The following is a 71,777-nucleotide window of genomic DNA, read 5'->3' as shown; positions in this document are numbered from 1 at the left end:
CTCCTTCAGAGTTTCAAGCTCAGCCTTCAGAGATTCCACCATTTTTCCCATTTCAGAAGCTTCTTGCTTTGCCACTTCAAGACGACGTTCTGACTCCTCAAAATCCCCTTTCTGTCTTCCAATTGAGATTTCCAACAATCCCACCTTTTCTTTAAGAGCAGCAATTTCGGATTCTGCATCATGCAATAGACCATTGTTTCCCTCGAGCTGTTGCATGACTGAATCTAAAGATTCAGTTGCAGATTTCTCCAAACGAGTTGCTTCCTCCACCCGAGTCTCTAATTCCTCAACCCTCTGTTTCCACTCCTGCACTAAATTTCTTGCATAAGATTCAGCCATTCTCGCAGCTTCTAGATCAACATTTAGCTGTTCAATGGAAGCCTCCCTTTCTGCCAATGCCTCCTCAGAAGCTTTTGCTTCCTCAAGTTCTTGTTTCAGAGAATCTATCTCAGAGTTTAGAGCTGCCACCATCTTGCTGTTCTCATTAGCCTCCGTCTCATTCTTGGAATCAAGCAAGGCCTTCAACCGGGTCAACTCAGCTGAGAGGATCTCAGCCTTCTCAGCATGAATCTCAGCAATTTTGGTTGCATCGTCAGCATGGCTCAAGGCCTGATTCTTCGCATCTGAAGTCATGGCCAATTCTTGCTTCATCCTTTGCAGCTCCTGAGTGGCAGAAAGAAGAGCAGCAACATCTAGTGCATGTTGGCTCCTGACACTTTCAAGCTCTTTCTGCCATTCATCTTCCTTTTTTTGGGCTGCCTCGATCCCTGCCTGTTCCATCTCAACTGCTCGGAACTTCTCAATCTCTGAGTTCTCTTCTGCTCGTTTTTGAGCAACCAAAGCCTCCCTGAGTTTCTCATTTGCCTCTTCAGCTGATTTCTGTGCTTCTTTCAATTCATCGATCGCTTGCACCTTCTCTTTCTCAGCTATAACCAACTGTTCCTTTGCTTTCTTGAGATCTTCTTGAGCATGACTCAACTGAGCCTGTAACTCTGATCCTTTCAAAACCCGCGATTGTGGTTTCTAATAAAAGAACAAAAATGCAAATACAAAGTCAAATAAGCTTCATAGAATCCATTTAGGCTTACATCAAAAGCACCAATTGAACTTAATGGCGCATAGAGTTCGTTTGTAGATTTGGGGTAAAAGGATTTAAGCTTAAATCTAAAACTCAGCGTTAAGCAACACAATGAAACACAGAAATAGATGCAAACTTAGGCAGCATTCGGTTGGGCAAGATTTAAATTTGAAAATTTTGTGTAGATTTGTTGTCCATGAGATTTAAATTCAATTCAAACCACATCAGCATATAAAGGTGACCAAACAGTGGAACTCAAATATTGTCCTGCAATTCCGACTCCAAGGCAGAAATCATGCAAGAGCACAATCTCCTGTTGGCTTTGGAAGTGCAGAATTGGATTCTGAATTCCAAATCTATCCAATTTAAAAATCTTGCCTTTTGGTTTATTTTTTCCATTTGTGGCTTAGAATTTAAATCCAACTCCAACTAGGAAACTAACTACATTGGATACAAAGTAACCAAATAGAGGAATCAGAACAGAGTCCTCCAATTCCAGTTACACAAAGCCCATGGCCAATTCAGAAACTTACTTCAGGTGGGGTAGAAACCTTCGGGGATCGACGCTCAATTGTGGGCTTTGAAGCAACAGATCGCGGGGACCGATCAACCGAAATGCGAGGATTGTGCAGGGGAGAAGGTGAATCAGTCTCTGATTTAGCCACTCCCCTGCCCAATTTACTAACTCTAGGAGTTGCTGGTGAAGGCTTGCTATTGGGAGTATCAGATAAAGTAGATCTGCTCAAGTTCAAAACATGGTATGAGCACGTAATCAGATCAAGACCTATTACAGGAAACACAAAATGCAAGATATACAAACACAACCCATTTTAAAATAAAAATAAAAAGCAAAAGGGTACACAAAGGGAGATGGATCTAAGCCAAAAACTGAAAATTTGCATTGAAATTCAGCATCAGAAGTTCACTGCTAGATGAAAGTCTTCACACAACAAAATTTGAAGTGATGAACTTTTACAGTTACAGAGTATATACAAATCAAACATGAAATTAGTGCAAAAAAACATTACTCCAAACTCAGATCCAACCCACCAAGCCCAAAAAACAAAAACAACCACAAGAAAAAACACTAATGAACTATGGCAATGGTTGAGAGAAACGGCAAATGAAGTAAAACCCACATGTAAACCAAGTCAAAAAAAAAAAAAAGCAGAAAAAACCCAGAGAAAGAGAATAAAGTGAGAGAAAGCACTGAGAGAAAAACAGTCACAATTTGAATCAAAACTATGAAACAAGAAACCCCAACAGATCGAACACACCCAAAAAAGAAAAAACCCAGAACCAAAAACTCAAATTACCAACACCCACAAGGAAAAAGATCAAGCACCAAACAACACAACCCAAAATTCCCAAATCAGATCTGTAGAGACAGAGGGCACTGACTTTGATTTGGAGGCCATGGTGTGGGTTCCAAGTAGGGGATGCTGCAGCAAAGTGAATGAAGAATAAAATGCTTAGCAAATGGATTGTCAGACTGGTTTGGTGGCTGCTAAAAAATAAAATGCTGACATTGTTAGAGAAGAGGAGAGAAGAGAGAGAGATAAGAGATTGGCAGCAAACACAAGCAGTTAGAAGAGAAGAATTTCTTAGAGAGCAGAAAAAAAATTATTTTTAGGTTGGTTTGGTGGTGTGGGGTGGCCACACCACGGAGGGTTGCAGTTGTGGTTTTTCTTTCTCTCTCTACTTTCTCTCTCTTGGTGGAGCTTTCCTCCGAATTACTGTAAAGAATTAAAAAAAAAAAGATAGAAAAGGATAATATGGTATGAAATTCAAAACAATTGTAATAATTGGTACTCTCCTGAGTCTCCTCTAGGTTTCTTTTAGACAAAAATACAACTTGTTTATTTTAAAGTTAATTTCCAACTTTACTATTATGATAATTAAGCATATTTAAAATTTTAATTTAAAGTTGTAATTTAAAAACAATCATTAGAATAATTTTATTTTTTCTTTAAAAAAAATACTAAAAATATGTTTGAGACTTATTCTTAAAAGAGTTTCTAGTATTTTTAATATTTAAAAAAAAAAATTAAACACTTCGTAAAATCACAACAAAGAGACTTTAATTTTTCTTAATTTTATAACCTTATTAATAATAAATTATTGCAGAACTTAATGTACTTTGAACTTTTTTTTTCCTTAATTATTTTTTTCTTTGATTATGATTATGATTGATATAAAAATAAAAAATAAATAAATTCATTTTCAGTACTAGGTGATAAAAGGATTTTATTTCATGTAAGTATGTGATTAAAAAAAAAGATAATTAATGACTTACTATTTTTAATAATAAATCATATTTCAAATTCATTTTTAGTCTTAATGATAGAGAAAAATACATTTTAAATCAATAAATTTTATCTTAGATTTATAAATTTCTCATTATATTTTTTTCTATTACAAACAAAAGAAATATGTCAAAAATAGCTTTAAAAAATAGGTTTTAGGAAGAGTTTTTTAAAATGGTAATTAATTATTTTTAGAAATAAAATTGAGTTTAATGATTTTAAATTAATTTTTAAAAAATGTTTTAAAAAATAGTCAAAAATATAATATTCTAATTTTCAATTCAAATACTATTTATTTTTGTTTTTATTTTTTAGTAATGGAGAGGAAAATCCACTACCTGTGTGATAATTGGGATTACCTTTTTGGAGATGCAAAGTTGGGTGTAATTACCAAAGTGCCATTCCTGTCAAAGTTAATGATATACATAGTGAACTTTTTCAGAGGCAAAGAGTCTCCATGCTGACCATGCTTTTCAGGAAAGGACACATTGGTCTACGCACTTTTTTTCCTTTTTCCTTTTTCTTTTTTTTTTTTCTTTTTATTTATTTATTTTTATTTCTTTTATATTTTTTATTTTTGGAAAAAGGAAACCAAAAAGAGAGGATAATTCTAGTTGAATTGATGATACAACTTTGCCTTTTCTACCACCTTCATTGCTTCTACTCATATCAATATTTAATTTTATTTCAATTTTTTTTATTGTTTATTATGGTAGAGCTATCATTTTGCATATTAAAAATAGATTTTTTTTGTTACACCCTTTTGAATTTAACAATAATTAAAAATTAAAAAGAGCTTATTTAAAAGTGATTATGAGGGATTTAAAATATATATATTTGAAAATCATTTTGTTTTCAAAATTAGATCTTGAAAATTTTCTGAAATCACTTTTAAAAATTTATAGATATAGATAAAAATTTTATTAATCATTCTTATAAACCTTTCAATTTTTCATTGTTGGATAGAATATAATGATTTAGTTTTACACTAATATGATTTTTTTTGCTGAATAGAAAATATCAAAATATTTGACTTTTGCTATTCAGTTAAAAATAATTTGTTGACATTATCCAACATAATTAAAATGAACTTGTTATCAATAAGTTCAGTTTAGTTATATTGGACGATATCAACAGATTATTTTTAGTTGAATAGAAAAAATCAAATATTTTCTTTTTTTTTTTCTTATATGTCGCTTATTTTATCTATGAATCTATGAGTAATGTAAAGTGTTTGCAAAGCATCTCTTTAAATACACTACTTATTTTTCTATTTTTAAAACCCGAAATTAATAGTAAATTTTACTTAAAACAGAAGAATTATTGGACGTTTATATTGAAAATATAATGGTTTTAAAAATTGAAATATCAAAAAAAAAAATTTATTATAACAAACTTTAAAATTTTAAAAGATTTAAGATAAATCAAGATATTATACTATCTGATTATGAAAATAATTAACAGGAAAATATATCTAACAATTTGTTTTTTGGAATGCTCACATAAAATAAATATTTTAAATTTTCTATTATTAAATTTAGTTTTTTTTTTAATTTAAATATATATTTTTAGGGGTTTTCACTAAAATACACTTAGGTTTCATTTAATGTGTGTGTGACATTAGGTAGGGTAGATCCTACCATCATCTACTTTGACTGGTAGAATGACACTAGAGAGTAGATTCCATCTAGCCAAGACAATTCTCATTAAATTTCTTCCAAAAAGTCCCATTCTAAGACTATGACCATTAGGCCCACATCCTCTTAAAATTAATCTCCCCTATGCCTATACAAATTTATGGTTGGGATTCTTGTTCTCTTGTAAGACAAACCCATATCCATTAATTATGGAATAATTTTCTTATATTATCCAAAATGTTGAAATAAAAATTAGGACTCTGACAATGATTCTCCAAGGTTTAAAAGCATTTTCCAATGTCCGAAAGCCTTTTTTTTTTTTTTTTTTTTAAATTAAAGAGTTTGGTTAAGCTTTAAAAATCACTTTTAAAGGATTTTCTTAGCTGTAAATTCTTACATTTCATGAATTATTTTTTATTTATTTTTTTAATTTTGATTCCTTAATCTAGATGTCTGTAGTACAAAATATTTATGTAAATTTTGAAATACCCACAATTTAAAAAAAAATCCCAAAATTCTAGAAATAGGAAGATGATTAAATCCTAAATTAATTAGATATGGTAAAGAAGAATGTAGATATGGTTGGAAGTTGACTAGCAACCAACAAACCTATCTTTTCTTGTAGGTGATTGGCATGATGAGATTATATTAGGTGGGGCTTTCGCTTAGTGATGGGGCTCTAACAACTCCGTTCAGCTGTGATATTCATGTTGGTTCACCCTCTTTCTCACTCCAGCATGCTATAACTTTTTCAAGTTTTCGAATACTTACTTTTAACTGAAGAAAAAAAAAATTGAAATGAAATTGATTGAAAATATTTTAAAATTGAGTTTTTCCCAAACCATTGATTTATGAAAATTTTGATTTAAATTATATAAAAGTAAATTAATTATATATTTAATTAAAAAAATTTAAGTAACTCATCACATGAAAACTATGTTTGGTTCCAAAAATTTTGAGGGAAAAAAATATAAAGGAAAAGTGTAAGAAAAAAAATGAAGGAAAATAAAAAATAGATTCAAAGTTAATAATTTATTTTTACATGTTTCTTGAAACTCAATTCATTTATTTTATACTATTATATAAATATTAAATAATTTTAAAATATATAAATTTCTAATTAATTTTAATTATATTTGATTTTCTATAATGAAACCAGATATGAGAAAACTATTCTCGTTAGCATTTTTTTTTTCTTTCCTTAACACTTTTCGAGAACAAAAAATAACGTAACAATCATTTAATTGCATGTAAAAGTAACTAAGTTCACAATGTTTTCTAATATGATATCTATATGACACAATTCATCTGATGAAAAACAATTGGTGTTCAACAATGATAGAGTAAATCTTTTTCGACATTTGAGTACCTTGTTTAGGTAACGTATTTCAAGCTTAAGAACAATATTATTATAACCTCGACAATCTCTTCCCTAACATGATACTATTATGGAGTGAATCCATAACTTTGACTTTTATATTAATTTATGAATCGGACTTTGATCATCTCATCTAAAAACTATTAGTATCCAATGAGGATAGGTTAAGCCTTTTATACTATTTGACTATCATCGTTTATATGATCCATCCCCAAATTTAAGAGTGACATTTGTTAAACTCCTAACAATTTTCAAATAAGATAATTAAAGTTCGACCTAAGATACTAGAGTAATGCGTCAATGGTTTGAATCACAAGTCCTGACTTCTAAAAAACCAAAAACTCTTTTTGAAGCTCAATAAAATCTTTTACGTCTATTTTTATTCAAATAATTTATAATATAAAGAAGAGTTTATTACATAAGTAAAAAAAATATTACTTCTTATAAAAGATACAAAAAATTCTTTTATATTTAGTAAAATTTTTATGATATCAATATTATCTTTTAAAAATTATGAGTTGGGCTTTAATTTCAAGTTTTAGCTTTCAATTACAATTAAAAAAGAAAAGTTATCCCAAATGAGACTAGAATGCATTATTAGTATTAATTGTAATGCAATCTAATGTTTATTGTTTGAAAATGTATATACATATATATATGTTAAGTTTTTTTTATTTAAAAAAAATAAAAATAAAAATAAAAACATGTGGGATGAATAATTGAAGTGGATATGAAATGTGTAGATTGTGGTAGGAATGATGTAGTATAATGTAAATACATGATGATAGCACTGTGGGTCATGTGGCCAAACCCTAAAACCAAAACTAATTGTGTGGTCTAATGGTTGGGGGGTTCAATCATGTGGGTCAATGGTGGCTTGTCTCCTCCATTTCTAACAACTCATTCATCTTAAATGTGTACATACTTTCTAGGCATTCATCCCATTAAATCACTCCAAATTTGTCTTGTTTCAATTAAACTTAAATTAAATTAACTTAATTTTCATGATTACCTTCCTTTTCCCATAAGAAAGCAAGTAATTGATTGTTTTATGCATGGCCCAAGCTTGGGGAAACAATCATGATAATTGCCTTTTCAAGTATGATTTAAAAAAACATTATTCAATCAATAGAATTTGTAAAAAAAAAATAAAAAATCCCAAAATTACTAACTTCCAAAAGATCAATAAAAATATCCAATTTTAAAAATACATCTATTTAAAAATTGTACAAAAATTAAAATTAAAATTTTCAATATTTAATGTTATTTTTCCTTTTTTGGGAATGTTACTCCCATCATTTTATGATTTTTTTTCCCTATCCTTCAATAATGTGACATATAATTATTAAATTTAATGAAGATAAATTTTTATTTTCTAAGACAATAAGACTCCTTTCCTAAAATTACTAAAAAAAAATATTAAAAAAAATGATTTACTTATACTTGATTTTACTATATATATATAAAAAAAGAAATAAAGTTGAATATAATTAAGATTAATAAAAAAACTTATATATTTTAAAAAAAATTAACATCAATATGAAAAACTTAAATAAGTGAAATAAATTTTAAGTGGGATATTAAAATAATTTATCTAACATTAAAACTATTTTTTATTTTATTTTATCTTTTTTATATTTTCTCTCGAACTTTTCAGAACCAAACATAACGTAAAAAAAATAATGAAAAGAGAGAAAAAGGTTACAATTTTATTAAAATTGGACCATTTAATTAATTAGCTTTGTGGGGCATGGCTTGATGGTAGCAGCTGTCCCCCTTTTGAATGAAGAATTATTGGATTGGAGTCCACACTATCCACCACCAACTGTTTTTCACATGGGAGGAAGCATCCATAACCTTTACTTGCTTTATTAAGCAAAAAAATTAATACCAAATCAATCACAACAAACACATAATAATTTATAATTTTTTTAATTATATTAACTTAATAACATTATATTGATTTTTATGTCAATCTCAACTTGTTGGAAGAGTTTTTTAAATGTTAAAAAAGCATTTGAATGCCAACAATCCCCCTTCCTTTTTTTAAAAAAAAAAAATCAAAAATTTTATTCAAATCAAATTTATTTTTATTCTTTAATAAAAATTAATTTAAATTTCAAAATAATGGAGCTTGCAGATAAGACAAGCTTTAAAGATTTAGAATATATATATATGGAGTGGGTGCTAGATAGAGATGACTGATTTTGACTTGTGGCAATTATTTGGTGAAATGTACATTTTGTTCTTCCATTTTTTTTTTTTTAAATTTTATTCATTGGAGCACACATCAAAACAAGACAAAAAAATATTTTATGATTACAATTCTTAATTTTAATTTACATAATTTAATGGAGGCATTTCATTATCCCATAAATTGGTCTAATTATCTACATTAATATTGTTACAATATATACTATTATAAAGTGATGTGGGTTTTTTTTTTTTTCATGAATTTGACATTTTCATAAATTTTATTATTTTTACATGAAATTAAAAATTAGGGAATTTATTATTTTTATATAAAACAATTTTTATTAATATATTTTTCAAATGTATTTAAAACATTTGAAAAATAGTAGGGTTTTTTTTTTTTTTTTGATAATTTGAATTCATGAATGGGGCAAATAAAGGTAGAGAGTGGGGCACATGGGATGTTGTAGGCTATCAAGTTACTATCACATTAAAAATTATCATGTGAGTGGCACATGCACCATCTCATTCCAACTTATGAAAGTTGCAAGTGTAACAAATTCTTTACCTAATTTTAACCAACACATTAAGGACCTGTTTGGGATAGTGTTATTGGATCCTTTGAAAACTATGACCCTATTTGACAACCGTTTTCAAAAACAATTTTATATTCTCCAAAATAAAATTTTTTATTTTAAAAAACAGAAAATTTTCAGAAAACATCTTTTAATGAGTTTCACTTGTTTTTTATTATTGTTTTTTAAAAATTTATTTAAAATTTTTTCAATGTCATAATTATTCTTATATTTAATCTTAAAGTATTTTTAAATACATTCTAAACATAAAATTCAATTCCCTTATCATAGTAATTACTCCTATATATATATATTTTTGCTATTTTTTAAATTAAAATATTAACTTCAAGACATGATTTCATTTATGTTAAATTAATCTTCAACATATTATTTCAATGGAACAAATTTTTGAAGTATTGGTTTTTTTTAAATTATTTTAAAATCATAACTTAAAATAGAATCAATGCACAAGTAATTGTATATAAAATGAAATTTAAGATTTAAATCCATATCAATAAATTAATTATTTATTTAAAAATTACCATTTAAGACAAAAATGAAATGGGGTTCCAACCCAAATCCCTTTTAAGAATTATAAATAAATAAAAATTAGAAAAATCAAACAACTGCACATGGGAGAAGGCAGAGACAGGATGACAACCAGGGTGAGGTGGGATCCATGTTTATTGTTTGGACACATTGATTATTCTCATGTGTATCTTGCCATTTCTACAAAATTGGGCACTGCCCCACAACTTTTAGGGCACTTCCCCTCCATTCTCATGATTGAAATTAATGAGAGTAAAAAAGATGAATAAGAATTTGCTATGTAATTCAAATATTGTAAATATTTTTTAAAAGGAATATGAGCAAGTCATTTACTCCAAACCTCTAATTCATTAACAAGAGGTTTAAATTGGAAAAAAATTTGGGATTATCGGGTTTAATCAAATAGTCTCATTTCTAAAACGGCCAAACCTTTTACGACATACGACATCACATCATCATTATGACAGTCATGACTAAGAACCCCATGATCCTTGCCTTTAATACCTATTTTTGGATCGGGTTTTGAGCATCTTATTTGGGTTGATAAGATGATCATCGCCTTTTCTAAGACCATATCAACCCTAAACCGGGTTTTGACATGCATGAACCCATGCAGCAAAAACACTCCTAGAGTCCTATAAGCACAAGATCAAAGACCGGATCACAAAGAATACCGAGTATTAAGATCAAGGATAAACATCAGGTACTTGTACGACATAATTGTAGACAGAAAACTGATTTGAAGATGAAAACAAGTAACGAAGATGGATGTAAGTTTGTACATACTTTATCTCTAGTTAAGATTTGAGGTGACACAAGGAAGAGAGGTAGTCAGTATCGGTACTCCATTAATCGTCATCATAAGAGACATGGAAACTGGTGGTGCACCCAGACGCCTCAGGGTCCTCAGCCCCACAGCAGTCATAGAACTTGGCAGCATAGGGAGGATCGTTTGGTCCCAATTCGTAGTACCTGCAACAAGGTCAGATAAGAAAGCATCAGTAGCAGAACTTGATCTTTCCATGATTAAAAGGGTAGAAAGCAATGAAAAATGAATGAAAAAGGGAAGTAAATATTTGCAATTATTGGTATATGGAAAAATAAATGTATTTCCAGGACAATGCAGGTTTTTCCCTAGTTCAGGAGTAAATTAAACGTTTAAGAAAAAAAATTTGCTAGACCGAGCAATGATTTGAGTGTTTGTCCTCTCATGGTGGGGAATTTGACGTCTTCTTCAATGGCCCAGCCTAGAAATTCACCTTCATTGTAAAGGTTAGAAGCTACAACATTTTTATCTGCTGATGGGGAGCATTCCAACTCATCATCCACCTCTTCTCGGACTGAAAAAAGTCACCTTTGTAGTTGAGGTCAGAAGCTTTTCTACATTTTCATCTCTCTCTCTCTCTCTCTCTCTCTCTCTCAAATGATATGTGGACTGGTTTCACAGCCATATCAGTGGTTTCATGAATATTGTCTAGCAATGACCCACATTTCATTCCAACCTACCCTCTTTCCCTCTCTCGGAAATGATATGCAGGCTCAGTTCTCCACAGGGACATCGGTTTGTTCCATGGATCTTATCTGCCTAATGACCCACATTCCATTCCAGCCAATACAGCAATCAAGAGCTCCCACTCTCTCTCTCTAATGATAAGAGAACTGACTCAGTCTCCAATGAGATGCAGACTTGGTTTTCTATAGTCAAATCAGTGGTTCCATGAACCTTCTGTGCCAGTAACCAACATTGCATTCTAAACTCACAGCCAACCCAGCAATCAAGATCTCTCTCTCTCTCCAATGATACAAGAACTGACTCCCTCCCCAATGATAGGCAAACTCAGTTCCTCTATAGCCACATCAGCAGTTCCATGAACCTTCTCTGCCCACAACCAGCATTCCATTCTAAACTCAAAGGCAAAGGATTTCTTTCTCTCTCTCTCTCTCTAGCCAACCCGGCAAACTCAAAGCCAAACACTCAGCTTGAAATTTACCCAACAAATTTTGGCTCAATCCCAGAACAGGAATCTGATAGACTGTAATATAACTCCAGCAGCCAGTCTTGTGTTATTGCTTCTGTGATCATCAATCTGGAATAGCATGTAAACAACAAGAAGTTGGGTTGCATGCAAATGCTATTTACAGATTCTAACTGAATAAAGAAAAATTCAGTTAGAACAAATAGCTTGGACAAAATCATCGCAATCACAAACTTTAGAAACTTGAGATATGAAATTACTAAGACACAGCTCAGTTGCACTTTGAAGTTTCCACAAGCAAGAAAAGTAATTCAATTGATCTAAAATAAAATCCTAGAATTATTTTTCTCACATTTGAATATAGATCTGCAGAAAGCAAAAAGGCGATGTTGTGGGCAAGGGAGTTTTGAAGTACTTTTCTGGAAGAGAAAAGAAAAAAAACTCTTCAACTAGAGAGAAAAAAAATAACTACGCTTTTGACAGCCAAAAATTTACCCTTTCTTCGTACCACTACCATTGCCACCACTAACACATCCACCACCACCACCACCATCAATGTTACCACACCACAATCAAACCATCAGCATTACCGCTGTCACAGTAATGCACCAGCACAACCGCTGAAGGTTTTATTACACAGCTATCATGCTCATCAACTGTCACATGAAAGTGATGAATAAATTTTACGGACAATAATCCCTAGAGGCCTCACTCAAGTGACAAGGGTCAGGATGTTAATGTGGGAAGTTCATCAAAGTAGTAATCCATTATTTATTTATTAACATGACATTTTTTATTTATTCCGTAAAATTAGTAGAAGCAAAAAAAGATAAGTTCAAATTGTCCCTCAATTTTTCTGCCACCACTAGTAATAGTCCAAGAAACAATACCATGATGACTAGTAACGATGCTAGTTAAATCTTAAGAGTAGATACAGCGACACATCTTCCACAAGCATTATCACCATCACTGCTTTACAACAATGCGATCTTTGCACACAACCATCACCACTGCTGTAAAAACTATTTTCTAACATAATTCTGGCAGCAAAGAGCAAAAAGAATGACATGGAAATATAGTGTCCCACTTGCTCAATTGAAATACTTAAGCAGATGGTTGCTTATTTGCTTTTGAAAGCATGTCTGTGCTACAAGAAAACATTATTCGGAATGTGTTAATATGGGATCAAGAGCAAGCCAGTGATGGAGGCAGTGGAGGTGATGGAAGGGACGGAATTGTGCAACCGTTTGTGAAGAAGAGATGATAGCAAAGGCAATGGATGGATGGTAGTGGACATGGTGTTTATTCTTCTATCATCATGTCTATGGTGGCAGAAGTGGATTATGGTGAACATAATGATGATTCTATCACATGTGCTAGTGATGGTAATTGCAGTGGCACCAAAAAATAAAGCTAAAATTTCTCTCATAAACAATAAATTTCTGATCTTCTGCTTCAAGAAGGGGGAAACATAAAAACTAAAAAAAAATAAAAAAAAATAAAAAAATAAGAAAACTCTTTCAAAGTACATTGTCAAATGCAACTTTTCTTTTTCTTTCTTTTTTCCTTCACTTCTTCATATTTTTCTTCCAAGATGAGGGAGTACTTCTAAATTATGAGATGCTAGCCAAATGGTACTCAAACCTACAAAGTTCTCAATCCTTGAACATCGTGATGGCAAAAAAACACAAATGCACGGAGACATGGTATTACCAGTGCACAGATTTCATGATTTAATTTCACTAACAACAGACCTACATGAAAATGAAATTTGAATTAGATTTCCCAAAACCATGCTCTCATCAACTGGGCCCAAGATATAAAAAATAAACCTAAACTGTTCCAGTACTTGTCCTCATATCCTAGAACTACGACCTGCAGCTGCATTGCATGAATGTGATATCCTTCTCCATCAGATTTATTTATCAAAAAACTGTTCCTTTTTCATCCCCTAAACCATATTACATCTGCTCATGTGCCAGAAAAGCCACATATAATCAAAAGTTCTTGCACAATCCCATGGATAACTCTTTTGTGTCCAGAAGCCTACTGGATCAATTGGCTCAAGAGGTTGGCAATGGATTGGTCCATTCATATAAAATTAGAGGACCAGTCAAACCATCAAGTCATCATTTGACTATCAGCCAGCCTATTTAGCCCAACCAATGTTTCATTCATAAATACTCAATAAAATGAAGAGGTAGTATAACCTCGATAATGAAGATTTGGTGGGACGTAGGGCTCAAAAAGTATGCCTCAAGATTCACATGCTAAGACAACCGTTAGTGAACTAAGTCATCGAGGTGCACCTCAAAGTGTTGTAATGAGTATTACCCTCTAGAATAAATCTCGCATGCCTTTCTAAAAACCAGTACACAACTACACATAACAAATGTCTCCAAACCGATAATATATGCCATTTCCTTCACTTGCAACATGAACTAAAGAAACAGCTCATGCAAGACATTTTGACGAGCACAATGACAAAGCATTACAAGCATAAAAGCATATGAATGTAAACATATCCAATGTTTTATTTACCAATTAAACCAAGAAAAAAGTGTTAGAAAAAAAAAATACAGAGCTCTAAACTTGACAACAAGACCATGATGTTGATTCTTGTGGTCTTCCACAACCTCAATCAAGTCTATTTTATACCTTCCAAGGTAACAGTTTTTATGTACTGGCTTCTACATATGGATGGATCTATTTTATACCATCAGTTGAACCTCTGAACATTTTTAAACTACATTTTTCACCTTTTAGCTAATGTGTGAGAAATTTTTATATTGTAACAATGAAGAAATCGGGAGTAAGATATGGGAGTATATATCTAAGCAATTCTATAATGCCACCCATCAAATAGTGCCAACATGGCATGGGTTTTGGATCATTCTATGATGTATAATCAGTTTTATATGAAAATTATGAACCGATTGGAAAAACCCATCAAATCAGCTGTATCAGAGACCTGAATTTTTTGCATTCCACACTAACAAATCCTCAAAAGAGACAGAGTGCACAAGATTGTTAACAAAAAAAGAAATATGCATCAAATAAGGTGAATCAGAAAGTAGAATATCACTTGCCACACTAACAAATCTCCGGAAGAAAGAAGAAAGCATCATTATCAAGTGCTGACCCATAAAGTAATACAATGAACCTCAATATATGAACAATTTTATCTGAAAAATCACCAATAAATAAAAAAAACCCATCAAATTAGCTGAATCAGAAAGTCACACCGAGAAATCTTCAAGAAAACAACAGTGTACACGAAAATCCTCAAAAAAACAAGATATACAAGGCAAATCAAAAACCTGAATTTCTCATTCTAAACTAAAAAATATTCAAAAGGAACATATGCAAAATTATCATTTGATAAAATGTAGAGTAAGGGAGAGACATGCGGTATGTTATCAAAGATTTAGGCATCACTATTGCGTGCCAACTTGCAAAACACTGGCATGGGCTTTGGATAATTCTAAAATATGTAATCAATTTTTAGCTGACAATTTATGAAAGGAATAGAAAAACCCATCAAATCAGCTAGGAAAGAAACTTGAATTCTTATTCACACTAACAAATATGCCAAAGAAACAAAGAGTACCTAAAATTATCAATAAATAAAACAGCCATCAAAGAAGGCGAATCAGGAAATTAAATTTCTCATGCCACACAAATGAAACTCCAAAAGAAACAAAAGGGCAGCAATATCAAATGCTAACCCATCAAACATTGGCAGGGAAACTAGATCTTGCATCATCCTGAAATTCATGATCAACTCTTATCTAAAAAATTATCAACAAACAAGAAAAAAACCCATCAAACCAATTAAATCAGAAAGCTGAATTTCTCATTCCAAGCCCAAAAGTCTTCATAAGACGCACAAGGGCATGCCAAATTCTATCAAATTAAGTGAACTAAAAACCCAAATTTCTCATGCCACACTAACAAATCTTCAAAAGAAAGAAAAAAGGGTATCAGTACTGACTGGTAATCATCAAATAATGGCATGAAAACCACCCCTTGCATCATTCCATAATACAAGATCAATTTCATCCAGAAAATTTTCAACAAATAACAGATACCAATAAAATCAACTGAATTAAAAACATAAATTTCTTGTGCCACACTCATAAACATTCGAAAGAAACAATATGGTATCAGTATTTAGGGGTTATCCACCAAATTGTGGCATGAAAACTACCCCTTGCATCATTCCACAAGTTATATCCAGAAAATTCTCAACAAATAAAGAATACCTATTAAATCAATTGAATCAAAATCCTGAATTTCTCATGTCACACTAACAAATCTTCAATGAAAAAAATGGTATCAGGAATGGGCGGTGACCCATCAAAAAATTGCATGAATACAAGGTCGTGCATCACTCTCCAATACATGATCAATTTTATCTGAAAAAAAATATCAGCAAATAACAAATACCCATTGAATCAATTGAATAAAAAAACATGAATTTCCCATGCCACACTAACAAATATTCAAAAGAAACAAGAGGGTATCAGAATTGAGTGATGACCATAACAACTGCATGAAAACCAGGTCTTGGACCATTCTACAACACATGATCAAGTTTATCCGAAAATTATAATAAAAAAAACAAATACCCATCAAATCAGTTGAATCAAAATTTTGAATTTTGAATTCGAAACTTAAAAATCTTCAAAAGAAACAAAAAGGGTATGCAGAACTATAATGATAAAAGTTGTAGATAATGAGAGAGAGAAATGGGAAGGAAGTTCACCTCTTCTGGTCGTCATGGCGACGGCAGACGAAGAAGGAAGGGTGAAAGCGGCATGAAGAAGAGTCGTTCGAAGAGGGACTGTACATCTGTTGGCACCTTTTGCATAGCTTCTCTTCTCTCCCTTCCTCGCCCGCTCTTTCCATTCTGGTTTGTCTCCCACTTTGGCTTCTGCTTCAGCCTCTGTAATGTCTGGGATGTGCATTCCTACTCATCACGTGCCCTTTTCACGTGCCGACATCAATAAAAAATAAAATACAGGTGATTATTAAATATTTTATCAATATATCAAAAAAAAAGTTAGGATGTATATGTCGATAAGAATGAAATTAGCAATTTTTATACACAATGTCTTGTCAAACTAAATAGTATGAGCAATATATATTAAGAGTAAAATCGAACATATTTTATTAAGCCCGGTTTAATAATTGTTTTTAAAAACAGTTTTTGAAAATTATTTTTTAATATTTTATAAAACAAAAGTCTATTTAAAAACCTAAAATATTTTTAATCAATTTTTAATATTTTAAAATATGTTTTAAAAATAATTTTATATATAATATTTTATTTTTAATCATTATATATATATATATTTGTATAATATATTTTTTTTAAAGCAACTCTAAAAAAATAAGTGAAAATAATTTAAAATAATTGAAAAAATATTATCTTAAAACACATTATTTTTGTTGTAAAACAAGGACAAATATAATGCAAATCAAAGTAGTAGAGATAAAATATATCTTACTTTGATATATAATATGGAAGAAGGAATCAAATAAGAGAATTGAGAAAGTGAAAGAGAGAGAGAGAGAGAATGAGAGGAAGAACTTTCTTTCTTTCTCGGGATGCTCTTACATGGGAGGGGTAAGAAGCCTTTTATAGGCTTCACATTATGAACTCCCATTACTCATCTTAAAGATGAGTAAATGGAGTTCATAATGACCATCAATGTGGTCATTCATTACTTTTAATTTACAACACTCCCCCTTGGATGACCACCATATTAAAAGAATATGCCTCATTAAAACCTTGCTAGTAAAAAACCCTATAGGAAAAACCTAGCGAAGGAAAAAGAGTACAATATTCTTTTCTTGGTATATTAGGACTGCCTCGTTAAAAACCTTGCCAGTAAAACCCAGTAGGACAAAACCTAGACGAAGGAAAAAAAGAGTACAGTACACTAACACCCTTTTACAAGCATACTCCCCCTCATGTCGATATCCTTGAGTTGACGCATTCCAATCCTGTGTGTTAACTTCTTGAATGTTGAGGTTGGTAATGATTTTGTGAATAAATCTGCTAGATTATCACTTGAGCGTATTTGTTGCACATCAATTTCACCACTCTTCTGGAGTTCATGTGTATAAAAGAATTTTGGTGAAATGTGTTTAGTTCTATCTCCTTTAATATAACCCCCTGTTATTTGTGCAATGCATGCAACATTATCTTCAAATAATGTTGTCGGACCACCTTTGATAGAGGAGAGTCCACATGATTCCCGAATATGCTGGATCATAGATCTTAGCCATATACATTCACGACTTGCTTCATGAATTGCCAGTATTTCTGAATGATTTGATGATGTGGCTACCATTGTTTGTTTGACAGATCTCCATGAAATAGCAGTACCATTGCAATTAAACACATACCCTGTTTGTGACCTGCCTTTATGTGGATCTGAAAGATATCCTGCATCTGCATATCCAAGCAATTGTTGCTTTGATTCCCTTGAGTAAAATAAACCCATATTAGTAGTTCCGCGAAGATAACGCAATATATGTTTGATACCATTCCAATGTCTTCGAGTTGGAGTGGAACTGTATCTTGCCAATAAATTGACAGAAAAAGCAATGTCTGGACGTGTACAATTGGCAAGATACATAAGTGCACCAATAGCACTAAGATATGGTACTTCAGGACTAAGTAACTCTTCATCCTTTTTACAAGGACGAAATGGGTCCTTTTTCACATCAAGTGATCGGACAACCATTGGAGAACTTAAAGGATGCGCTTTATCCATATAAAAACACTTCAAAACTTTCTTAATGTATGTTGATTGATGTACTAAAACTCCATTTGGAAAATGCTCGATCTGCAGGCCGAGACAAAATTTTGTTTTTCCAAGATCTTTCATCTCAAATTCCTTTTTCAAGTAATTTGTTGTTCTTGTGAGCTCTTCAGGAGTTCCAACAAGATTTAAGTCATCAACATACACTGCAATAATTGCAAATCCGGTTTCTGATTTCTTAATGAAAATGCATGGGCATATAGGGTTATTCCCATACCCTTCTTTTAGCAAGTATTCGCTAAGGCGATTGTACCACATGCGTCCAGATTGTTTTAATCCATACAAGGATCGTTGTAACTTGATTGAGTACATGCTACGAGGCTTTGTATTATTTGCATCAGGCAATTTAAATCCTTCGGGGATTTTCATGTATATATCATTATCCATGGATCCGTATAAATATGCTGTAATAACATCCATGAGACGCATATCCAGTCCTTCTGAGACTGCCAAACTAATTAAGAAACGAAATGTGATTGCGTCCATGACGGGAGAATATGTTTCCTCGTAGTCAATACCAGGTCTCTGCGAGAAACCTTGTGCTACTAATCGCGTTTTATATCTTATGATCTCATTATTCTCATTGCGCTTTCGTACAAATACCCATTGTACCCAACAGGCTTTACATCTTCAGGTGTTTGGACTACAGGTCCAAAAACTTCTCGTTTTTTTAATGAGTTTAATTCTACCTGTATAGCTTCTTTCCATTTTGGCCAATCATTTCTAAGTCGACATTCTTCCACATTTCGTGGTTCAGGATCTTCATCATTTCTTATGATATCAGAGGCCACTTGGAAAGCAAAAAAATTGTTAATAACAATATTATTTCGATCCCATTTTTCTCCCTTTTGTACATAACTTACTGAGATCTCACAATTTTCAGGTACCTATGCCTCTTCAGGGGCTTCTCGTTCAATATGTGGATCTTCAGGGGTTTCTTGTTCAATATGTGCCTCTTCAGGGGCTTCTTGTTCAATATGTACCTCTTCAGGGGCTTTCTGCATTATTTGTGCCTCTTCTAGGGCTATAGATTTATCAATTTTAAACTGATCAGTCATTTTGATGGCCTCTTCTAAAGTGCCAAGTTTTTCTTGGGTTCTTCTCTTCCGGGGAGTTACATCCTTTGAGCCGACAAGTCTACCACTCTTCAAGCGTATCTTAGATTCATTTGTTAACTGTCCTACAGGGACATCAATCCGTGCTGGAGTATTTGCAGCCGGGATATGTGACTTTGTCACTTTCTTTGTATCAATGAATGCATCTGGTAATTGATTTGCAAGATTTTGCAAATGAATGATCCTTTGAACTTCTAGTTCACATTGATTTGTACGAGGATCAAGATGGGTCATAGTAGATGTCTTCCAACTAATTTCTCGTCGTTCTTCAGGAATCGACTTTTCTCTCCCTAATGATGGGAAAACACTCTCATTAAAATGACAATCCGCAAAGCGGGCTGTAAAAACATCACCTGTCAAAGGTTCAAGATATCTTATGATAGATGGAGAATAAAAACCTACATAAACCCCAAGTCTTCGTTGGGGACCCATTTTAGTGCGTTGTGTAGGTGCAATTGGTACATATACTGCACAACCAAAGATTCGTAAGTGAGAGATATTTGGTTGTTTTCCAAGCACAAGTTGTGAAGGGGAGTATTCATGGTAAGTTGTAGGTCGAATACGGACTAAAGCTGCAGCATGCATAATAGCATGTCCCCAGGCGGAAGTAGGTAATTTGGTTTTCATTAGTAATGGTCGAGCTATTAATTGGAGACGTTTGATGAAGGATTCTGCTAAACCATTCTGGGTATGGGTATGAGCAACAGGATGCTCAATATTTATCCCTACTGACATGCAATAGTCAATGAATGTTTGAGAAGTAAATTCGCCAGCATTATCAAGACGTATTGTCTTAATTGGATAATCTGAAAATTGTGCTCGTAATCTGATTATTTGTGCAAGGAGTCTAGCAAAGGCTACGTTACGTGTAGAAATGAGACAAACATGTGACCACCTAGTAGAAGCATCTATTAAGATCATAAAATAACGGAATGGTCCACATGGTGGATGGATAGACCCACATATGTCCCCATGTATTCTTTCTAAAAAGATTGGTGACTCAGATATGACTTTAGTAAAAGATGGTCTGATTATCAATTTACCTTGTGAGCAGGCAGCACATGAGTATTCATTGGGCGAAAGAATCTTCTGGTTCTTTAGTGGATGCCCATGTGAGTGTTCGATTATTCGACGCATCATTGAAGACCCTGGGTGACCTAGCCTGTCATGCCAAAGGACAAAAACTTTTGGGTCGTTGAACTTCTGGTTCACGACAACATATGATTCAATAGGCTTTATAGTTGTATGATACAACCCAGAGGAGAAAGCCGGGAGTTTTTCCATTATAAACTTCTGACCAGATATAATGGAAGTAATGTAAATATATTCTACATTATCTTCATTCATAGTTTCAATATGATATCCATTTCTACGGATATCTTTAAAACTGAGCAAATTTCTTCTGGATTTGCTAGAATATAATGCGTCATTTATATGGAATCTAGTTCCATTTGGCAATGTTATGTTTGCTCTTCCAGAGCCTTCAACTAAGTTTGTAGTACCAGATATGGTACTTACATTAGCTTTTATTAATGTCAATTCGAGGAAATATCTTTTATCTCGAAGAATTGTGTGCGTGGTCGCACAGTCTGCAAGACATACATCATCCTCATTCATCTTGAGACCAAATAACACATGGATTTCAGATATAACAAAAAAAACAAGGCATAATGTAAATAACAAAGTAAATAAGATGTAAATATAAGACATAATAATATATTATTTTATATATAGAGTAACATCAATCAATGCTAATTTTTTCATCATTTATCAAATGGTCTGTTTTTTCATTGGGACCTCCAAAGAAATCAATGTCATAGTAGGTTAGGTCCAATCCATCACCATCGGTAAAGTTCATCTCTATCTCTTTTCCTTTAGCTTTTATTGATGCTTGGTAAAGGTCGACCAAATGTTTGGGCGTACGACAGGTACGCGACCAATGCCCCTTCATACCACATCTATAACAATTATTCTCATGGTTCTTAGGAGGTTTATCTTGTAAACGCTTCCCACTTTCTTGTATTGTCTCAGTATTGTTCCACTTCTGGTGGTGCAATGAGGCTTTCATTTTCTGAGAATTATTACTATAAGAACCATGGTATCGGGGATTTCTTCCATGACCATGTCTTCATCCTTGTCCACGTCCATGAATTTGGGACAATATTGCATTCACTTCAGGCAATGACTCAAATCCAATTGGACGAGACTAGTGATTTCTTATCAAAAAATCATTTTTTTTCAAACCTTCATGGAGATGATGACAAAGGAAAATCAACGTTTTTGCATTATCCTACAGGGATGCTTGATTTCCTTCTTTGATCATAGCTCCAATATTCATTGCATCAAGATGTATTTTAGCATCAAGGATCCAAGATAGATAGTTCTTTCCCGAAATGTCAAGTGCCACAAATTCGAGTTTTGTGATATTCGACATTGTCAAATAATTTCAAATATATAACAAAACAATATTATTAGAATCAATTATAAGAAATTGATAGCATTAGTATAACTTTAATTATAAACAAAATCAAATAATTTGTTTATAACGTTTAACAATATATAACAAAACAAATCAACAATAATATAAATATGTAAAATTTTATTCTAGGTAAATAACTTCAAGTTTAAGATACGAGAATTACCTTCAGAGCAATTCGTGCTGATAACGTGTTGTAAAACAAGGACAAATATAATGCAAATCAAAGTAGTAGAGATAAAATATATCTTACTTTGATATATAATATGAAAGAAGGAATCAAATAAGAGAATTGAGAAAGTGAAAGAGAGAGAGAGAGAGAGAATGAGAGGAAGAGCTTTCTTTCTTTCTCGGGATGCTCTTACATGGGAGGGGTAAGAAGCCTTTTATAGGCTTCACATTATGAACTCCCATTACTCATCTTAAAGATGAGTAAATGGAGTTCATAATGACCATCAATGTGGTCATTCATTACTCTTAATTTACAACAATTTTCTATTATTAAGAACATAAAACTATTTTTAAAAATAATTACCAAATATACCTTTATCCTCATTATATATATATATATAAAATACTTTATTAAACCAACCATTATCATTTTCTGAAAATGCCACATACTGTAGACCCCCACATGGGGCTCCTTTTTTTCTCTCACATTTCTGCAGGTTACATTTTTTTTAGCCAGGTGCTAGCATTGCAGGCAGCCATGTGTTGCCTTGTGATTAACCATCAGAGAATCAACATTGCTTTTTGGGAAGCTATGGGAGGATGACACGTAGGGAGAATATTCTGGAGAGTCTGCAGACCGTTATGGAGGAGCGTAGGAGAGAGAGGATTCGTTGGCAGAAGTGGTGCTTTTTGGGCTGCTGGCTGGAGATATTTCGGAGGGGGTATTCCTTTGCTTGGGGAGGAGGCCAGACGGGGGAGAGAGAGTGATTTTTCTGGGTATCTACAGAGAGTAGAGAGGAAGAGGATATTCAGTGGTTTTCAGGTTGGTTTGAGAGATTTTTTAGAGGAAAGAGTCTGAGGGTAAGGAAGGATCCATAGTCTGGAGCAGAGATCTTTGAGAGGGTAAATGAGCAGTGGAGGGATATTTTCAGCTGGTTAGAGAGAGTTCATGAGAGCTGTTCGAGGAAAGACATAGAGGAATAGCCTTGGAAGAGGGTGATACATGTATTATTCCTGTAAGCTGAGAATTCTTTTGTGTTCATGACATTTTATTATGTTTACTGGTTATCATGAGATTCTATCTTGACATATGAATGCGAGCAGGTGAAACTCCTACCTATTTTCTTTCAGTATTTGTGTTTGCTCACCCTCATCCTGCGTTTTGGTTTCTAACTTGTCCTTTGGACTCTGTTTTGAGTTTTTTTTGAGTTGTTGGTCATCATGATTTGATTTTCTCTTTACAAACTATTTGAAACCCATTTTTTTGGCCCACCTCTGCGTCATAAGCTCGTTAATTGAAACATGAAACGCAGCTTTCATGAGTCCTTTTTGTTCCTGCTCTATGTTCTGTTTTGCAACCCTCCTCTGTTCTTGGTATTTGGTCATGGGGAGGTCGCACCTTACGTATGAAGAGGAGAGTATTGGCTTGATAAGACTGGATTCTGAAGCTGTCCATGGTGGCCGGTAGAGGACGTGTTCTGGGATCAGATCCATGACTTTGTTGCGTTTTTGTTGTTGGAGGAGTAACGATTCCCCAAAGGCAAGGATATCGCCTAGGTCTCCAGGCTGCAAGGGAAACTCATCCTCGATGCTATTGCTGAAACCATCAATCAGAAAAAGAAGTTGACACGTGGGAAGACATCCCGATCTCGAACTTTGAGAAGTCTTCATTGCAACGAGTTTATGCTGAATGTATCAGAACTCGAACAAGAGAAAAGCCTCTGAGAACTTATTTGCCACTATATGTGGTGCGCTGAAGAAAAGATCTGGCTGGTGACACCACCATTGGGTATATATGCTAGAGAATGTCAAAGGCAATCTGGGACGTCGAAACGAGGTGGGCTCATCTGAATGTAGGGACATGCACACAGAAATATGGAAGAAGAGTTGTGTACATATTCCCAATGCCCAGATATTAGAGTTGAGGGTTTTCTGAGTAAGAGCAAGGTAGTATGGTTACCACGCCTAATATTATGGATGCTCCATGAGTTTGTGATAATTACAAGGATGGGAGTTATTTGAGATGGAATATTATACCACCTGAAGGCTATGTTTGGTTCCCGGAAAATTTGAGGGAAAATGCGAGGGAAAGAAAATACAAAGGAAAACTAGAAGGAAAGAAAAAGTGAAGGAAAATAAAAAAATAGATTAAAAGTTGGTAAATTATTTTTTTTGTTACTTTAAACTCATTTTATTTATTTTAACTCATCAATATAAAGATTAAATAATTTAAAAATATATAAGTTTTTAATTAGTTTTAATTATATTTGATTTTCTTTGATATTTTTCATAGGACAACCAAACATGAGAAAATCATTTTTTTTAGCATTTTTTTTCTTTCCTTTATACTTTTCGGGAACCAAACATAGCCTAAGTGATTTTGACTAGCAGTAAGAGACAAGTTGTGAAGGATTCCGCAATGAACATGATTCGTTATGGTACATAATTGATGATCCCAGAGTGGCCGAGGCTTGTAAACGATATTGGGTGGGAATTTCAATCACTGCAGGATACAAGGCCCTATGGGTGGGCCGCGATGGTGGATATGAGGTTCACGACCCAATGGAGAAGTCATGGACCCATCTAGGAAGCCTGCCTTCACTCTCAAGCTATCATTGTCGCTAGACCTCATGTCACAGGCTGTGTCCATTGAAGGCCCAGTTTAATTAATGCATTCGGGCCTAGATGCAACAATGCCGTGGGATATGGTTCTTGGGGCTTTGAAACAGTTTATAGCTCCTGCCCTACTGCGACTGATTGATCACTCACTTGCTGAGCGTAGAGACAACACCATGTTCGCGGGTTTGTTTGACAAAGAAGGTTGCCTCATGCGTATGCACATGTGAGGTGGCTATGACGATGCTAACCTGAATTCAGAGTATGAAGACGCAGCCTGGAAGTTTGTTTCATTATCCACTCTCTTATTAAATCCCTCTTCCCTATACCTCCATGCACCATTTATCACACCCCATACACTCCGAACCTATATCACCACCCTCCTATACCTAACTTACCCATTTTTTCTTACCACCTTTCTCTCTCTAACCACACCCTTAAACCCATTTCTCTTTAAATCATTTTCCCATATTCATTCGAACTTATTTCCTTAATCCCATGTACATGACCATCTTCAAATGATTCTTACACAACTATCCCATTGTACATAATCCACGACCTGATTGACATGCACGACATTTTCCAGTATGGACGGAAGGGAATGGTGGCACTTCAGCTGGTGTATTTGGTGTAACTCAGTCATTTTTTCCTACTGCCTTCCACAACCGCATTTGATGCTCCTTTACCACCAGCTTTTGGGAAATTCAGTGATGACTTTTGGGAGCTATTTTCGTTTTTTTTTATCTTGATAGCTCGTCGTCATCATTTGGCTCACCTTGTGTGTGAGTAGTGGTGATTTTGGAAGTTTCGGGGTTCACTTCTACTCAAATAAATCCTTTGGGAGTGTTCTTTAACCGAGGTAACTTTTGAACAACTTCAGCTGGGGATCACCACCAAGGTTACCTTACAGGTTATTATGAGCTCTGCTTCATCTATTGCATGGAAATTCAGAAACGAGTTGTGGTGGGATTGGAACGGATAGAGAGTTTGATTGCATGCATGGTGAAAATCTTTTACCAAAATCCAATTGCACGGGAATGACTGCATAATGTTGAGCCATTGACCAAATGGATTCCAATGGAGGCACGCAATCTCAGAATACAAGAAGTGGTTTTCTACTTTGTGGCTCTTCAAGATATAGTGTACCTGGCCGTAGATGAGGGCCACCTGACAGATACATGAGTCCAGGGAACTCTCCAACGCTGTCCACCCAGAAAGCGTTACAGCCTTTTGATGCTTGCAGTTTTGAGATAGCATTGCCGGAGATCCTCGCCGGCAAGTTCTCTGTCCACGCTAACGGCGGTGGTGAGGTTACCCATTTGGTTAGGCCATTGTGCAGAGTCTATATTCAGGCAGCAGTAGTGACGGAACCTTTCATCTGAGCTCTCGACCTTTTCCGGTCATGATGACGTCCATCGGAGCGGCAAACACCGCCGTCTTCAGGGATCCCGGGTTTCAAACTCATATACAGACTTTGATTCATACTTTCGAAGCGTTCCAGCCTTGGACTGTTCTTCCTGCAACAGCCTCATGCTCAGTACCCCCTGCTTCCGTGGATGTGGAAGACGCAATGGAGAAGGAAGGCGGAAGACCGTTCGTGGATGCATTGTCATGCTAAGACCTCTTTTGTTTTGAACTTGGTTATAGTGAGGAAGGGTGAGAACGATCTTCTTAGGTTGACCGACATAGAGAAACCTAGGGTGAGGGGTAATGATGAGGATGACTTTCATGGCAGAGGTTCTGATGTAGCAGCTCTGGCCAATAATCTAAGCCAGGTTTTTAGATACAAAATGTATGGGAATAAAGATGATGAAGATGATCATGGAACTCTTGATCGAGATGATGAGGATGTTTCGATGAAGAATCTGCTGAAGTAATGATCTCATCCATGAGACTTGGTGATGACCAAGGAAGCTTGTTCACAAATTCCAGCTGGTCTGCATTCCAAGATGACGAAATTGATGAAACACCCGTAAGCACCTTGCCCGTAGAGATGATGGATGCAGTTAACTTGAATGGGATTACAAATGGTAGAAATGGCAGTAGTGATGATGAGGTATTGGTTGGAAATGATGAGGAGTTGGCTGAAAGCAAAGATTTAATCAATGGCACCACCTGTCGCTGCATTACTGCTAGGTGCCGCTGTCCCAGGAGAACTGCCAGGTGTTCCTCAGACGGTGCCAGGAAGGATTCAAAGCATGTTTCCTTTTGGGGCAACACAGTTGGGTGCTCTTCCTCCTTTTCCTGAAAACAATATAATTGTTGTTCATGCTTAGTGGAGGTCTGTTTTTGTGGTTGCTGGAGATTCTTGTGCATATTTATGCGACGTGGAGTGGAATAAAATAAAAATGGTCTTTAAGAGACCTTCAGACTGTTTGCATCGTGTCCTTGCTAGTAACTCCAGTACTCATATCATAACTGGTTCGGAGGGAGACCCTTTCACGTAGCAGATATTGTCATTGGTGGGGACGGAATGCAAGTTATATTCGAATACTGTTCAAGCACAACCTATGCATCCGATTCACATCTGAAGAATTGGAACATGGCAGTGGTCTTCCCAGCACCCAATACGCCAGAGAAATGAAGAAGGTTTTATTCAGTGCAATGCATCATCTCATGCCTAGACGTTGAATCTTTTCCATGCATTCTAACTACAACGCGTACTAAGGATGGAGATGTTGCCCTTTTCTCGGAGTTGTCAGGCAGTGAAGATGGTAAGGTTTAGTCTCGATTGTCTCAGTATTGTATCTGGCGTGTTCACTGATCCCGCTGTGGTGACGCTTCCGTCTAATTGGCCAGAATACCAATATCGTTGTTGGGCTCTGATGAAGATTTAAAGATAGCGAAGAATGTCGGAATTATATTGCTTTAGCGAGTGCATTTTCAAACCCGTTCCTGGACCTATCAGAGGACAGCAAAACTGATGTTGTCGACGCGGATCTAGGACACAGCAGCTATAGTGTTGCATCAGACAGTGGTAGCGGCTGTATGGGAGGTGCATCTTTTAATATCCAAATCATTGGTGATGATCAGCAGCAGTTCGCTAATGGTGGTGACGCTTTCCAGGATATGGAAGAAGGTGCAGCACAGCCACTCCACGGTATCTATGTGAAAGGATACTATAATAAAGCGTTCCGTGAGGCTCCACGTTGGAAGGATGGGTAACAGGAATCATTCTATATGTCTCATTCCTTTGCTTGTGAGAGACTTTGGGCTGATGTTGACGAAGGGATGTTTGAAAGGAGTGAGTGACAAAGTGGCTAAGATGTTCTTGCTCAACCTGGAAGCGCAGGGCTGGATCTTCTGCATGTTGCTTTCATCCAGATGCTTAGTGTCCCCATCAAGATCAATAAGGGTGTCGTGGTGGCAATTGTCTCTGTATAGCTTGTTTAGAAGGGTGACAACGTCGAGACCCAGTTTACAACCTCAAGATACTTGACCCTGCATGAGAGGATCTCATCGAGAAGTTTGCAGCTGACTTCTCTGTTTACCTCATTTGCACTGATCATCTCATGCCCAGCTTCGGTTCTCACACCCTGGACCCACTCTGCAGGTTTCTTGTTTACATGGTGTGCCACGCGCTTGGTCACCTTTTGAACCACGTGCCATCTCCTATTTCTTCCCCTGATTTTGAAAACGCTTTTATCTACCTCCATGTTGTAAATATTTTTCTATTCATTTCTTTGTTCTTTTCACTCCTTGTAGTTTTAGGTTTCAAAAACCCACTTTTCAATAAAATTTTGCCATCATCTTCCTTTTTGGCGAACAATTCTCACATCTCCTGTTTTTAAAATATTTTTAAAATAAGCATGAACTTAATCCCATAATTCCAAATAATGGAGTTACTGAATTTATTCGTGCAAAATAAAATGGGCTTTCGTGGGGGCCCAATATCAAATGAATTTTCTTTAAAATAAAATTGAAATTGAATGAAACATCATGCATGTTATTGGTACTTTTTTATCTTGTTTGGTGACATGAGTGACATATTTTATGTTCATTACTATGGTCTAACCTTATTTCTTGATAGCGCATTGTGGCTCGTTGCCCAGATACGCATTTGCTCCTATTCTTGTCGTGCTCTACGCATGTTCTGATTCTCATATGTGCATGATTGATTCGGATATTCATTGATTTTCTTATTAGATGTCATGATTGTTTTATTTTATTAGTAGAGACCCGACTTTAGGGATTTAGAGGGGTGTTATGATTTTTACTGTACCTTTCCGATAAGTAACTTGACCCCCAAGTCCGATCCGGTTTTTCACAAATCACATTTTCTAAAATAAGGAGTCACACTTAGGATTTTATTTCTTATTTTATTTACTTTTTTAAAAATAAAACAAAAATAAGTGGCGACTCCAAGTCATTTTCTAATAAATAAAAATCATTTTCAAATAAAATCGAACTCGTCATTGGGTGGAAAATGTATTAGCCGAAATGCGGGGTCCACACATATACTTAGGTTTTTTTTTTCTATTTATTTTTAGGACAATAGTGATTAGATATAATATTCTTCACTTAGGGTACCTTTGATTAAAGAAAATATTAAAAAATACATATTTTTTTATATTTAGTTTTTGTATAAAAGGTATGAATGAAAATAAAATATAATTAAAATCAAATAAAAATTTATAGTTAAAAACATATAAAATATGTTTAAAGTAACATATAAAAATAATTTATTAATTTTAAATTTATTTTTTTATTTTCCTTCATATTTTCTTTTCTTATATTTTTTTTTCTTCAAATACTAATTTCTTGGCTTTTACGCAATTTGTTTTAATTCACAAATATTTTTAACAAAATTAATTAAATAGATATAAAAAAAAAATTTATTGAGCTTAAAATAATATCTATAACTTTTTAGAAGTCAATCATGTTTTAGTATCAAAGATACAAATAGAAAAATTGTTTAGCAATTTTTTTAATTTCTACATTTTTTAAACTTTCTTTCTACGGTGTTTGGTTCTCAAATATAATTAAAATTATTTATTTTTACATAAAAAAATAAATGAAATAAATTTAAAATAACATATAAAAATAATATATCAAATTTAAATATATATATTTTTTTAAATCCTTTTTACTTTTTTTTTCTTCTACTTTTTATCTCCATTTTGCTTTTTCTCATATTTTCCCTCAACCAACGTAGCCAATAATTTTAGTTTTTGGAAGGGAAAATCTAAAGAGCTTGCCTCCAAGAATCATGGCCCAATATAAGAGGGCGTTTGAAAGTAATTCTAGAAAACCTTTTTTAACATTTCTAATATTTGAATAATAAAAATTTTCAAGTAAGCTCTAAAAGTATGTTGAAGAGTAATTCTAGAAAACGTTTCTAACATTTTTAACACTTTAAATGATAAAAAATTTCAAATATTAAAAATATTAAAATCGCTTTTTAAAATCACTATCAAACAAATTCTAAGACCCATTAATAACTGATTTTACAAAGTTTGAGAACTTGAAATATTTTTAATCATGTATAATAATTTTGAGATAATTCTTATAAAAATAACTTAAAATAATTAAAAAATATTATTTAAAAATACTTTATTTTATGTTTTTAATAACCTAAGAAAGCAAATGATTTTTGTGATTCCCCACTCAAGAGCAGCTAAAATATCACATAATAATAATAATAATAATAATAATAATAAAATTTAAACTGGGTTCATCCCTTAATCCATGAAAAAGAAGCTGAAAACAACGTAAAATACAACCCGAGATTTTATTCCTCCATTCAGTTCAAAAGAAAAAGAAAAGGAAAATACTTCCCAAGAAAATGAAACAAACAAATCTGTCACCAGTTCAGGTAAGATCGGATCACCCGATGGACGATGATGATGATGATGAATTACTCAGATAACAACATAACCGAAACCACCTAAAATACTAAGCAGCTTGACTTCTGCATCATTTCTTTGATAAAATTACATAAAAAAAGTAATTTCTGGAGAAGGATATACCCCAAGAATTTAATTTAATTTAATTTATTTATATGATTAAGCCTGCAAAAAGCTCGCGTACTTGGCACCTAGGAAGAGCCTTTGGATACAGAGGAGGGAGTTTTTGGTAACCTCTGCATTCTCATGGTTCATCAGTTTCATCACCCGCTCCTTCGCCTTGAGATCGTTTACAATGACCCTCCCTGCTGGATGGTATTGAATGAACTGTGACAGATCAAAGCACGCTACAGCCAGCGCCCTTGGGTCACTGGACGTGTCCAAAATTGTAATGAGGACCCTAAGAATCTGCAGGCAAAATGTCATATATTTTTTTTTTTTTTTTGATAAGTAAGCAAGATATATATTAAAGAACGGGCTAAACGCCACAAAGCATACAGGGAGTATACAAGGCGGCTAAAGCCTCAAAAAGAAAAAGGACCAGAAAGAAACTACCTTCCCTTAAGTGGAAGCTATCCACTCCAAAAAACCTATGAGGGAGAAAGACTCCTCACCTAGATACACTTTGGCCCAATTCCACAAGTTACAGACAAAAGAATACTTTAATTTCTGAATATTCAACTCACCCCCCCTAAAAGCTAACCTATTCCTCTCCCTCCAAACCGTCCAAAAAATACATAACGGAATGGATTTCCAAATCTTTTTCCTTTTCTTCCCTACAAATGAGCCCCTCCAGGAGATTAAAGTCTCCTTTACAGTTTCTGGGAGGACCCACTTAACATCTATCAACCCAAAAATAATATCCCAAAGGGCTCTAGTCACTATACAGTGTAAAAGAATATGAGCAAAATGTCATATATTAGTTATACATAAATTGCGATATTTTAGAAGCATAATGATCTATGTGTAGTTTGGGAAAAACCCGAGTCTGCCATGCTGGCAAAAGGGGGGTTGAAGTGACCTTTCTCTACAAATAATAGAAGTGTGGATGAAATGACATCCAATAGAGGACTTAGGCTTTGCTTTTCAGCCAAAACATGATAAGAGCATCTCTATCTACTCGTGCTTGAAGCTCGATTGGAGGTCAAGATTAGAGTGTGGTCCAGCAGAAAACAGCAGAAATCTAGTGACCAAGCAACAACCCCTAGCATACTTTCATTGATGAAGCAGAACGAGTTCCATGAACAGGGTATTTCATAGATGAAGCAAGAAGTCAAGATAGTTTCCAAACAGTTTGATAAATCAGGGAGTGGAGTAGTTGTTTCAGGCGGAATAAGAGGAAAAGAGTTCAGTTGTTCCTGTCAATTTGATTTGACTAATCCTCCATCCCTAAAATAGTAGTTTGTTCCTATGTCTCTTGTTCCAATGACCTACTTAACCTGAAAAGTCCCCAAATCCCCTTGAATCTAGCTATCAGTGATTTGGGTTCCAGGGTTTGAGGACCACAAGTTCCAAAACCAACCATAGTTGCCTACAAAATTTCCCGTAAAGGACATGCATTACCAAATTACACTGGAATGACATTCTCTATCAATTACCATTTTGTTTCAAGCTTTCTTATTTACATACTTCTCGTCTCATGGATTGTCAGCAATTGATTTGGCTTTAGCATATTGATATTAACTGGTGGTGGAAAGGATTGCATTTTTATTCATATTACCAAAAAGTGAGGAGAAATTACTACATTAGACAAATGAACAGGTTACTAAGAATAATGCTTACTTCTTTTTCATGAGTTGATGCACTACGTGCATGAATGCATGGTTGTTCAAAATGTTGCGATGTGGGGTGTGAGTCAAGCAATCAACTTACAACTAAAATAATTGGTCCCTTGCATGGAGATCTACCTAACCCTGGAAGAGGATCGAAAAGCACAAAGAGGACGTGTCATGAACCCATATCCTTTCAGAACTTTGTGTTTGCGCATAAGCGTAGGATGTGGAGGTCTGTGTTTGTATTATTTCTAGTTCGAACACATAAGAGCCTACAGCCACCGTTGACAGTTCTTAGTGTTTGTTATTCACAGACATGCATGTTCATGTCTATAGAGCGTGCACATTGATGTGTGTTATGTTGTGTAGGCATGTGTGTATATGTACTGCAATCGGTTCACACACATGAAACCCACACACTTTTGGGAGGTCGATTGCACAATTAGGAGAGGTCAATTGCACAATTAGGATTTTTCTATTCATTGAATGCTTCATATCATCGATGTTGTGCATGTAGAGCACACTGTCAATGAAGACATCACAGTTTAGAAGATAAAGCCACGAAGAAAGAACTCAGAAGGAGAAAAAAATACCTGGAAATCATTCTCTTCAAAGTTACTAATGTTATCACGCCAGAACATGGGATCTTTGTGAACAGGGGTCCAGTCGAGATGGCCAAGGAGGACTTCTTGTTTGTACTTATCAAACGAGCTCAATTTCTTAATGTTAGCTTTCAGCCCTTCATCTAGTTGATTCAGAGCCTCCATCAGGTCCTGCATAAAATTCCAAAATCAATAAGAAATGATGATAGTGAAGAACACAGACTTGAGATCTAACACATATAATCGAGTTTGACAGCCAAATGGAGTAGGTAACAGTCCCCTCCTCTCAGTTCGAGTTTATGTGTCACCTGTTGCTATCTGTTTCTGTTGCCTCTCTCTACAATGGTGAGGGTTCCAAATGGTCAAGAACCTTTCATCATTGTTCACCTTATTTATGAAAGCAGTCTTATTTTCTATTTTTATTAACTCATTTCTGTATTTACAGAAGTAACTCAACACTTCTATTGTTTATATCAGAAAACCCCTTTGTTTCTTTTCTTTTTCTTTGTTTTTCTCTAATAGGCAAAACTTCTTATTTTCTTTTATACACAATTGTGTCCCTTCTTCTTTAGAAATAAATACCAGAAAAGGAGAAAAAAACCAATAAGATACAAAGCAAGTCATTCTTTATGGTATCAAATGCTAGGCGATGAAGAAAAAATGAGTTCAAACAATGAGAATTACTGAAGTGAGAATTTTTAGATGGATGAAGAGTAACTCAAAATAAGATGGTATACGAAATGGGTAGGTACATGAGAAGGTAAGGGTAGCAATAATTAAGGATAAAATGGGAGAACATTATCTGAGATAGTTCAACCATGTGCAAGAAAGATGAACAACTGCACCAGCAAGGAGTCATTTTACTCAAATTAAATGTAAAACAAAGAGAAAGAGAAGCCCCAAGAAGAACTTGGATCAAGGCGATAAGAAAATACATGATGTCCAATGGTTTAACAAACAAATGGCTCTATTATTTTAGTATCAGAGTCAAGGCACTTGCTAACTGTAATGTGATTTGATCATAGTAAATGTATGAATTCACATGCCATATAGGATGTAACAGACAATCCTTGAAATACTCAAGGATCAAAATTCCATCATCTCCCTTCTTTAAATTGATAGCTTAAATAAATATATGAACAATAAACAGTAAAAAGAAGTATGAACTTTCTGGTTTCTCTTGCCTCATCACTCCATGCCTGTGCTTTCAGACTCTGAACAATTTGCAGCAGTCCAAGGTCTACCATCTGAGCACCAAACGCCCCCTTTGAAAGCAAGTTCTTAAGGGTCAAGACAACAACCCTGACAACCTAGAGGAAATCAACATACCCAACTTGTTGGGATCAGATAATATATGAATGTCCTTAGACAAGTAAAATTATAAATAAAGCCTAACAAATTTTGGAATGGATGATATACATAGTTCCTTGTAGCTTGGGAACAATAAATAACCACAGTAGAGGTGAATGTAGAAAATAAAATGTGAAAAAAGCATTCACAATTAATTGCATATACACATCTTCTAGAAATAATATATAAAAATAGGCAGTTGTAAGACAAAATTGATGAAAAGAAAATGAACTCAAGAGTACCAAAAGGCAGGGCATCACCTTTTCTTTTGTTGAACTCTTAACAACCTCTACTAGTCGTGGTAGGGTTCTAGAAGTAGCCAAGTACTCGATTGCAGGTTCATAATAAGATAAGAGCCAAACACAAAGACAAGTTTCATAAAGTAGCTGTTACAAAGAAGATATGCAGTCATTTTCAGTAACTTGGCTACGATGATTGGTTCTTACTTGTTAACCACCAATAATGACAAAAGCTACCTGGATAGATTGCTGAGTGGATGCTGGAGAAATTAAAGGGATAAGCAACTTCACCCCATCTGCTTGAACAAAGGAAGATCTGACCAAGGGTTCCTTCAGTAATGTTGCAAGGCAACTGATAGCAATGGCAATGCCACGGGTAGGATGTGAAGGCTTCTTTAGCTGCACATTACATTTGCCATCAGGACTGCAGTGTGATGACTAGCATAACCTAAGCAGAAAGGGAGAGATGCCAAAGGACATAACCCAAGTACATGAGGTATAAAAAGTCAAAAACCTAGAAAAGAATATATATATATATATATATATATATATATATATATATATATATATATATATATATATATATATATATATATAGAGAGAGAGAGAGAGAGAGAGAGAGATGGATGGATGGTTGGTTGGATGGATGGATGAGAGCCATATCCTTTTAAACCAAAGTTAAGTAACTAAAGCTATCAATAATATAAAACACATTTCTTTAAAGAGAGTATGCCTTAGTCATGTCATCATTGCCATTTAACAGTAGAAGACCCAGCCCCATAACAGGCATTTAAAAACTAAGCGACCATCTAACCAACAATTACCTAAGCAACTGACCAGCCTAGATAAACAACCTAGATCTAGAAGCATGCAGAGCAACATATAATACCAAGCTGTATACAAACCTGTGCACAAAGCCATTCCACCAATCCTCTCAACACATCGTCAATAGTAACGAATTTCTTCTTTGAGTTTGAGGATTCCCCATTAGAAAGAACACCATCCTGGGTTTTGGGCCTCGCACTGAAATTACATTTACAGATAGCAATTTATCAAATGTAGATTCCTCAAAAAAGTTACACTCCATTATTTAGATAGGTCATGCATTAAGTACCTCACTATCAGAGCCAGAATCTTACAGCTCTTCTCTTGTACGAACCAATTACCTTTCCAAAGCAATCTGAAAGTAACAAAGTCACAATTCTCTTAGTTTTCATTAAGTTGAGGAACATAAGAAATTAACTTGATCCAGTCAAGGGCACCTTAGTCATTCACAATTCAAATGAAGAAAATGCTGTAATCTACTGTTTGCATAACATAATTTTGACTTTCTGTGGCCTAGGAGCTTCTAGGCAACATAAAAAAGTCTGAACACCATACCAAATGTTAACTCTACAAACTCATAAAGTATTGCTCATGTAACAAGTACAGCTGCTCTCACATTGCAGTAGAACCATAACAGGGTTTTTGAAATTAGCTTAAAAGTTTCTTAATGAAAGTGGCAAAATATTAGAAAGTGATAAATTTTTAGACTGGAAATATCATGGTTTAAATTCCATTTGGTAAGTGGACTAAACTAGGTTCTATGAGAGAAAGGATGTTTGCAAATGGCTTCTTATAGCTATGAACAAGCTTTAGGAAAGTAGCCTTACATCTGGGAAGAAAAGATGGTTGTAGTCATGTGCAGATTAATTGTTATGCAACCAACCCAAATTAAAACAAGAATGCATTGAGAAAGTGATGGGAAAAAACAAACAAGCTAAAACACCAAAGAGATAATTCTAATCTCATTCTGTCCCTCCAAAAGACAAGGGACAAATGAATTTCTATATTCATTTATGCTATGAATAAAAGGAGTTTCAAACACAATTACACAAAATTAACAAATTTTGCTTAGATACTTAACTTAAGAAAGGTTCATAAGTATCTTCATTAGCAAGAGACTTATCATGGAATAGTTTGGCTCTTTTTGGATTTGCTGCCCAAGAAATAAATAAACAATAGGCCAGTTAGTTACAAATTCTAATTTCACTTGCAACTTAAAGGCCAAAAATCTTCCACTTACCAGTTAGCATTTCATCAATCAGTGCCAGCACATATTCAACTGTTTCTTCCTTGAATATATCACGTAAAATGCTCACAAACACCCTAACATAAGCAGGACCATCCTGTCACAGACGCTTCCTCTAGTCAATATCAACTTAAAGCATTTACAAGGCTCATTCTTATACTCCAATACAGAACAGTTCTCAACTATAATCCTAGTTAGGCATTAAAAACAGCTACTTAAAGTGAAAAATACTTCTAATTGAGGAATGTAAAGGTGATCAAGTAGGAAAAATGTGAACTTGAGTGTGTTTTGATCACCAAATGTGAAGCAATTACAAAATTGGCTCTTCTATCTGCAGTCTCTAAGTAGGTCGGTTTTCATAAATTTGTTCCAAAAATAAATTTGGACCATAAAAATGTTTCGGATTTTACAAAATTTCAACCTGATACCCAAATAACCCAAAATTTCCATCCCAATTAATAGAAAAATACATTGAAATAGCACAAAATTTTCCAAACTCAGACTCAAAAATTTACTCAAATACCCAAATTTTCATCTGAGCAAACAGAAAATAATTGAAATAGCACAAAATTTTCCAAACTCAGACTCCAAAATTTACTCAAATACCCAAATTTTCATCTGAGCAAACAGAAAATAATTGAAATTGCCAAAAAATTTCAAGTTCTGATTCTGAATTCGCCCTAGCCAAATGTACTCACTTTTCATGAAAATGAAAAGTTAGGGAAAAAGAAAAAAAAAAGAAAAAGAAAAGTTACATCATCAAGCAATACAGCTCTTTGACTCTCAGATCTGTTATCGTAACGCCTCAACAGCTGAAGACATGTTCCAGTTATTAGCTTCGTAGTCATGTACGTCTCCCATGGGATGTCCCTCTTCAGAACCTGCAATCAACAACCAAAATTATTTACTGAAACACAACCAAAGACAGCAATTTATTCTCTATTCCTTTGCCACACTCCATCGGGAACGAAACAGCCCTCGAATCACGATAAATCATCACAATTTAGTTTCTTTCATTTTCCCTGGCAAACAATCAGAACTCAAATCTACATAAATCAAAATTACAAACTACACTTCCTCGGAAACCAAACGAAAGTTAAATCATAACAAGTCAAAACTTTAAATGCATTTTCCTTCTTTTTTTCCTGCACTTTCTCGGCAACCAAACAAAACTGAAATCATGACAAACCAAAATATTCAATTCATTTTCTTTTATTTTCCTGCATTTTATCAGCAACCAAATGGAACTGAGAAATCGCGATCCATTGAATATGTTGTGCGGATAACAACAATTAGGTTTTAAAAAAAAATAGAAAAAATCATTTAAAAAAAAAAAACAAAGGAAAAGGAAAAGATGAGTGATTGGATCGCCGACCTGGTCAGTAGTGAGCTCGGCACGGTCCATTGAGAATTGAAGCTAAGAATTTAGGGTTCGGCTTCTTCCACACAGTGAATTCAGTGAAAATCTAGAGAGAGAATAAAGATTTTGAGAGAGAGAGAAAGGAAGGAGCGAGATATTGAGAATATTGGCGTTTTGCACATCAATGATTGAGGCCGGGCTTTGAATGGGCCTGGGCCTTGTCTTGGGCCTGGAAGAAACTTGGGCCGGTAGGGTTTGGTTTTTCATAGTACAACAACTTGGGTGGGCTCGACCCAACAGAACCCGATTTTGGATTGGGTTTAATTTACAGTTTGAATTTATAGTGCGTTTCACTGTATTTTTACTTCAAATGTTTTGAGTGAAACTGTATTTTTTTACAAGTATTTTTAGGAAAATAACCTATTAATTATTTATTTAAAAAATACGACTAGTGATTTTAAAATTTTCAGAAGTTTTTCCTAGAAATTTATAGAATACCTGATTTTTTTTAAAACACTTTTTAGACAAAAAAACGTTTTTAAAAATCACCACCAAATGAATTCTTAATATCATCCCAAATTAATATTTTAACTAGGGTTAGAGGTTAATTTGCAATCTACAACCCAAAATAAAACTCGGAACTCAAATTATATTAAGAATAATAGAGGAAAAAATATCAACTTTAATTAAATTTAGATTACAAATTATTGTATAAGTGGATTTCACAGGGGTTCAAATTTGAATTAAATTGAGAATAAAGGAGGTGGGATTTAGTTAATTAATTAATTAAATATAAAAAATATTAATTTGAATTAAGTTTGGACTAAAGGTTTATATAATTCAATTCCATTAATTTATTATATTAGATTATATTATATATGATCAATAGGGAAATTACTAGGAAGGGTCCTCTAATGGTACATGATGGTCTTCTGTTGGGAGTTTGGATTCATCCTAGTACATGAGGAAGTCAACCATTCTCAGAAAGTTGTCTGTTTCTACGACCATCCACCAGGTATGCTATAACATACACGACTTGTCTATCTATTACTTTTTAAACCGAAGAGAATTCTATGTTTGACTAGTGAACACCAATAATTAATATAAATAGTAATCTTAATAATAATAATAATAATAATAATAATAAAAAGTAATAAATAATAAAAAAATTTCAAACCCACCATTAACATGATTCTCTTCATCCCAAATTCGGTTTATTAAAGGTGGGGGCAGGTGGCCAAAAAAGTTCACCCTATTGTCATTTTAGAAAAGAAAGTAAAGATAAGTGGAAACAAAAGCATTAAATATGGAATTAAAAAATTAAATTAAATTAAAAATAATGATAATGATATTTAAAAAAATGTAAATGAAGCAATGTCATACTTATTGGAACAAAATTAGAAGTCCATACTCTTGTTTGTTAATTTGTATTTTTATAATTTAAAAAAATAAAATAAAAGATAAAGGTATAAAAATTTATTTGATTTTAAACCTTCTTAAAAAATTTGTAAAATAAAAAATTAATACTTGTAACTCGTCTATGTCCTATCCATAAATCGTTGAAATTAGTAAAATATCTTTTAAAAATTGATGATTTTTTTTATTTTGATTTTTGTTTTTAAAAATAAAAAACATTAATTAGAACTATCCAGGATATTTATGAAAAGTAAAAATACAATTTGAATATTTGTGTATCATGTTATTTGCAGGTGGTTCAATATAATGATCAAATATGAAAAATGAGCTTCACACCCCAGGAAATACTATGATATCTATTTTATTTCTATCTTTTAACTGTGCTCCATTTAGTTGTATGTGTTACATCTTAAGATCCACTTTAATGTCATAATAGTTATTTTATACCTCAAACTGAAATAATTGTTTAAACTAAAAACTAGTCACTTTTTTTTTTTTTGAAAGTATTCAAACAATAAGTATACCCTTTCGCTACAAGCCTAGCCTTGTATTTGTCCACTTCTCGATTTTCATTAAATTTAGTTTTATAAATCCATTTCACTCCAACCTTCTTTCCTCCTTGAGGTAACTTCGTCAATTCCTAAGTGCCATTTTTGTTAATTGCTTCCAATTCCAAATCCATGGCTCTCCACAATTTTTCACTCTTCACAACATTTTCAAAGTTAATAGGATCAATGATGAAAATATCGGTAATCACGGATATATCGGTACTTCGATTTTATGGATATATCGGAGATATATCGACGGATATTTTGAAAAAAAATATCAGTAAGCTTAAAATTGTTAAAAAATCATGAAAATGTAAAGAAAACCTCATAATAATATAATTAAAAGTATAATAGGCATTTTGAAGTTATTTTATTGAACATTTTGATATATGTATAGCATGATTTATTATATTTGATAATAATATCGTATGCATCGATAAAAATATGAATTTTATAAGTGTACATTTATTATTAAATTATATTTAATATTATGATATTTGATTATAATATGTCTAATTTTAAAATATATATTAATATTAAAATATGATCCATTTAATTCAATTGTATTAAACAATATAAAATAAATTATGATATATATATAATTTTTTAACATTTAATTAATTATTAATGATATTAAAAACATTATGAAGAAAATTATATAATTTTTATATTTTTGATAATTAATTAAAAAAAATTTGTATTTAATTATAAAATAATTATAATTAATTTGCTCTTTAAAATATTCTTTTAATATTTTCTTTATATAATGAGTTTAAGTATATATAAGTTTAATGCATATTATATAATAATAGTAAATTAGCCTAGATGGCAAGTGGAGTGAACCCCGAACCACGAGATATTGCCCTTTTCTCGATATATGTGACATTTTCCTCATTGAATAGGATTAGTAGTACATGGAATGAAATAATAAATAATAAATAATAAATAATAAATAAAAGAAGAAAATGATAGAAAAAGGAATGATATTTTTATCTTTTTATCCATCATGAATTTTGGACCAATTTTCAAAGTTTTCAATTCTTTAACTCAGGTTACATATTTGACACCCACAAACAGAGCTTTATTAGAAGATGCATGGTCGGCCTGTGTGGCTATATATCTATATGTGGAACTTTTGCATAATGACTAGTAGAAAGTTCTATATATATGCATATTCTCTTTCTACTAGTAATGACTAGCAGAAGAGAAATGTGTACATATATATTCAAGCAGACCAAAATTTGAAGACTTCTTCAGTTGGCGTGAACTCGCCCTCCAGAGAGGCTAATCCAGAAATGGACCAAGTGCTGGCTATTTCTTGTGAGGCTGAAACCAGTGTAGGAATCGAGCTTGGGCTTGCATTTGGATCGATATGTTGCTGATCCCCGGTACTTCTCCCAAGCTGCTGCTTCTTCAAATGGTTGTACCAGCGATTCTTGACATCATTATCGGTTCGCCCAGGAAGATGAGCCGCAATACTAGACCAGCTTCAACACAACACAAAAACTCCTCAAACTGATCAAACCATCATATAATATGATAATGGAAAAGTATGAGGATATTCTCATTACCTATTCCCATAGAGCGACTGGAAGCAGACGATGGAATCGTCTTCCTCTTGGGAGAAATTCTCCATCTTGACATCAGGATCCAGGTGGTACTTCCACCTCTCTCTGCAATTTTTGCCACTTCTGTCCAGTTCTGTCAGCTTTGCGATATCTGGCCAAGGTAGATCCATATTTTTTGTTTTACATTCAAAGAGCACCCAATCTTCTACTTCTGTCCATCGCGGCCTCTCTGGTCTTGCCATCATGGAATTCCCTGCAAAGATGGAAGAAATTAACCCAATAATTTTTTCATGAAATATACTACAATAAAAATAAATACAGTGACTGCCTAAAAACCAGGGAGCGCCATTGAAAAGCAAGCTGTCAAGAGGAGATTGAGACCTTAAGAAGCAGTGTGATTGATATCGAACTGAGCTTGCTTCATATATATAGAGGTTAGTTTTGTGAGGGAAATTTATAAATAAAGATTACTGCCCGTCGGTTCATGAGATACCTTTAGAAAAGTCTTAGTTGAAATTTAATCAGCATGGATTTTTCTCAAACTGACTCCAACCCTACATGCAGGCTGCAAATAAAATATTTGGCGGGTCACAAGAGGGGCTTCTTAATTGAAGATTTGTCCACCAAAGCTCGGTAACAAATTCAACGGACACAGTGTAATGGAAGGTCGTGATTGGATTTACAAATACTGGAAAATCATTAACAAGAATTTTAATTATTGCACAGTCACTTGTAACTTACTTGAAAGGAAAAATGTTTCTTGGATAACGACTTTTGACATGGCTTGTGAATCGAGAGTTTGACAAACCATCCTGGAAATATTCCACGTTCATTCAAAACTTCACATTTGTACCTTGATTTTCCTGGTCAAGTTTTTCCTTACTACACTTTTGTGGTTGATCCTTGTTTCGTAATTATTCTATAAAGCAATCTCAATTGTCAAAGACTTCGATGGAAAAACAATTTTTTTACGATAAATTTTAGTTTTTATTGTATTTTATTTTTGAGTATTTTGAGTTATAATAAAATAATTTCTAAAAAATAATTTCGAGAATTGCGAAAACAATTTCATTACTGATATTAATATGACGTGTCTTTCTGCCACTGCAACTTCTAAAATGTTTGCTTGGCTTGCATGTCTGCTTTGAATCCATGAATGCTGTAGGAAACTGAAGGCTCCACTGTGGGGTCGGACATGTTGAATTAATTTTCTCAATGGAGATGGGCTTTACCACGATTTCTTTAAAGATTTGTCATAACCGCTCATCTAGATAGTGGACCAGAAAGGTAATCTTGATAAAAGATCTGTTCTAATAAACCGAAGCAACCTGTCTCAATGTAGTTTACTACCATGTTTTTTAATCCTTACAGTGAAGCTCGTTTCAAACTTTCAACATCAAGATATAGTGCTGAGGGCCCCACCTTACTTACCCAATTTGCAGATTTGGGATTTTTGCTAATTGTACCGTGAATTTAAAATTAATTTTAAAAAATAGAGTACATATGAAAACTATTTTCAAATCTATGGTATTTTCTGTCGGTGTTTCTTAAAAATATATTTTACATCATTTTTATGTAAATAATACATGTTTAAAAAAATTGAATTTACATTAAAGGTGTCTCTTGAAGAGACACCTTCCACAATTTTTATATTAATAACACACGTTAAAAAATTTTGAATTTACATTAAAAATGTCTCTTCAAGAAACACCTTTTACAATTTTACAAAATCGAATTTATATTAAAAGTGTTTTTTAAATCGACATTTTTCATAGTTTTCATATCAGTTTCATAATATAAAAAATTGAATTTATACTAAAAATATATTCTTAAGACACACTTTCTACAATTTCACAAAATTAAATTTATATTAAAGGTATCTCTTGAAGAAACACCTTCAACAATTCTTGTATCAGTCATTCATTGAAATAACTGAATTTATACTAAAAATGTATTTTCAAAAGACACATTTCACAATTCCATAAAATTAAATTTATATTGAAAGGTTTTCTTTAAGAGATACTTTTAGTATAAATTTAATTTTTTTGATAGGTGACTAATATAAAAATTGTGGAAAATGTTTCTTCAAAAGCACATTTAATATAAATTCAATTTTATGGAACTGTATAAACTCCTTCAATGTAAATTCAATTTTTTTTCATTGTGTAACTGATATGAAAATTATCAAAGATGTTTCTTCTAAAGACACTTTTAGTATTAATTTGATTTTGTGGTATTGTGGAAATTATATTTTTTTAGTATAAATTCAATTTTTTTTAACGTATATCACTAATAAAAAAATATGGAAAAATGTCTTTTGAAGAGACATTTTTAACATAAATTCAATTTTATGGAATCATAAAAGGTGTTGCTTGAAGAGACATCTTTAGTGCAAATTCAATTTGTTTTTAATATTCATGGTTGATATGAAAAATATAGAAGATGTCTATTCAAGAAACATCTTTCAAATGGTAAAAAAATGTCGTAGATTTGGAATTATTTTTCAAAGTATCATATTTTAAGAATTATTTTTCAAAGTACCATTTTTTAAGAATTATTTTTTAAAATAACCGTACAAGTTAAAAAAGCCCGTGATGATTGTTGATCGTGTATTTGGTTAGTTTTCTGTAGAAAGCAAGACATTTTAGTAAACATTGTCATATTTAATAATGATAACTTTTGGTTCATTAAATCTCGATCACAAAATCTTTGTACATTCGATTGCTAGCTCTAGAATGGTTTTGATTGTTGCCAAGTCATTGAATTGTTCGAATCAATCACTTGAGACTTATTTTAACAAATAATGTTTCATGGATAACGACTTACCATAATGAGAACAAAAAAGTAAATAGGGAAGACAAGAAATGCAAAATGGATCATTGAAAATCAACCACTTAATTCTTTGACTATTTTCCCTTGGATGTTGAAGGGCTGGTCCCATCAGCTAGCATGAGAACGAGTCAAAAGAGGTTTTAATTCTTTGACTATTTTACCTTTTTTTATTTATAAAAAAATACCAAAAAACAAAAAAACAAAAACAAAAAACAATCCTTAAAAACAGTGGCTCCACGGTTTTATTCTTTGATGCATGATATTCCTTTTTCTAGGAAATAAACCGTGGGATATCTAAAACTCTACTTTCTATCTATTGAGACCTTTAATAATAAATAATTTAGGCCATACCAAAGCAACCCCCACAGGCTGGCAATCTCATGTTAAGACAATTAATCAAGAGGTGTTATATAATCTCATTTTTTATTACTTTATATAAAATGTGTGGAAAAAAAGGTTTTGGATTACATTTTAAAATGCCTAAATTTTGAATCGGTTGTTCTACTAATAAATTATGATATATATATATATATATATATATATATATATATATATATATATATAATTTTTTAATATTTAATTAATTATTAATGATATTAAAAACATTATGAAGAAAATTATATAATTTTCATATTTTTGGTAATCAATTAAAAGAAAATTTTGCATTTAATTATAAAATAATTTGCTCTTTAAAATATTCTTTTAATATTTTATTTATATAATGAGTTTAAGTATATATAAGTTTAGTGCACAATATATAACAAGGACAAGTTTGCTTGGATGGCAAGTGGAATGGACTTCAAACCTTTTGGTTTGGGTTCAAATCCCCTCGAAAGCAAAAGGAGAAGGCATTTTTCATACAGGCACTGTAGCGCGTTTGACTTCCGTTGACCATGCGATATATCGCGAGATATCTCCGATTTCTCGGGATTTATCATGTCATAATACCATACTAACTTCCAAGATAACTTGAAATGCTCCAAAATTCAATTATAGGTAGAAAATGGGGTGGCAAATTTTCTAAAGATGTATTTTTTTTCACTTTTTCTTTTCTTTTTTACTTTTCTTATTTATTTTCTTTCATTTGCATTTTCTCTCAAATTTTTTGAAAACCAAATATAGCTAAATTGTTAACCTAAGGGTTCTCTTAATCAAGTTTTGATAATAAAAAAATAAGGTTAAAACTACTAATAGTTCAAATCAAGTCAACTGTTTTGGATTTTTTTGAAAATTTAAAGAAAGTTCAAGTAACTAAAATAGAATATCAACACCTTAAGATTAAGTATTTTGAAAACTTAAGAAGACCTAAGACTTTTTATAAGGTTGATTCTTGTCCATGCACTTAAGTCACAAATTTTATGTTTCAAAAACCATCCCTTATTAAACTTAAATAGATCACATTTTCTTAAAATTAGATGATTTCATGATTTTGATGAAACATTAACCCTAATTCATCTTAGACATGCTTTAAAGGGTTATTTGAGATTAAACACATGCTATCGAAGGTTCTCAACCTCATTCCATGGTCATTTCTATACCTTATAATGCAGCTAGTTGAGATAAGTGGAACTGGTTTAGCCAATTAGGCTTTGACCAATATAGGCGCACTTTGTGCGTACTCTCTCTTCTAATAGTGTGTTTGAATTAGTCGAACCAATTGCTCAATTGGTTGGGGTCCTAAACCCTAACGATTACCTGCCAATGCATTTAATGTATAATTGTTATTGAACCAATCTAACTAGTTGCTTGATCTGTATAGCCCTTTTTGAGGGTTTTGGGGATTTTGAGCTGAAAATTTATAAATCGAAGTCTTTAAGAGCATTTATGTACATGAGGCTCGCTACATTCAAATTGTGAAGCCAACTTTTTCTCTCATTCAAATATCTGATGAGTGCATTTATTCTTAAACTTGTATTTATTTCAAGTGTATCTTCAGGTCTTCATAATTTCCATTGTATTATGAGCTTTGGTTGCTATACTATGATTGAAGAATTCATTTTATTCTTCATTTGTCTAGTGAGAAGTGGTTTCCAAGTGAGGTAAATCACTTGAAGTATTTTTAAAGATTCATTGGAACCTTGGAATCCAAGTGCACATATTGAAAACTTAAGGTTCAAGCTTTGGAGCTAATGAAACCCTTAGCTAGGAATTTAAGTAGAGTAAACATAGGCAAATAAAAGAAGTGAAATAAAAAATACATATCTAATTCAGTTTAATAATTAAACTCATGCAATCTCATCCTCATAATTAGAACTATTATTATAAGCCTAAAATGATGATTACATCTCAAATATTTATAATAATCGACAATAAAGAAAATTGAAAAAGGAACTGTATATAGGGTTGATTTGTTAACTATTATAAAAATAGTTTTTTTTTTTTTAAATTTTTAAGAACAAAAAAACAAGGAAACATATTTGACAACCAAGAAACAAAAAATAATTTTCTAGTCTTAAAAATAGAAAAAAGAGTGTTTTCAAAGTAGTTGTTTTGAATTATTTTCACTTGTGTTTTATGAGGACTATTTAAAATAATAATAATAATAATAATAATAATAATAATAAAATATGAAGAATAATTAAAAATAAAGCATTATAAATAAAAATTATTTTTTCAAAAAAAAATTAAAAATATAAAAAATAGTTGGTTAAAAACATTTAAGTTTTTAAAAGAAACTTTTATTTTATAACACATCAAAGAATTATTTTCAAACCAATCCTCAAATACTAACTTTTAAAATTGTTTTAAAAAATTGTGATATTCTACGTGGGATAGGAGAAAAAGTTTATACTATTATACATATATGAACTTTTATAGACATGTTTTAAAGTTATAAAAGTCCTTTTGTCACGCCCCAAAACCCATTCCAAGGGTATGACGGTCATTTCACACCTCAAGCTCAAATGCTCAAAGTAGAAACGACACAAACATTCGTATTGTAATTAGAAATTTACCAAATTCTTGTTCAGAGTAGTATGACAAAATTCTAAAATCTCCAAGTATCAACTTTAAAAAAAAAAAAAAAAACTAATACATCAACTAAAGTGTTATTGTCCAAATAACTCCAAACTCAAAATAATTCAAATGAGAATTAAGTTTTAACATCTAATAATGTCCAAAATAAAGAAAATTTAAACAAATACCTTAATGAAGCCAAATTTTCCCCCTAACGGTCACTCCTCACCCGAACTAAGGTTGCCTAAAAGATTATTAACAAAGGGACATGAGCTTAAAGCTCAATAAGGAACATCAATGCAGTTTCATGGATCAAACATTTTCAATCATGTTTGCAAATAAGAGATATAATATATACTTATTTTCATAAAAACTTTTGAGTTCAAAATACTAATACATTCAAACTTTTCAACAAAACTTCCTCATATCCATTTTAAAACAATTTCTCATCAAAACCAAATCGAATACATTAAAAATATTTTTACTCTAATTATCGTATGACAAATGGTGCCCGGTTAAGTGAGACTTTACAAATGAGTGACTAATTTCAAATTTGTTTCATTTAAGGTGAACAAAACCAAATATCAACAATTATAACCCGTTGATTAGGCCTATAAGGTCTATTATTATAACCTGTTGACTAAGGTCATAAGGTCAACAATTATAACTCATTGACTAGGATCATAAGGTCAACAATTATAACCCATTGACTAGGATCATATAATATCAACTATTATAACTCGTTGATTAGGGCCGAAATGTCAACAATTATAACCCGTTGACTAGGACCATATAATCAAGAGTCAAACACTTTATTTCATTAATTTAAACTTACAAAACAATATATCATATCTCTTCAATTTTTCATTTTTCATAAACAAAGAAAATTTTCAAATATACTTTTCATACAAAACACATATTTGATCCATGCATAAAGATAAAAATAATATTTTTACACATTTCAAAATACAATATAAAAAGGAAATTATTTTCTTTTATAAAAATCTGCATTAATTTCCCTTACCTTGAATAAGCACTCAAAATTTTGAAGTATTTAACTCTAAAAAATTTCCTCCCCACCTAACACAATATCATACACAATATTATTTATCCAAATATATAAATTTAAAAATCCTAAATATATTTTATTTAGTATTAGGGATCCTAATTAATTTCTCATGTTAATATTATTACTATCCAATATTATTTTTCAACTTACTAAACAATAATAAATTAATTTAATGAGTTTCCAAATTATTGTAAAATTCTTTTTCTTTCTTAATCTTACCATCACTATTTATTTCTTTACATACTTAAATTAAATTAAAACATATATAGGAAACTATTATTATTATTAATATTTCATTTGTTAGCTTAAAACTAAATATTATAATTTTTATTAATTTTGAAATTCAATACATAACCGGTCCATTACTCTCCTATTTTCATTACACGCACAAAACCCTAAGAATAAAACAGTAAACCTCATGTTTCTTATTATTTATTATTATAATAATATATTTACATATACAATCTTTTTCAATGTCTAAGTCAACACCTTAGCAACACACGGGTACTCCAATTTTTTCATTTTTTTTTAATCCCACAACATTGTACAGAGCCAGCCACCTATACGCCTTTCATTATATTTATTTATTTATTTTAATTTTAATTTTTCACATAGTACATATATCTACACTTTTTTTTTTCAAATCTAAAGCCTACACAAACGATTTATTTATTTATTTTCTAAATTAAAATTTCTTTTCTTCCTTTGATTTTTTATTGATTTTGTTTTCTATTCAATTGAAATTTTTTAAATTTTCCTATTTTCATCACAAATTAATCCACATTCATAAATTTCCAGTCTAAAAATTAATTTAGCAAACCCTAATCTAGATTGAGATCTTTCAAAGAATATCTAACGTTTTTAAAACTAATTAGTGAATATAAAATATTAATTTAAGGATAAAAATCTTATCTGAAAAATTGATCTTCAAACCCTAAACCTCCAAATCTTCAGCCCTAAAATCTTTCTATATTTGAATAAAAAGGTTTTCTAAATAGAGAAGATATGAAAAATCTAATTTATATATAGGAATTTTAAATATGAAAATACCTTTTTATCCTTATTAAATTAATTTAATTAATTAATAATTCTTAAATTGCCATTTTACCCCTAAATTGGGTTTGAGGCATTGCACCTTTGGGCCCAACGAGATTGGAACCTTACATCCCTTGTGAGAGTTTATTTAGTTTCAAAAGGACTATCTATCTGTCTATTTGACACTACAATCCTACTAGACACATTTGACATTATATATATATATATATATATATATATATATATATATATATATATATATAAAAAAGCAAGTACACAAGTTTAAAGTCACGAGTTAGCCAATAATATCTTCAGGAGGGGTTTTTACAAAAACACTCCTTTTAGTGTTGTTGCCGGGGGAGAAAAACTGGTGGCATCTTCTCCTTCTCCCCTTAGAAAATTATGCCTTGTCCAATTAAACAATCTCAGTGCCTTCCTCTTGTAGAGCTCTCAGTGGAGAGGATGATAACACTTAGCTTTATGGATTTTCTCCACCTTGTCCTCTCTTGGCCTTGGAGAGTAAATTAGTGGTGGCGCGTGGCAAATGGTAATCCAAGGTGCATCGGTTTCGGTAGTTAGCTTCAAAAGATTTGTGCGCTCTCAAATGCCTCCAATATTGGGCTCAACCTAACAAGTCAATTGAAAGCCCAAATCAAATAAAATAAAATTAAGCCCCAAAGAAATCCTTAACTTAAAGCCCGTCTCAATGCCTCAAATTAGTCCCAACCCAAACCCAAGATAACCAAAAAGATAGCATAAAAGCCGAGATCCCATATGAGGATCAAATATCATATAAGTCCAAAGCCATATGAAGATCAAACTAAGCCCAAAAATAATGCAATTCAGACCCCAAGCCCAACATCAGTAAACAAGCTCAAATCAATAACTGAAGCCTAATTCAATTAAATCATTAAAGTCCAAATATCCAAAATTAAATAATCACCCATGATACAAATAAAGCCTAGAATTCATTTTAAAAAAAGGAAAAAAATCCAATTTGCAAATAGGCTCAAGCCCATATCCACAAACATGCATGGTAAGACCTAAACAAATTTACCCATGTCTCTTGAAGCCATAAACAATGGAGTGGCAGCCAACATTTTTGTCAAGGTGAAGCTATGAGAATGGTGGTGCCTAAGAATAAAAGTATTGATTTTCCCAAATATATGAATAGTTGAATTTTATAGATATGTCGAAAAACATCAACAAAAATTCTGATAAAGAATATCTATGGATGAAAATTTATTAAAACTTCAAAAAATGATAAAAATGTGTGTAGATCACATTTGGTCTATAGCAAGAGGTATACATTTCACATAGAAGGTCTACGCTAATAAGGTGGACCACTACTTATCGTAATAAGCCAACTTTTGCCAAAGTTAAGTAATGTCTTATTTAATAATATGTGGAACTCAAAGTAAAACAAAGTTAAACCATGCCTTATTTAATGGTATGCAAAACTCAAAGTAAAACAAAGCCTTATTAGCGAAACAATGCCTTCCAATGTATTATTATTACAAACCAATTATGGGTTTTGTAGCATCTGAACTTAAATATCTTTATGGGTTTTATAATAAAAGCTCTTGAACCTTGTGATTGCATAAATAATGAATAATGCTCTTTAAAGTCTAAATCTAAACTTGTACCTATTTAATGAGCATTAAAGAGTGGGTAAAGTCATCCGGAAATTCCTTGAGTGGTTGAGATGATCGTTCCTTGATTGTTTGCCCTTTCTTTGAAATTAAGTTTTAAAAAATGAAAAAAAAAATATATATATATTAAGTTTCCTAGAATGGTTATGGTTCCTTGGTAATGTTTCTAAGTGTGAAAAGCCTCCATTGCAAGAATGAGACATCCTTTATGTCGTTATGTTGTAAAGGCTTTCTTAGTGTTCCTCAAGTCAAAAATTTATCCTTAGGGTAAAGTTTATATCTTTGTAATCATTTCAATACTAAATATGAAAAGCAAATGAGGTATGAACTTTGTTAAAGGGACGTGACTGGGTCATGTTAAACATAAATCCGATCAAGAAATGTGCAAATTGACTTCTTGGAACATTATCTTAAATTTCTCTAGGAAGGAAGAGTGTCTTGAAAATAATTTTTGTCTCATGGATGGATATATGTTCATAAGTGGAAAGAAATTAACATTCTCACTATTTTATGGTGTCATGAGTAAGGTGGTGTTTGTTTTTTTGGCTTTTTGCTGAAAGCAATTTGTTTTCAAAATTTATGTTGTTTGTTTTTCTATTTTTTCATAACTTATTACAAACTTTTTATTAAATAGAAAAACCAAAATATGTAGTTTTTTTCTAAATAAAAAAAATAACATAACAATTTTTCTTTACTTTTTAATACTTATAGAAATAAAATACTACAAAAACAAACAACCTAACATTTAACACTATTAAGTATTAAAGTTTTATTTAGAATTAAGTAAAAAAACAAACACCACCTAAGTCTCATTTGAGCTTAAGCTTACTTGTTAGAGTGTTAATAATCATTTGTTACTTACCTATTCATATGATAAATTTGGAAGGTTTCTCAATCTCTATGCTTATTAATTTTGTCTAAAGTTAAGCTCTTGGTAGAATTTTTTATCAATATAATTCAATACTAACTCATTGATGGGAAGATAAGTGTGTCATTCTAATGTTCCTCAGCTTTGGTGGATCAATTTTTAGTTTTTGAAAAGCTTGTTGATGTGTTTCTTGTGTTTTTTTCATAAGTTTTGAAATTAAAATTAAAATTAAAATTAATTAATTTCATACATATTCTCTTTTATATAAAGAATGAAGGATTTGAACATACATAAACTTTTATTATATCTGATTTTTCTTTTTTAATTAGCCTTTATGATAGCCTAAATAATATCATAATTATTATCTTTTGGATTGATCCAACAGGATGTGAACTTCTGGGGCACTGTTTATCCAACTTATTTTGCAATTCCTCACCTCAAGAAGACCAAGGGCAAGATTTTTGTTAACTCATCTTCTTGTGCATTTCTGCAGCCGCCAAGATTGAGTTTCTACAGTGTAAACAACTGCATTCATACATGCATAAACTCCATCAAAATCTGTAACGACTTATATTCAATTGTATAAGTATTGTTCCCTTTGAGTTTTAAAAACTCTTACGATATTAAAATGTGTTTATAAGATTAAGAGAAGTTTACGTTATAAATATATTCCCCTCTCCAATATCCAATATTATAAGGAGGGTGATCGTGATGTCTTATATTAGATAGAAAAAAAAATTCTTTGTGTCTTGATTTCTCTTAATTACGCAGACACGTTTTAAAGTCACGAATATCCTTAAAACCTAGAATGAATAATATCTATATAATTGAAAACAGGTCATTACATATTCTCTCGTCTATTATTCAAATGCTCCGTTTTTCAGTCACTTGTGTTTATCCTTTTTGGTTTTCAGGCAAGTAAAGCAGCATTAATAGGCTTCTTCGAGGCACTGAGAATTGAGCTGGCTCCTTCAGTCACCATAACAATTGCCACTCTTGGTATAATAGATTCCGAGATGTCCCGGGGAAAAAATCTTATCCAAGGATGGAGAACTCATACTATCCCCAGAAAACAGCAAAGTATTTAATTTCATTATACTAACAAAACTGAATGGTCTTTCTCTATTTGTTGAGTAGCTAGGCTTTAATTGATTTTTATAAAATTGAGTAAAGGTTTCTGTGGACGTGCAGGGTGTTTTTGAGGGATTCCCAGTGATGAACACTGAGCCAGCTACTAAGTCCCTTGTCGATAGTATCTGCCGAGGAGAAAGGTATGTGACTGAGCCACAATGGTACGGAGCGATCCATTTGCTCAAAGATTTATTTCCTGTCTCCAAACTGATTTACAACCTTCCTTTCACAAGAAAAAAAATGGAGAAACTTAACACAAGGAGAAGGTCAGTTCACATGTGGCAGTTTTCGAAGCTCTTGCGGATCTGACTTCAAGCCTGTTGTCGAAGGCTGAAGCGTCAGGAAGAAACCTGCTATGCCGTCAACGGTTAGGCTTTGTTTTTTGTTTTTTGTTTTTTTTTTTTTTCCGTTTTTTTTCTTCAACTAATGGATGGTCATGATTGGATTTACACATTCAATGCTGAGATTCAACATTTAAATAATGATTTTATGTAGAAAAAAAAAACCACTAAACCAATTTTGTTAATAAATTTTCAGTATTAAGTGGTTCACTGAGTTTTAAATTATTTTTAAATATCATTAGGTTTATTAATGAATCAAATACATTAAGTATTGTTTAATTTAGAGTTTATTTATCTTAAGTTTGATTTAATTTGAATTTTATTTGATTTTTTTATGTTTTTCTTTTATTTTTAAAAATTGGTGAAAACAATTTCTACTTATTCTTTAAAAAATGTTTTCCATTTCATTTTGTTTTTAAAAATTACTTATATATAATAACTACCAAACAATATTAAGAATTTTTAAAAACAATTTACTATTTTTAAAAACAATTTACTATTTTTAAAAACAAAAAATTATTTTTAAATCATACAACCAATTATTCTTTTATTTTCTTTTACATTATTTGTATCGTGTCTCATATTTTTCATACCTTTATCTTTCATTGTTCATATCATATTCTCAATCACTTTTTTTTATTTAAACATTTTTTCACATTTTTGCTTTTATGATAAAGATATAATTTAAAATTAAAAAATGTCATGAATAATACCATAAAGAATTATTTTATTTTCATATTAAATTATTATATTTTTTTTTGGCAATATTTTTTTTATTTAGGTTACAGGGTTGTGTATTCATTAAATAATTAATGATATTTGATACTTAATAATAAATTATAAAAAGAAAGTTGTAATATTTGTATACTTTGTTAGTGTTTTTAAAAATCGTTTTTAATTTAAAAAAACAGTATTTAACAAAATTTAGAAAACACTGTCATTAAATTGAAAACATTTGTTAATGTTTTTTTTTTTAAGTAATTTTTTAATCATATCTAACGGCTATTTTACATGGTCAATTTTTCATAAACGGCTAGGATTGCGCCTATCTAACGGCTGAATTCATGTTCGGTACCTACTAAATCGACGGTTTTTCTCGATTTGAAAACAGCTTTTAAGATCTAAAATATTTTTTACTTGATCTGTTGCTTGCACGTGACCTTCCCTTCTCTGTGCCTGATTGACCTCCGCTTGTGCCTCTCCTCCAAAACCCTGCTGTCAGTTCTCTGCACTGCCCTGGTAAATGCACAAAGCTTTTCTACTCAGACTTCTTCAAGGAATTCGCCTGTTTTCTTGTTTGGTTTGATGGAAATTACTGGAAAATAAAATTCGATGAAATTCAGGGGAATTTTTATGGTATTTTGAAGAGAAAACCCCATTTTCTGCTTTGAAAAACCCCAATGTTTTTTTAGGTTCTACATACAGGAAAAATAAAAATTTCTTGTTTGGTTGGGAAGAAAAAATTCGAAGAAATTCATGGAAATCATATCCCCAATTTCTTTGAACTTTTTACACGATGGAAAAACCAGTTTTCCTCGTTTGGCTGTGATGGAAAATTCACATGGAAAAAAGTATGATAAGGGAAAATTTATGCGTTTGGAAGAAACCCAATTTCTCGTGAATTTTACACGTATTAAAATGACATTATTTGGTTGTAATTTGAAGGGTTTGGTAGCATCAATGGCGTTGAGGACTGCTTCAATGAATATGAGGAACAAGCTATTGCCCATGTTCTCTGCAACTTCTTTGTTGCATTCACATGCCACCAGCTTTGGTAACTCTCTTTATCCTTTGCCATTGATTAGATGAGATTCAGATATTTGTTTTTTCATTTCAGAGTCATTCATCCAAGCTTTCAATTGATTTGCATTGCTTGAAAATTTCTTACTGAATCAAACTTCTTTTGATCGGTCAGATTCTAAATGTGATGCTAAAGAAGCTTGAGTTTTTGAATCAGTGATGGAAATACTGTGTGAATTGTTGTAAAAGATTTTGAAGTGTTTAGAGCCTGTTTGATGGCGGTGATGATAACCATCTTTTATTTTTGAAATCAAATGGATCCTTAAAAATTTAAATTTTATATTTGCTCAAAGCTCTTGACTGTTAACCCAAAAACTGAGCTGAATGTTAACAGTGATGGTTTGAGATACATTTGTCATTCAGTATCATTCCCCATTTGGTGAACATTTATGTGTTAGGAGGCTTCTAAATTACAGTTATGTGAAGAAATGAATCATAGGCATTTGTAGAGGTGTGTTTATCAGAATGCAGAAAGCAAATTTGGTGTGTTTGCAAGAAACCAAGGTGCAGGCGATGACTGAAATTAGCTAGGACCTTAGGGGTTGGGAGATTCTTAGAGTGGGGTTCTATGGAAGCTAGGGGATCATCTAGTGGTGTTGTAGTATGGCTCAGATTGGTTCTTCTTTAGTTGACAGTGTGTTTGAACTAATTGGAATGGAAGAAGGTGTTGATTCAGTATCATGTCAGATAAATTTGCCTGGGTGTTCACATGGGTTTATAGGCCAACTTAAGAGAGAGACTAAGAAGAGTTCTGTGCAAAGTTAGGGCATATCAGAAAGCTGTGGGAAGACCCTGGTGTATAGAAGGGGATTTCAATGTGGTTTGGAACTGAGGCAAAGAAGGAATTGTGTCAGGTTGTCTCTGGCTATGAGATACTCTGAGGCGATAGAAGAGCTAAATATGCATGATCTTCCCCACTAGGGGGACCCTATATGTGGTGTGGAGGTTAGAATGACCAGCTTTCACCAAGGTTGACCATATTCTTGGTGTCAAAAGTTTGGGAGAACCATTACTATGGTCTGTTGCAAAGCTATTTACCTAGGTAAGTTTCAAATCACTCTCCCATTCTATTGGATGGAGGTGCGATGAGGGAAGGAAAACCACCTTCAGGTTTGAAAATATGTGGCTAAAGGTGGAGGGGTTTAAAGAGCAACTAAAAAATTACTGGATGGGTTACAATTTTAGGGGATGATCCAATTTAATTCTTGCCTGTAAGCTAAAAGCTCTATACAAAGACATGAAGGTGTAGAATAAAGAGGTATCTGGGAATGTGGCTTTAGGTAAAGAAAAAACTATAGCTCAGATTGGTTATTAGGATGTAAAGGAGAGAGAAACAATCATATCAACTAAAGAAGTGGAGGCTCAAAAAAGAGTTGTTGAGAAGTTTAGTAAGTGGGCTTTGTTCGCTTTATAGCCATCTCAAAGCATGCATGGGTTGTGGAAATATGGGAGCAGTTAAGGGAGGGAGGACATTAGGGTCCATGCTTCTCAAGATAGTTCAATGATTGGGAGGTAGATTGGGGCAAAATTTTGACTTCAGATTTGTTAAAAAGAAGGGGATGGATTTTGGAGAATAGGTGTAATCTTTCTAAAGTTGAGGAATTAGCTGACCATGTCTTCTTTCCTTGTGCTATAATTAAGATTTTCTGGCACTTATTATTCTTGTTGTATAAGGTTGAGTGGATGTTGCCCTCTATGATCAGAGAGATTATATCACGCTAGTAGGGGACCTTTGTGGGGAAGAAGTGTAGGGAGGCGTGAATGGCTGCCCCTTTATGCTTATTTTGGACCATTTGGAGGGAGAGGAATTGTACAACATCTGAAAATTTGGAAAAAACAAACCAAGCTCTGAAAAACTCTTTCTTGTGGTCTCTTTGGCATTGGGTTAGAAAGTTTTTTAGATGAAGCCTCTTTGTCTATTTTACATTTTGTTGATTCATTGTGCTCTTTTTGATGGGAGAGGTGCTCTTTGTTACTCTCTCCATCTCATTGCCTTTGTGGCACCTTTGTATACTCTTTGTGTACTTTGGTGCGCCTTCTTTTGAATAGACACTATCAACAATATTCTTATTTGCATATATCTATATATAAAAGGTACCTAGAAGAAAGACTGATTTTGTTGTTAGGAATTACATGGTTCTTGCTTTGACTTCTTTGTCCGTACCATAGGGGATGATAAGTGAAGTTTCTCTACTCAGAAACACTGGCCGATAAGAAGCAGTAGCCTAAAACATATCTACTGGCAACCACAAGGAATGCATGAAATTGGAAAGCTACTATCAGCTGGGTTTTATCGTCACAAAGGAGAAATGATACATGTTATTTATTTCACTTGTATCACGAGAATTTAAAAGTTGGTAAAGAAGTCTATGTCCTTACATCCCTATCAAGGGTAGGGGCCAAGATCATTTATGTGCTTCGACTCTTTCATGTATTAGAAAACATTGCATTTGCTACTTTTTTCCTTAAATTCATCTTTCTGAAACACACATAAAACAACCTTTTCTTATTGATATTGATGTCCTCTTTTCAGAACAGTTAGCCTAAGATGCACCTATACTCAGGGGGTAAGGTTAGATAAAGTATACAATCTACTTAATCCTAGAGAGAACACAAGAAAGGTAACTGATTGACTTTCTTTTTAGTTAGCATACTGATACATACAACTATTTGCATTACAAAGCTTTTAGGCTACGTTTGGTTGATAGAATAAAATATGTATATTTTAAGATATCATATCCCATTGGACAGGAAATGCATAACCTAGGATATGCATATCCTTGGATATTATATCCAATGAACATGATATTCTACGGTAATATATCCAAAAAGATATGTTATTTTACAAAAAAAATTTATATTATGCTATTCAATATATAAAAATAATATTAATATAATATTATTTTACAATATATTTTATAAATATTGTTTTAGTTCTTCTTTCTTAACCATAAGTTTAATTTTATAATAAAAAATTTTATTTTGCAAAATAAGTAATATGAAAAAATAAAAATTGATTAAAAAAAAAAATATATGATACATGGGATATGCATGTCCTATATCTTGGCTTAGGATTAACATATTCCATTTAAAAGGGATATAAAAAAAAGGTTGGATGATATATCCCACTTTGGTTGAGTATAGGATAGGATAAGTTATCCCATCATTTATTCTATGCTATAATGCTATGTTCAACCAAACATAGGATAGGATATAATATCTCCTCTATTATCCTATCCCATACTATCTCTTCTCTTATCATATCCCCTACTATATCTAGCCAAACATGGCCTTAAAAAATGAAAAGTCTTACATTATTGTTTTATTGTATATTGAAGTGCTGAGAAAATCCATAAATCCAATTGCCAAATTGTATTGACTGGGAACCTAGTTTAACTATTTGAAACAGCATGCTTCTGCTATCCTTGGTAAAATGGAATTTGTTTTATGTATTAGATGTTGTCTACAAGCAGCCTTCTTCCCCTTCACAATTTTAGACTGGTTGGTAACCAAAATTATATTTCCAGGATTTAAAGAAGTGCAAGAAGAAGAAAAAAGCCAGATGGTTGGTAATGTCTTCACCAGTGTTGCTTCAAGTTACGATCTCATGAATGATTTGATGAGTGGTGGATTGCATAGATTATGGAAGGATAGGTTTGAATCTTGCTGTTGTGCTCAAATAGTTATTTCAAATTATGATGCTTTGCTTCTATATTAGTTTATTTTTGCTTAACAGGTTGGTCTCTAAATTGCATCCATTTCCTGGAATGAAGCATCTTGATGTGGCTGGTGGAACAGGTTAGCATACCTTGTACAATTATTATATGTAGTCTTTTTGCTTGGTGTTTTAGGTAGATAGGGTAAATGATTGAGGGAGCTCAACAAGGATGGGGCAAGAAGCAGAGCAAACTATAAAGGAAAATAAGTGCTTTTCTGATTAGATTTTTCTTTTGTGAGTTCTTTACCTGGGAAGCAAAGGACTTTCTCCCCTTTTCAGATGGCTACTGAGGTCAAAGATTTTTATTTTTGTGCTTCTCTTAAGAACTTTTGAACATGGACCTATGATTAGAAATGTCTTACATTTAAGGTATCCTCACCCTGAACTAGACGGTTCTGATGAGTGATGACTGCCAGCTACATCTTTAATAAGATTCAATCTATCATATTCAGTTTTTTGGATAGAGTTGACATTCTAATGTTAATAACAGTAGGAGGTGTGTAGTTTATCAGTTCATTTAAATATTAAATACCTTTTTTTTTTAACTTTCATTGACCAAAACTTGTGCCTAAGTATGCAATTTAATGAATTGAGAGAGAAGCTTTTACACATTTTTTGGAACTATATTTTGACCTTTTTGCAAAAAAATAATGGTATGCAACTTCCCTCTAAACAACTGTATGTGTGAATAAAGGAAAGCTTGTGGACTAAGCATCCATAATGATTAGAGAAAGACCTGTAGACCTGAGGAGATAAAATCCATTGCTTCAATGGTTAATCTTGGGGCTTTATTTATTTTTAATAGGAATTCTTGGGTCTTTTGTTGCGGGCTCAAAGTCGGAGGCAGCATTTCTTAAAAAGGAAAAAGGAATGAGAAGAAGATGAATCATGTCTGGCTTGGCTAATTCTGATTAAACAATTGTTTGTTTTTATCTTTGTGACATAGGGTTTGATTGGCTGAGAATTGGCCAGGACTTGTTTATATGTGACTTTTATTTTCTGTTATTAATAATTTTATTCCACTACACAAGCATATTTCTGCTTGACTAATTAATGTTGCAGAACAAATTTTCTAAAAAAGAGTATGAATTATGCAACTTTGAATGAAGTTTGTTTCTATAAAATTGTCGTTATTAAAGAATATTAGTTTATTAAATATTCACTATTAGAAGGTCTAGTGCATACAGTATGCTTGTGCACACAAACTCACACATGCATCAGAATGTTCATAAAACTATATGTGATTGAGATTTGAGCCATTTCACAGCTATCAATCATCCCAGACATGTTATATGAAGAATAGGATGCTTTGACAGTGGTCAAAGGCATGTGATGCCCTTTGCTTTAGGTAATAGTAATAAGTAATAAGTAATGAAGTTGTGGAGTGAAGAGAAATGTTATTCTTTTGATGTAAATTGACCTTTACATATTCTCTATCTTCTCTAGGTTGAATGTGAATTTACTAGCTATGGTGGAGCACATTCTCTCTCCCCCCCTCCCCCCCTCTCTTCCTCTGTGGGATCTTAAGTAAGTCCTATATTATAATCTTGACACCAAAATTCTTTATGTCACAGGGGATGTTGCTTTCAAGATCCTAGAAACCATAAACAAAATGAAGCTCCGAACCATGCACAATGTCCCTGAAGACGAGTTACAGGAAGAAACTCAGATATACATATGCGACATCAACCCAAGAATGCTAGATGTTGGTAAAAAGCGGGCCATGGAGCAAGGTGGAATAAAATTAGAGAATCTTAAATATACACACTAGAGTGTTGTATTAGAAATCTTCAATTGCTTGTTTCTTATGGACAAAATGTCCTGTTTATGAAACTTCTCTTTATATCTACAGGTCTTGGAAAAGACCCAACTCTCTTATGGCTGGAGGGAGATGCAGAAGCCTTAAGTTTTGATGATGATTCAATGGACGGTTATACAATTGCTTTTGGGATTAGGAATGTCACACACATAGAAAAAGTTCTTTCTGAAGCTTACAGGTAGGCCTCTGGTTGTTCTGTCTAGTAATATCTTTAAAATAGCTAAGCAGTTAATACTGATACAGGCAAAAGATTGCTAAACTAAATTGGTAACCAGCGACTTCCAATCCCAATGGAATGAGTAAGCGGTATTTTGTTATCTAATCCATTCTTTAAAACTTAAAATTATTTTTTGTCAATTAAATTTCCAAATGAACATGTCACCTAGTTTCATAGGCAATTTTTTTGAAGATATCTCGATTGAAATATAGGAAATTAGAGGAACTAGTGATATGATGTTTTGTGTAAACTGTTATTTTATGAGCAAACTTATCCTGTGCTTGTTTCTGGGTATGATGACTTTTTATGTCTGGCTGTAAATTCTCTGGTTTTAGAGTAAGCAGCATGAGAGAGAGAGAGAGAGAGAGAGAGAGAGAGAGGATAAACTCAATTAGGTTGGTCATTTAATCTTAATGTTTCTTTTCCTGGACTTACCAGCTACTTTGAATTTGCTTGCATTTGCCATTGCAAAGAACAGGAATGGAATAATGAGTTCATCTTCACTTAAAACATTTGTGTTTATTTAGTACTAAACTGCAAATTTTCTGGGAAGATGATGGTATTGGAGTAAGAAATTTGTGTTATCAAGAGTAACAAACATTTAGTTGCACTTTATCATAGAGCCCTTCCATCTAATTTCCTTTAGGTTCATCTGATCAATGTCAGTTATTTTTTGATGTGTTGCTCTTATTTTTATTCTGCTAGTTTCAACTAACATCAATGGTTAACCAGGGTACTAAAACGGGGAGGAAGATTCCTTTGCCTTGAGCTCAGCCATGTGGAAATTCCTGTATTTAAGGAGTTGTGAGTATCACTGTTGCTTTTCACTTATGCAAGAACTCTTATGTACCCAATAGATTGCCTTGCCACCTAGGTTTTTGATACGAGAATTGGCTGGAGTGTTTGTTTTTTTTTTGTTTCTATGGTTTACTTTTGCCTATGCTGGTTTGAAATTCTATAGATTTAATTACCTTGAAGTCACCTTGACCCCATTATTCATGAAGTGCCGTGGTGCTGCAAGGTTTGGTATAAGAAAAGTTCAAACAGTTTTGGAGGGACAGTTCTGTTTTGGCATCCATCTTTATTAGGGGCACATTTTCTATCCTTGGCCAGTGTGTGATTCTCACTACTCAATGCCATTTTTTTTTCTTCTTCTTGGGATTTTCTCTTATTTCTTGCAGAACCCTCCACCTAAACCATATAACGTCTTATTCTTCATGCCATCGTTTTGATGAATTTCCCCCGGCTATTCTTATTAGGGTGGAGTTCTCTTGCTCTCTCTTAAGGATTGTTCCTCTTTTCCTCTTGTACTATTTTGTCTGCATCATCACGTAATCTTAACTGGCTGGGAGTATCACTTGCTGCCATTACTCTTCATTTTTCTGAAAGGTCTATCCTGTGGATGTATTCAAATTGGATCAGTGATCGATTTCTTGGCTCATTTGTAAACATAACTAGTTATTTCCGTTAATCAGATCAATTTGTTCAAACCACACTCAGAGATAGAGCATTTTCCGTTTCTCTAGAAACTTTTGTACCTGAAACAATGATACCTCCAATTATTGTCCCTTTTGTGATACAAATATATTCATTTTGGTTAGGATTGTTTTCTATGGTTACCCAGAAATTTAGGGATGTTCTTTTCCTTTTGCAGGTATGATTACTACTCGTTTTCAGTCATTCCAGCCATGGGGGAGCTAGTAGCAGGTGATCGGGCATCGTACCAGTATTTAGTTGAGAGTATTCGCCGTTTTCCACCGCAGGTTTCAATCCCTACTCCTCACATCTTAATAGCATTTAGCATGCATGCATGCATGCATGCACTGCCTAGGCACCTTGGGGCTCTGCAAAGCCGGTGGATCCTCTAAGATGCCTGGTTGTTGCCCGGACATCGAAAGAAAAGTTTGGCATTGCTTACATATTTCATTAAACTTATTTTTCTAGCAAACTGAAAATTTTCAGAGCAAATTTTCAAAAAAAAAATTGTTTTAGAAAATAGAAAACAGTTTTGAAAAACAGTTTCTTAAACACGTCCTTAAATACTCTGTATTGGACGCACCAAGTTGTTCTAGAAGCTTCTAAAATGTTCCAACCGTCTTTGGAAAGCTTCTGCAATGATCAGTTGAGCGGATTTTTGCAGTTCTAAAAATAGATTGTGACATAAGTGCATTTATAATCGACAATTTTATCGATTTCTAATTTGTGGTTGCAGGAGAAATTTGCTTCAATGATCGCAAATGCAGGGTTTCAGAAGGTTGAATATGAAAATCTTGTTGGTGGGGTGGTGGCAATCCATTCTGGGTTGAAATTTTAGGGTTTGGATCTGAAATTCAACACCTGCTCACTGTTTTTCACTCAATTTTTGGAACTAATGGCCATTTTTAGGTTATTGTTGTTGTTATGAATTATTTCATTTAATCTATAATTAATTAATCAATTTTTTTAATTTCAATTTGTTCTTAAAAATTAAAAAATTTATTAAAGAATTCAAAATATTAATTACGTCTATTATTTGTATAGTCATTATATATATTTTTTGAATTTTAAATTATTTTTTAAAATTATTAATAAATTCATTTTTTTGTAATAAAAAATATCGAAAGAATAATTCTTTATTTTTTAAAACTTGTTTTCCAAAAACAATAAAATATAAATTTTTAAAAACAATTTTTTTTTTAAATCAGACATTTAGATAATTTCTAAAAACAAATTATCATTACAATTTTATATTCTTACATGCATTGAAAGTTGAAACACAATCATAGAAATTTATTAGGAATAAAAAAAAAAACTATTCGATCTTTCTAGAAATTCCTTGCTCACTATTTTCTATATTTGAATCCCTAATTTAATTTTTTTTTTGAAAAAAAAAAAATGTTTGTGGTTGACCATCATCCCACGTATCCAAACACAACCTAAAATGGAAATGAAAATGTGCGTCTATAAAAGGCCTCTAATGGATAGATTTGGAGACCCCTGGAGGTGGGCTGAGGAATCGACCTCCACCCATCCCCGCCGCCACCACGACGGCCGCCGCCACCCTCAAAAATAGTACAAAATTTCCATGTCATTTATAGGAACTATGTCGTTCTCTATCCTTCCTCCTACTTCTCCGCCTTGCACCACCACCAAGTCTCTACTCTCCACCGTTCCTCTTTTCTCGCTTTCCCCCCACCCTTCATCTTCCCTTAAAACCCACCAAATCCCCACCACATATTCCCTTTTTTCTTGCTCTACAAGGACTATGAAAGCCCCAAGGTGTTCATTTTCAAGGTTGAGTGGTGGAGGAGAAGACGATGAGGATGAGGATGAGGATGAGGATGGAGAAGAAGTAGCAGAGAAGGAAGAGATGGGTGCTTCTGTGGTGCCTGAGAGATGGGATGTGTTGGGTCTTGGCCAGGCTATGGTAATTTTATTTTATTTTATTTCAGTTTTCTGTTTGATTGCTGAGAAAATGTAGGAAAGAAGACATCTAAGTTATAAATTTCGGGTCTTCTTTTTGCTTTTAGTGATGTTATCCAGATGCCCTTTTGTCTGGACCGGTGAAAATGTTGGGGAGTGGGAAAAAAAAGTTACAATTTAATTTCAGCTTTCTGCTTGGTTGGTGAAAAAATAAAGGAGAAACGAAAAGATAGTTACAATGTTGTGCCTTGTTTTTACCATTATTGCCTTTAGGGCCTTCGGTTGGTTGCTGGGAAAATTAGGAGAAAAGAAAAGAAGGGAAAGAAAGAAAAGAAAGGAAAAGTATTGTCTTCTTTTTATTGTTAGTGTGATCATCTTTGCCCCTTATTATTGGGTCTGAGAAAATATAGCAGAAAACAACTGAATCTTACCATTTTTTACTCTTGTTTTTATTTTTATTATTATTAATCTTTAAGGCTTGTTTGGTTGTTGAGAAAATTTAGGAGAAAATGAAAGAAAATCAAGATAGAATTTTGAGTTATATTCTATTTGTGTTGCGAGTTTACCAAAAACAATGAAAATAAAAGGCTAGGGCTTGTGTGGATTTCCTTCTTAAATATATTTTCTGTTATAGAAATGATTAAGAAAATGAATTTAGATTTAATGTGATTCCTTAGAAAAATGATAGGAGAAGAGTAGGTGCCAAAAAGGTTACTGGTAAAGTCTATAAAGATTGTACCAGATAAATCGGAAAAAAAAAACCAGAAATAGCAGAGAAAGGAAGATTTTCATGGTAGAGGAAGGGGGAAAAATGAAATGTTACCAATCAGGCCTGTATTGTCTAAAGCAAGCATCAAGGGACATCCAAAAGAAGACGGGGTTTTGTTGGGATCATGAGTTTAGGTCTCCGCTTTTTCCTTTTTTGGGTTTAGTAATGGAACATGAAAAATTTTAACCTGTTGAAAGATCATGTCTCTGTTTAAAGGATGGGGTTTTCAGCAAATTAGTGTATGCCAATGTGACCTTCTTCCTCGCCCTTTGAATTTATTGACAAATTTCAGATTCAGTTGGGATAATATGGTGAACAGGTATGCATATAAGTTGGGGAAATAAAGAATGGTTTGCTCTAAAAAATTTCAGTTTTCTGTTTAGGGCCATCCATATAATGAATTTAGTTGAATTTTGTGGAAATTAAGTGGGATTCCAGGAGGGTGGGGATATATTCTATTCTTATGCTATTTATTCCCCTACTTTTTGTAGAATCTGATGGTGATGTTTGAGCTTTGAAGTGTCGGCTTCTAATCATGCTATATCCATGTAATGTAGTGATGACTTCTCAAGAAATCGAGAACTTCTCGCAATATGCGTTATCTATTTACCTGATTGTTGTTTTCATTTCAATTTTCTTTTTCCGGTATATGCAGTTATTGAGGAGTGAAAAACCCATAATGGAGCATGAACAAAGCAATTAATTTTTGTATGTTTTTTTCCTTGATTTGTGTTTCTAGGTAGATTTTTCTGGAATGGTGGATGATGAATTTTTAGAGAGATTGGGACTAGAGAAGGGGACGAGGAAAGTTGTGAATCATGAGGAGAGGGGTAGAGTCTTGCAGGCGATGGATGGTTGCAGTTACAAGGCTGCTGCTGGTGGATCCCTTTCCAACAGCCTTGTGGCCTTAGCAAGACTTGGCGGTCGGTCCATTGGAGGCCCCCCCTTAAATGTTGCCATGGCAGGCAGCATAGGAAGTGATCCCTTGGGCAGTTTCTACAGGTGGGATCTCACTTGGCTTACACTTCATTCTCATAGTTTTCTATGATTTTTTTTTTAGAAAAAAAATAAAATAAAAAAAGAGGGAAAAAAGGAAAAAGAGAAGAGCATGTGAAGAATGTTTCTAGCTGGTGAGATTGGCCGATCTGATCTGATTAGGAAAATATACTCAAAGAAAATCAGTGACCTATTCAATTAGAGATACATTCAATTATGATGTCTCGGTTGCTGATAAGAAGAAGTGTGGCTCCAATGATCTTCTTTAACTAACTACATACTGTCTTGATATGGTTTGTAGAACAAAATTGCGTCGGGCAAATGTGAATTTTCTCTCTGCACCTGTTAAGGATGGGACAACGGGGACAGTGATAGTTCTCACGACTCCAGATGCTCAGCGCACGATGCTTGCATATCAGGTTTAATCTGTTATGGAAAACAGTTTTTTGAGAATTTATTCTGAAAACAGGTTATAAGTGTACAGTACCTTTATAGAGAACAAGTTGAGAAAATTATTATAATATTTAAATTCCTAAATAGAAATTTGTTTTTGAAAACAATTTAGAACTGTTTTTGAAAACATTTTCAAATAGGCCTTAAAATTTTGAAGAGCAAATCATGTGGTCTAAAATTTGTTCTGCCGCTTGCTTGAAGTGACATAGACACTTTTTTGAGGACTCTCTCATATCCCGGTAGATGGAGATGAATAAAGATAAGAAATTTCATACATTTCAGCCACCAGCTATTCAAGAGTTTAAAAAACTGAACTGTTTTTGTCTCTGATCAAATTGGAGAAGATACATGCTTTGATCTATCCAATATTTTTAACTGTAGAATTTTTGTCCATGATCATTCCCAGATTACTGGGAATTGCTTGTGTTCTTTCTTGTAAAACCGGGAGGATCCTTAAATGCCTATGGCCTTTTACAATTTTCATATTAAACTTTGACATGTCTTTTTTCGGTTTATCCTAATATGTCTGCTTAAATCTTTACCATTTTCAGGGCACATCTTCTACCGTTGATTATGATGCATGCTTGGCTAGCACAATTTCAAAGACGAACATACTTGTTGTCGAAGGATATTTGTTTGAACTTCCTGACACTATCAGAACAATTACAAAAGCATGCAGGGAGGCGCATCGGAATGGTTCTTTAGTTGCAGTGACAGCATCGGATGTCTCTTGCAATGAGAGGCATTACGACGATTTTTGGTGAGCTTCTAACTCATCTTGCTTTATTAGATTTAGGTTGTCTTCATTTCTCATTTGATATAAGGATTTGAATCTTTAGTCCGATGTTTGGTTCTGGGAAAATTTTGAGGAAAATGTCAGAGAATAAAAAATAAAAGAAAAAGGGAAGGAAAATGAAAAATAAATTTTAAGTTAATGAATTATTTTACTTATTTCTTCTGACTTATAGCTGGGGAAACAACTTTAGGGCATGGACGATTGTTATGGAACACTATGGTTTGAAAAAAACCAAAATGAATCATACCTGTCTCCTCTGTTCTCAGGGAAATCATAGGCAACTACGCCGGTATCGTGTTTGCAAACAGTGAAGAAGCAAGAGCGTTGTGCCATTTTTCCTCGAAGGAAAGCCCGGCCTCGGCTACTAGGTATCTTAGCCATTTTGTTCCCTTAGTATCTGTCACTGACGGCCCAAGAGGCTCGTATATTGGCATAAAAGGAGAAGCTGTATATATCCCTCCTTCACCGTGTGAGCCAGTGGACACTTGTGGAGCTGGCGATGCATATGCCTCCGGTATTCTGTACAGTTTTCTCCGGGGAGTGTCAGATGTGAAGGGCATGGGCACATTAGCCGCAAAGGTGGCAGCCACCGTCGTTCGCCAACAGGGCACCCGGCTTAGTGTTCATGACGCCGTTGAACTGGCGGAGTCATTTGCATTCCATCTCAACAGCTCCACCATCCGGTCGGACATTGGTTCTGACCATATTTCTAGTCTGTGATCCGGTTCTACCACAACGGCTCCACCGTTCGACCGTGACCAGGCATTGGTGCCAACATAATTCCCAGGCGATTCTTGGTCGATTTGTCAATTGTTTTTACACTGAATTCACAACATTTTGCAACTCTGTACATGATACTCCATATAGGGGGTGTTTGGTACGGAATAGGGAATGGAAATGAATATTTTGTTTCCATTCCAATTTGTTAGTGGATAAAAATGAATTTGATGATTCCATTTCTAACATTTAGATGAACTTAGGAATGCAAGATTGGAATGATTATTCGTTTTCATTTCAATGTTTGATAATAATAATAGGAATGGAAATGAAAAAGAAATAAATTTATAATAATATCCTTCCATATAACTTAAAATAATTTTTTATTTTTACTTTTATTTTTAAAAAATAAATTTTGAGAGTTTTTTATATTAAATAATAAGACTAAATATATATATATATATTCAATAAATAAAAGATTAATCATAAAAAATCATATAACCTTAATGTACAAATATTCAATTATTATTTTTATTAAAAATTTGAATAATTTGTCATACTTAAGTAATTATAAAATTATATATATATATATATATATATATATATATATATATATATATAATATTTAAATTCTCAAAGCTAACAAATGTTTTTCCTATTTTCAAAAAAGGAAATAAAAGAATTTAAATTTCATTCTAATTTTTAACAAGTATCGTATCCGAAATTATAATATTTATATTGTAAAATAAAAAAATTAAAAGAAGAAATGAGAAAATAATAAATGAGAATGCTTAGAGAAAAATAAAATTCTAAAAAAAAAAGACATGAATATTTCATTAGAAGTCTTCCCCTTTATAAGAAGTTACAAAGAGATTTACAGCATTATGGATATTCATTTACAAGTTTTCTCAATGTAACAAATTCTTATATTTTGTAACACTCCTCTAAAATGCCCTAGGAAGCACTACTCGGTGCTTCCATAGGGTATTTTTGTTATAAGAATATGTCTCGTTAAAACTTACTAAAAAAAACTGAATGGGAAAAACTTTAGTAAAAGAAACGGAGTACATTATTATTTTAAAATGATATGACTATCTCATTAAAAACTTTACCAATAAAACTTAATGGGACAAAACCTGAACGAATTGAAAAGGAGTGCAATGTAGTGACATGCTTATCAATTTGCTCTCTTTTATGTTGACATGATTATATTTTCTCATGTGACTTAGCATAAAGATCTTTAATTCAGTGCATTCTAATGTTATATATAAATTTTGAGTGTTGGACTTGATAATGTCTTTATGAATAAGTTTGTGTTAAGTTATCACTTAATTTTACTTGTTGAACAATAATTTCACTGCTCTTCTAGAGCTTATAGTAAATGAACTTGAGTGATATACGCTTAGTTCCATCACCCTTAATACAAATCAGAGGGGATAAATAGGTGTATTTAAAAATTATTAAATAGGAAGTTGAATGTTTAACCTAATTTTAACATATGAAATATTAGGGATAACACAAAATATTCAAAATCAATCACAAGATGAAGAGATAGGAATTTTTACATATAAAACCCCTACACTAACTATGACATAAAAAACTATGGGATCTAAGACCTTAAATCTAAAGTCATTATATAAGATCAAGACATGCAAATTTACCTTATTGTTTTTCCATAAAACGTTACAAGTGTTTTTTCAACACTATAAATAAATTTTCAAAATTTTAAAAGTGTTTCTTAAATTTTAACAAACACCTAATTTTAAAAAAAAAAAAATTTTAGATTAAAAAACATTTCCTAAAATCACTACCAAATGGAATTTAAGTCTAAAATAAAAAGATATGTTTGAATCAAATTTATCAAGGATTATAATTTTTAATTTGGAAAAATCTCATTTTTAATTAAGAGATTCTAAAAGTAATCAATATCTTTGAAGAAATTAGGAAGTCAAACTCTTAAACTATATTTGATTTTCATAAATTTTAAAGGAAAAAAATGAAAGAAAGAAAATAAGGGAGCAAAATAGAAATAAGAAAAAGTAAAGTATATGTTTATAATTAATAAATTATTTTATATATAAAGATTAAATAATTTGAAGATGAATAAAATTTTAAATATATTTGATTTTTTATATTTTCTATAATAATTCTAACATGATTTTTTTGAATTAATGTAGATGTATTTGAGATAATTTTTATATTATGACTTTAGCCAGAAATTGAAATAAAAACCAAAATTATGATTTTTAAAATTGGTACCGTAAAAATTTTATTAATCATGAAGGAAAAATTGCCCATAAAATTTTTTTTTTTTAACTTTTACAAAAGATGAACATTTTTTTAGTTTCTATATTAAATTATTTTTTAATTTATAAATTATTTAAATAAAATTAGTGGACATGAGATCTCTTCTCTGGCTTAAAAAATAGCTTTTAAGTTGAAACAGAGAAGCAATAAGCCAGTCGGGAGCCTCCTGGCTTTGTCTTCAAAGAATGTGAACTAAACGGCAACGTTTGAAATTGAAACGACAACGTTTACATAGATTTCAAACTTGAAACGGCGTCGTTTGAAACAAAAAACGACGTCGTTTTAAGTGTCACGGTGCTTGCTCTCTCGAGAGGAGAAGCTCTCTCCCTCCCATGAAAATCGAGGGCTTCATTTGAATGTTTCGATCACCGAGTCTCCTGACTCTCCTCTCCTCCGCCCATGGATTTCACCGCCGGTGACGCCGTTGACCTATCCGGAACCGCCGTCCCCGACCACTGGTCCGCTGCCGACCAGAACCTCTGGGCTACCGACGATGACTACAGATCCTTCACCCTAACCCCCAAATTCTCCTCTGGCACCACCGCTCCCGACATCTCTCCTGCCAAAAAGTCTAAAAACTCCCAAAAATCCTCTAAATCCATGGGCAAAATGTTCTTCAAAACCAAACTCTGCGGCAAATTCCGTGCTGGCGTGTGTCCGTATATCACCAACTGCAACTTCGCCCACGGAATGGAGGAGCTCCGCCGTCCGCCGCCGAATTGGCAGGAGATTGTGGCAGCGCAGCACAACTACGACGAGGCGGAGCCACTTCCCCCATCGCCGCCGCAAAGGGAGGAGCACCAGATTCCGATACTGAGCCTGTCGGAGATGCGCTGCGGCGAGTCGCAGAGGTCGTATAAGGGGAGGCATTGCAAGAAGTTCTACACAGAAGAAGGGTGTCCGTATGGAGATAGTTGTACATTCTTGCACGATGAACAGTCCAGGGCGAGGGAGAGCGTGGCTATAAGCTTGAGCCCAACGGTGGGCGGTGGCGGGTACGGAAGCAGCGGCGCCAATGGGCCGAACCAGAAACCGTCAAATTGGAAGACAAGGATATGCAATAAGTGGGAGACCACGGGCAGCTGCCCATTTGGAAACAAGTGCCATTTTGCACATGGAGTTGCAGGTAATGATCAATTTTCAGCTTCTTTTTTAGCGTAAGAATAAATATGAAATTGTTTATGAAGTAGGAGAATATAGATGTCTCAACTATATATGGAAT

General features: G+C 32.9%; 8 protein-coding genes across 10 annotated transcripts in view; 4 read left to right on the top strand and 4 right to left on the bottom strand.

The window, feature by feature from the left end:
• LOC100249386 (WEB family protein At5g16730, chloroplastic) overlaps positions 1-2,816 on the bottom strand; it is a 5,666-nt gene extending 2,850 nt beyond the window's left edge. For all 3 annotated transcript variants that reach the window (XM_010663797.3, XM_010663798.3, XM_002270740.5), the window contains exons 1-3: positions 2,480-2,816; positions 1,612-1,816; positions 1-1,023 (exon numbers count right to left, since the gene is read on the bottom strand). The exon at positions 1-1,023 is cut by the window's left edge. In XM_010663797.3, coding sequence (XP_010662099.1) covers positions 1-1,023; positions 1,612-1,816; positions 2,480-2,496 — 1,245 coding nt within the window. In that variant the 5' untranslated portion in view covers positions 2,497-2,816. The remainder of the gene's footprint in view (positions 1,024-1,611; positions 1,817-2,479) is intronic.
• A 7,558-nt stretch (positions 2,817-10,374) lies between these two features.
• Positions 10,375-16,658, bottom strand: LOC100254491 (uncharacterized). The gene is made up of 2 exons (XM_002271992.4): positions 16,461-16,658; positions 10,375-10,688 (listed from the first exon to the last, which is right to left on the bottom strand). The coding sequence occupies exons 1-2, from the start codon at positions 16,601-16,603 to the stop codon at positions 10,565-10,567; spliced, it is 267 nt and encodes an 88-aa protein (XP_002272028.2). The 5' UTR covers positions 16,604-16,658; the 3' UTR covers positions 10,375-10,564.
• Positions 16,659-30,618: 13,960 nt separating this feature from the next.
• On the bottom strand, positions 30,619-38,304 carry LOC100240790 (V-type proton ATPase subunit H). Its single transcript, XM_059733589.1, has 11 exons — positions 38,162-38,304; positions 37,542-37,667; positions 36,781-36,883; positions 36,623-36,693; positions 35,830-35,897; positions 35,621-35,738; positions 34,953-35,114; positions 34,737-34,862; positions 34,311-34,436; positions 33,118-33,297; positions 30,619-31,160 (listed from the first exon to the last, which is right to left on the bottom strand). Exons 1-11 carry the CDS (start codon positions 38,189-38,191, stop codon positions 30,912-30,914), a joined length of 1,359 nt encoding a protein of 452 aa, XP_059589572.1. The 5' UTR covers positions 38,192-38,304; the 3' UTR covers positions 30,619-30,911.
• A 3,031-nt stretch (positions 38,305-41,335) lies between these two features.
• LOC104881995 (transcription factor MYB3-like) lies at positions 41,336-41,920 on the bottom strand. Its single transcript, XM_010663872.1, has 2 exons — positions 41,682-41,920; positions 41,336-41,597 (listed from the first exon to the last, which is right to left on the bottom strand). The coding sequence occupies exons 1-2, from the start codon at positions 41,918-41,920 to the stop codon at positions 41,336-41,338; spliced, it is 501 nt and encodes a 166-aa protein (XP_010662174.1).
• A 10,536-nt stretch (positions 41,921-52,456) lies between these two features.
• Positions 52,457-53,391, top strand: LOC109124204 (11-beta-hydroxysteroid dehydrogenase-like 6; the record flags this gene model as incomplete). Its single annotated transcript, XM_019226009.2, has 3 exons — positions 52,457-52,606; positions 53,004-53,169; positions 53,281-53,391. Coding segments are annotated over 3 exons (327 nt in total), but the record flags the coding sequence as incomplete, so codon positions are not given.
• Positions 53,392-54,678: 1,287 nt separating this feature from the next.
• Positions 54,679-63,567, top strand: LOC100245886 (2-methoxy-6-polyprenyl-1,4-benzoquinol methylase, mitochondrial). The gene is made up of 9 exons (XM_002271722.4): positions 54,679-54,800; positions 55,227-55,335; positions 58,889-59,015; positions 59,098-59,159; positions 60,654-60,812; positions 60,932-61,076; positions 61,848-61,919; positions 62,770-62,878; positions 63,328-63,567. The coding sequence occupies exons 2-9, from the start codon at positions 55,242-55,244 to the stop codon at positions 63,427-63,429; spliced, it is 870 nt and encodes a 289-aa protein (XP_002271758.1). The 5' UTR covers positions 54,679-54,800; positions 55,227-55,241; the 3' UTR covers positions 63,430-63,567.
• Positions 63,568-63,684: 117 nt separating this feature from the next.
• LOC100251027 (uncharacterized) lies at positions 63,685-68,494 on the top strand. Its single transcript, XM_002271617.5, has 5 exons — positions 63,685-64,521; positions 66,026-66,288; positions 66,584-66,701; positions 67,287-67,495; positions 67,798-68,494. Exons 1-5 carry the CDS (start codon positions 64,180-64,182, stop codon positions 68,249-68,251), a joined length of 1,386 nt encoding a protein of 461 aa, XP_002271653.1. The 5' UTR covers positions 63,685-64,179; the 3' UTR covers positions 68,252-68,494.
• Positions 68,495-70,663: 2,169 nt separating this feature from the next.
• The window catches only part of LOC100256185 (zinc finger CCCH domain-containing protein 56), a 24,049-nt gene continuing 22,935 nt past the window's right edge, over positions 70,664-71,777 (top strand). Inside the window, exon 1 of the mRNA XM_002271486.4 lies at positions 70,664-71,681. Coding sequence (XP_002271522.1) covers positions 70,955-71,681 — 727 coding nt within the window. The 5' untranslated portion in view covers positions 70,664-70,954. The remainder of the gene's footprint in view (positions 71,682-71,777) is intronic.

The sequence above is a fragment of the Vitis vinifera genome, chromosome 16 (assembly GCF_030704535.1).
Source record: "Vitis vinifera cultivar Pinot Noir 40024 chromosome 16, ASM3070453v1".
NCBI classification, from domain to species: domain Eukaryota; kingdom Viridiplantae; phylum Streptophyta; class Magnoliopsida; order Vitales; family Vitaceae; genus Vitis; species Vitis vinifera.
Note: the sequence above shows the minus strand (reverse complement) of the source record. Positions and strands in the feature narration are given on the sequence as shown.

Bases quoted from the DNA above. Each gene is read 5' to 3' on its own strand.
- LOC100254491 (XM_002271992.4), bottom strand. From the start codon at position 16,603: ATGGAAAGAGCGGGCGAGGAAGGGAGAGAAGAGAAGCTATGCAAAAGG. The intron at 10,689-16,460 runs GTGAACTTCCTT...ACCTTGTTGCAG, and splicing joins CGCCATGACGACCAGAAGAG to GTACTACGAATTGGGACCAA.
- LOC100240790 (XM_059733589.1), bottom strand. From the start codon at position 38,191: ATGGACCGTGCCGAGCTCACTACTGACCAG. The intron at 37,668-38,161 runs GTCGGCGATCCA...TGTTGATTGCAG, and splicing joins CCGAGCTCACTACTGACCAG to GTTCTGAAGAGGGACATCCC. The intron at 34,437-34,736 runs GTGATGCCCTGC...GATTTCCTCTAG, and splicing joins AGAGTTCAACAAAAGAAAAG to GTTGTCAGGGTTGTTGTCTT.
- LOC104881995 (XM_010663872.1), bottom strand. From the start codon at position 41,920: ATGGCAAGACCAGAGAGGCCGCGATGGACAGAAGTAGAAGATTGGGTG. The intron at 41,598-41,681 runs GTAATGAGAATA...GTTGTGTTGAAG, and splicing joins CAGTCGCTCTATGGGAATAG to CTGGTCTAGTATTGCGGCTC.
- LOC100245886 (XM_002271722.4), top strand. From the start codon at position 55,242: ATGGCGTTGAGGACTGCTTCAATGAATATGAGGAACAAGCTATTGCCC. The intron at 60,813-60,931 runs GTGGAATAAAAT...TTATATCTACAG, and splicing joins AAAGCGGGCCATGGAGCAAG to GTCTTGGAAAAGACCCAACT. The intron at 61,920-62,769 runs GTGAGTATCACT...TTCCTTTTGCAG, and splicing joins ATTCCTGTATTTAAGGAGTT to GTATGATTACTACTCGTTTT.
- LOC100251027 (XM_002271617.5), top strand. From the start codon at position 64,180: ATGTCATTTATAGGAACTATGTCGTTCTCTATCCTTCCTCCTACTTCT. The intron at 66,289-66,583 runs GTGGGATCTCAC...TATGGTTTGTAG, and splicing joins CCCTTGGGCAGTTTCTACAG to AACAAAATTGCGTCGGGCAA. The intron at 67,496-67,797 runs GTGAGCTTCTAA...CTCTGTTCTCAG, and splicing joins AGGCATTACGACGATTTTTG to GGAAATCATAGGCAACTACG.